Genomic DNA, 72,089 nt, shown 5'->3' on the forward strand with positions numbered 1-72,089 from the left:
AGTCTCTAAACTCCATTGTTGGGGGTGAGGAGCTCTGCTGTGTCTCGATGAATTAATGCAAGTATTTCTGTTTTCTATTCAAACACGCTTGTTCCTATCTAAGATGTTCATTCGCGCTTAACTGTGATGAAGGTGATGATCCGTGACACTCATCACCATTCTCAACCCAGGAACGTGTGCCTGACAACCACCTCCGTTCTATATCAGATTGAATGAGTGTCTCTTAGATCTCTTAATCAGAATCTTCGTGGTATAAGCTAGAATTGATGGCGGCATTCATGAGAATCCGGAAAGTCAAAACCTTGTCTGTGGTATTCCGAGTAGGATTCAAGGATTGAATGACTGTGACGAGCTTCAAACTCCTGAAGGCTGGGCGTTAGTGACAAATGCAAAGGAATCAAGGGATTCTATTCCAACCGGATCGAGAACCAACCGGTGATTAGCCGTGCTGTGACAGAGCGCGTGAGCGTAGTTTTCACTGGAAGGATGGAAGGTAGCCATTGACAATGGTGATCCACCAACACACAGCTTGCCATAGGAGGACGTGCGTGCGTGAACAAGAAGACAGAGGAAAGCAGAGATTCAGAAGACAAAGCATCTCCAAAACTCCAACATATTCTCCATTACTGCATAACAAGTAACCTTTAATCCATGCTCTCTTGTTTATTTGCAATTCAACTGATAAACATAATTGACTTCCTGACTAAGATTTACAAGATAACCATAGATTGCTTCAAACCAACAATCTCCGTGGGATTCGACCCTTACTCACGTGAGGTATTACTTGGACGACCCAGTGCACTTGCTGGTCAGTGGTACGAGTTGTGAAAAGTGTGATTCACAATTTGTGCACCACCTGGGTTTCTTGCAACACCCTTTGCAAACTCAGCAACTATTGTGTGAGGGAGTGTAGCTGCTGGGTTAATGTTTCATGTTATTTCGGAGGGTTAGATTCAGTTGACATTGTCTTAACCTCTCCTTTCATTGAAGTCTCACTAGATAAATATCGATGCTGGTTGCTGGCGACTGTCTCAAGAAGTTCGTGAGCTTCTTCAATTGTCTTTTTCATGTGTATAGAACCACCAGCAGAATGATCTAGGGACATCCTAGCCATGTCTGTGAGTCCGTAGTAGAAAATATCCAGCTTTACCTATTCTGAAAACATTTTAGTGGAGCATTTTCGCCGCATCACTCTATACCTTCTCCAAGCATCGTGAAGAGACTCATTATCTTCTTGTTTGAAGCCTTGAATGTCCAGTCTTAGCTGGGTTAACTTCCTTGGAGGAAAGTATTGATTCAAAAACTTTTTCACCAGTTGACTCCATGTTTTCAAGCTAGATTTAGGATGAGTATCTAACCACCTCTTTGCTTAGCCTTTCACAGCGAATGAAAAGAGCAGCAGCCTGTAGACATCCTGGTCTACACCCTCAGTTTGTACTGTGTCAGAAATCTGCATGAAATTTGCAAGAAATTATATGGGCTCTTCATGTGGAAGTCCATGGTACTGCCAGTTTTGCTACACTAGTGTGATTAGTTGTGGGTTGAGCTCAAAGTTGTTTGCTCGAATAGGAGATACACAAGTACTTCTTCCATAGAAGTCAGGAGTGGGGGTTGTACAAGACCCCAAGATTCTTCTGGGTTGTGCCCCTCAATTGGGTCCATAGTGCGTTCTTCCTGCTCTTGTGTACACAAACAAAAAGCAAAGGAAAGGAAATGTGGGGGCCTCTATATCAGAGTATAGAGACTCACAGTGAGATGTCCTAGAAAGAGAAAATGATAATAAAAATGAAATTTCAAAATAGCAATGCAAGTATTAGTCTAAAATTTTCGAAATTTAAGAATTAAAAGAGGATAGGTTTTCAAACTAATTTTTTTTTAAATTCAAATTTTAAAATAAAAACAAACAAATTACTAAACTTTTAAAATTAAAATAAGATAAAACAAATAACTAACTAGCTAACAAGATTTAAAAATAAAATAAAAGATTTGATTTTGAACATTTTTGAAATTTAAAAAGAGAAAGTCAAAGGAGGATTTTGAAATTTAAATTTGAAAAGAAAAAGTCAAACAAGGAAAGATAAGATTTAAAAATTTAAAAGATTTTGAAATTCAAATTTGAAATAACAACTAACAAAACACTAAAACTTTTAAAATTAAAACAAGATAGGATAACAAAAATTTTAAAATTCAAAGAAAGAAAAGATAAGATAAAGATTTGAAATAAAAGATAAGCAAGAAATTTAAACCAAAAAGACAACTAACAAGACACCAAACTTAAAATCTTTTTGAAATTAAAAACATAATTTTTTGAAATTTTAACAAGGAAAAATACTAAAAGACACCAAACTTAAAAATTTTGAAATCAAAACAAGAAAAATACAAAGAAAATTTTGAACACATAGAAAGAAAAACAAGAACAATTTTCGAAAACTCAAGAAAAGAAACAAAAACCATAGGGACACCAAACTTAATATTTGACACAAGACTCAAACAAAAGAAAAATATAACTAAAGATGAAAATATTTTTGAAAAAAAAAATTAAAGAAGAAAATAAGAAACACAAAAAGAAAAAAAGTAAAAAGTACCTGATCTAAGGAACAAGACAACCGGTAGTTTGTCAATGACGAACAATCCCCGGCAACAACACTAAAAATTTGGTGCGCAAATTTGTGACTCGCACAACTGAACTGGCAAGTGCACCGGGTCGTCCAAGTAATACTTCAGGTGAGTGAGGGTCGATCCCATGAGGATTGTTGAATTAAGTAAGTAATGGTTATCTTGTGGGACTTAGTCAGGCGAATAGAAAAGATGGTTGGTGTGGTAAATGCATAAAACACATAGTAAAGAAAAACTTATTGAATGGTGTAGAAACAATGATAGGAAATCAGTTAAGGCCTCGGAGATGCTTGTTCTTCCGGATTAATGCTTCTTACTGACTACTCTAATGATGGATGATTCATTCAATGGCAAGACTGTAAGTGATTAAAGTCGGGGATAGTGGTCATTAATCTCCTCTGATCCACATCAAAAGCTGGTGCTAATGGTCATTCAATCTGAACGAGGATGAAGCTCACGCAATGCAATCTCTGGTGATCCTACTCAAAGCGCGACAGACAAGGTCGGATCTTCCAGATCGGAGAATGATGCTCAGTGTTCTAGCCTTAATGCCACAGAGACCTTAATTACCCATGACTAATGAGATTTTTATGTCACTTATCCCAATTAGCCCAGATAACTTGTTGGAAGCTGTGATATATTCTCAAGATGCAGCTCATACTATCTGTCTAAGGCTTCGCAAAAGCTCATGTAGAATGAGAGGTCATACTCTCATTCCACCCCAAATTCATAAAGATGAAGAACGACAATACATCATAGAATGAAATCAAACATATATTAAAGTAGAAAAGTAATAACATTAATCCATAGGAATGAGCAGAGCTCTTATCCCTAACTTAGGAGGTTTAGTTGCTCATACTTTATAGAAAAATGTGTGATAAGTCTAGAGTTACTGAAGATCCCCTAAACATGAGTGATCTTCTTCTATTTATACTAATATAATAATTAGAAATTACAAAAATGAGATAAACTAGACTAAAGGTGAAAAAATCCACTTTCTGGACCCACTTGGTGAGTGTTTGGGCTGAGCTTGGCATCCAACTTGAGTGAATGGGCGTTGAACGCCCACTAGGGGGTGCTTTGGTGCATCCTTGCTCCTTCTTGGGCGTTGAACACCAGTTTTGGGCATTCAACGCTGGCCTTGGTCCTTCTTAGGTGTTGAATGCCAGAAAGAGGGTAAGCTGGGCATTCAATGCTTGTTTTGGGAAGTCATTTCCAAAGAAAAGTATAGACTATTATATATTGTTGGAAAGTCCTGGAAGTTAGCTTTCCAACACCATTGAGAGTGCGTCAATTGGACCTTTGTAGCTCAAGATATGCTCGTTGGAATACACGGAGGTCAGGATTTGGCAGCATCTGCAGTCCTTTCTTTGCCTCTGAAACAGACTTTACCAAACTTGCCAAATTCACCCAAAAATCATCTAAAATCATAAGAAAAACACAAAAGCTCAACGTAGCATCCAAAAAGTGATTTTTGCACTAAAACCTACTAAAACTTAATAAAATAGACTAAAAAATACTAAGAAAACAGTACCAAAAAAGGGTATAAGATATCCACTCATCAGTCTGTGCCTGGGCGTTAGTGAGAAAATTGACGAAAGGACTAACGTGACTAATTTAAAATCTTTTAGGGATGAATTTAATTAAAAAATCCTTCGAGAACTAATTTGGAGATCGCATGATCTTTCAAAAATTAATTTAACCATATATTCCGCAAATATCCTACGGGCTGGCAAGAGGAGGAATGATATGAGGAAAAGTATTATATGAGGATGAGAGAAATAAAAACCTAGAAATATTGATGCTTAAATAGATAAATGCTATTGAAAAACTTTTAAGTATACTGGTACACTGGTCTTTTAGTGATTTTTAATCGTTGATTTTAATTATAAAAAATATATATAATATATATAATTAAGATCAACGGTTAAAATTCATTGAAACACTAATATATCGGTATACTTAAAAGCCTTCCTATACTATTAAGTAAAGACACATTTCAAACGCAACATTTAACTGACATTTATCTGACATGCAAAATTATTTATATTTTAATATTAATAAAATATTAAAATATTATTATAATATATTAAAAAATATTTTACACACATATATATATATATATAATATGAAAGAATTTTAATTTTAATTAAAGAGTATTTTATATTAAGTATTGTTTACATAATTTATATTATATAATAGAATAATATATAAATAATCATTCATGTTATATAGAATTTAAAAGACAGCCACAAAAATTTGTATTGAAACATATGTTTAAAAATTTGAATGGTTTGTTATAATATATTTAATTATTTTAGAAATGTGGTTCTATGATGTTATTTGTTAAATAGATAATTTAGACACATCTAAAGTAAAATTATTTTAAAGATTCGCAAATTTAGCTATAGCAAAGTACTTTCTAATTTAAGTAAATCCTAGGATAGGATTTATGAAATTCTTATAAAGAATATTTATAATAATTTTTTGTACTCCTAATACTCTTTATTTATCTCTTTTGATGTATTCTTTTGAATAGAAAAAAAAAATATGTGTTAGCTAATTTGATAACTAGATTTCTATGTTATTATATAACAAGTGGGCACAACAAATTTTTAGTAAAAAATTAAATGGTATTATATAATTTTAACCAATTTTTAAACATGTAAAATATCCAAAGACAAATTTTTGGTATTTGAAAAAATTAAATAAATTTCAGTAATAATTTAAGTTCTATTAGAATTTAATTTTGGAAAAAAAAAATAAATTTTGAGTCCAGAATAGATCTCTATATGTTGCAGGTGCTATTGATCGTGAGTGAGATTCACACAATAGCAGCAGCATCTTCAATTTTTGGCCATGGTTTTCTATAGTTTTCTATGTTCTTGGTGACGTGAATTTGTCAATAAAAACTCTACAAAATTTATATACTATTCAAATATATCTTGACAAAAAATTTTAAAATTTTTCTGAGCAAGAATAACAAGGTATCGATTCTATCGTTGAAGCTTGATTCAAGCTTTCATTGTAATAAAGGTTAAACAAAAATTTTAGAATAAAATAATTTTTTCAACAAATTTATTTTGAACTACATTCAAATAAATAAATAAATAAAGTCTCTACCTAAACAAAACAGAAGAAGCAAAAATACAATCAAACAAAGATGAAGGGGGAGCAACGGCAGGGGAATCAACATCCGAAAGGGTTAGAGTTATTATATTTATTTCTCTTACTAGAATAAAATTCTTTTCGGTTTTGGCTAAAAATAATTAAAATAATAAAACATATAATTCCACATTTTAGTTGTTTTTTAATTTAATTTTTAATTATTGGCTAAAGTATTTTTTATTCTTTTTCGTAGATTGAAAAAAAGAACATAATTGTTGGTGCACCATAAACTAGCAAAGAGATACGATACCACCAATTTGTGAATGGCACCACAAAATTCGCCCTACCCCATTATCATAGATTTAAAATTGATTGGATTTAAGCTATAATTTTTAAGGCATTACATCAATGCATTCATGTGAAAGAAATGGACTTTGTTCTAATATTATATAAACTTGGAGCCGAAATTGATTGCCGATAATGTTGATTGAGTATCTGAAAATTGACTTGTAAGTTCATGGCCAAGCATATAGGAAGACATATGATGTGTGAATTGTATAATTGTGTGACGCTATGTGATGATTGACTATATAGATGTTAATTCTTGAACAATTGATATACGATGTATTTCACTAATCTCTATCGAAAATTCTGTTGCAATTCTCACTCCTATTACTTTTTTGTATTGTATATTTTCTATTTTGAGATTATACAGATAGTGACACTAGTGATATTTATTGAGTTTCTCAAAGTTGAAGAGTTTGCGATAGATTCCACCACCGAAAACATGTATATAGCAAGAATTCCTTACATCCGCTTCTAATATATGGCATTCCAATCCTTTCAAGAACCTCTGTTGAGTCCTCTTTTGATCCCAATTCACCATATGACTTTCCTCTTATCAAGCTACATACAAATCCACCTCCACACTCATCAACACATACACCACACTATTCTCCATTGACTTATGATTCATCGCTTGAATCAAACCCATACCTAAGATCACTTGGAGAGGCTCTTGCTCTCTTTGTTCAAGGAGCTTCTCCAATAAGTTTTGGAGAGGACCCTTCAGAAGTCTCATCTGCACTCCCTACTGCACTCTCTACTGGCACCAACCAAAAGTCATCCTAAGAGTTTTACAATTTCTGTAATACCCTATCACCCTAAACTTTACCTCTAGCCATAAAGTCAAGGGCGACAAAGTGTCACGACAGTTCTAAAGCTCATACAATAATATAATCAAGGAATATAATAAACTAGAAGCTCGATGAAGGAATAAAGCGCGAAGCGTTCACACACAATAACTAAACTGTAAAGGTAAGAAAAGAGATTAAAGATACAAGTTAAACAAGGTATATATATATATATATATATCCAAAAGAAACCTAGTCACAACCCGCGAAGTTTAGGCCGACTAGTTAAACAAATATAATAGAGTTTTTGAAAGTTAAAACAGTTAACATCGTATCTCTCAAAGTTTAAGCATCTAAGGCAACAAGTATAATATACAAAAGTGAGAGAATAACTACATCAAGGTGAAAAAAATACAAAAGAGATCCATCATCCGCTCTATCACCATCCGCAAACTCACCGAGGTGGGTTGCGACCTGCATCTGAAAAACAATAACATATGCTTTGAGAATCCGAGGTTCTCAGTATGGTAACAGTGTCCAATAGATAAGATATAAGGTTCCGAAAAGTCAAAGGCAATCCTAGAACTTCCCACATGCATAAGATTCAAACTTAGAAATGTTGAATAAAAATTCCATAAAAGATTTTCTAATCTTAAGGATTTTCTAAACTAATAGATCACCACTGTCCCACAGTCTTTGTCAACCTATCCTCCATGCGATCCCATCGCCATCACCTACCGAGCCTCCTCAATCCCAGCAGAAAACACAAATAGATGCAAGCAAGTAAAACACAAGTAATATACATTTACAACAAGTAATTCAAGAAGCAAGTAAGTATGTTATACACTTAGGCACTAGATGCACTTAGGCAAAGCAAGCAAACACATAGAAGATGCATATGATGAATTCCTATCTTATTGGACGTGATATCACTTGTCAGTTCAACTGCCAATTTGACACATCCCCTTGGGATGTCGCCTTTCGGTCACGAATAATTGGTACCATAGGGATATAATGCCCGGCAAACTCTTGTGACTCGAAATGATGCGAGTGGGATACTCTGCCTCAAACCTCACATCTCAACTTAAGCGGGATTAACCACCGTCCTTACGCCGGCGTCACAACCTCAACAAGCGGGATTAACCAGCGTTCTTGGCAGGCGCATAGCGACTTACCAATCAATTCACATCAATATATATATATATATCCAGTCTCAGTAATCACTGTCATTCTCATCATGTCCAACAATCTCAGTTATTCATTTGTCTCAATACATCATCATCTCAACACTCCGCTAATCCACTCAAGTTATTCCATCCATAGAACTTCCCAAGCCTAAGTCTCCATCTTTAGTTTCATAAAAGAATTATCTAACTAAGTCCACTCAATGTGTTTTCCTTTGTCCCAAAAGCCTAGATAATAGCTAAGGGGTACTAAACAGTAATTACAGAGGTTTAAAAAACTAGAAAAGTGCCTAAAAACACAAAAATCACATTTTCAGTAAAACAGGGGTCTCGCGTACACATGTCCCTTCTTGCATACGCATAAGTGTAAAATTGACAAAGTCACGTACGCGTACGCGAACACTTGAAATAGAAAGGGGTCTCGCGTACGTGTACAAATGGTCACGTACGTATGATATGGTCGGGTACGCATGAGTGTTTGGCAGAGGCCAATCCTCACGTACGCATGCCCTATTCCCCGTACGCCTACCACCCAGTTGTTAAAAAAAAAGTTGTTTTGCTGCAGAATCCAGTTTTTCACACCAAACTTCAAACGTGCATAACTCTTTCGTTTTTCACCCGTTTTTCGAATAGCATAAACTTCATAGACCCAATTGTCATTCAAAACAATTTTCACTAAAAATGAGGATCCGAAAACAAAACTATAGCTCGTTAAAGTTGGTTAAAAATAAAATTTTATCAAAATTTTACAATGTCCTCTATCTTTCCAAAACTCAAAACCAAACCAAAACCAAACATACACAATTCCAATCCTATACTTTTATGCACATTACCAATTACACTTCCATCATTGTTCAACCATACAACACCTAACCATTTAGTTCCAAATTTATCAACTACTTCCACAATTTTCACTCATAAATCACCATCTTTAACAATTACCAATCCAAACCATCATAATCAATGCTCATCAATTCATCATTTGTAAAAAAATCAAAATCCTCATCAATCATCAACAACATCAATATTCATCATTAGTCATCAACAACTCCAATATTCATCATCAATTATCAACAACAACAATTCAATCATATCCTACGGTCCACTAGCCTAAGTTGCCAACAACATTATATATTATTTAAAGAAAATCAAAACCATACCTTCGTTGATTCTCACACAAGTTCAAATCACCAAAAATGATTCCAAACAAGCTTCCAAAGCTCAACAACCGCTTTAGCTCAAATCCAAATGCTCCAAATCTACTACTTTAACTCCAATCAACAAGAATTCTAAGCTAATTCATATAATTTATCAAAAATTAATCCTAGGATTCACAAAATTTATAATCCACAATGGTTTATGATTTTCTTACCTTATCCACGGTGAATTGGAATAAAACCCGACAGTTTTCCGATGCTAGATGCCACTTAAACAACCAAAATAAAAAAGAGTCTCAAAACCCAAAAGTCATTTTTGAATTTGATATAAGATAGAGAAATGGAGTATGAAATTCGAGTTTCTTATCAACTTTGTTTGGATGAAATCGAAGAGCTCGGCGAGAGTTTTGCGTGGCCGCAAACGGCACACAAATCAAAGCTCCAGTGAGAGAGATATAGTCAAATGAAGAAGATGATAAATAGTGCCACCTTGGGTTTCCCTCTTCTTCAATCTCAGCAGCCTTCTTCCTCTTGTGTGTGTGTGTTACTAGGCTGAATGGCCTCATTAAAGTGTTTTTATATGTTGGACTTGGTCCTAATTTGAGCTCGGTCCAACTACTTAGCATTTTTGGTTCGTTTGGTTTAATATTGGGCCAAAACTTTTAGAATAAGCGCCCGATTTTCAATTCTAAATATTTTTCTAAATTTTTCTACGATTTTTATTACTCTTACACATTATCGGACAGACTTAAGCCGATACTGCTAGCTAAATTACCGGTAATCGTTTTTACGCAATTTTTCACAGAAAATTATATTTTTTTACTAAAAAAATTCAATGAGTTTAAATCTCACCTTTAAATTTACAAATTAATATTTTTAAATTTTTAAATCTATTCCAGTCAATTAAATTATTATTTTATTCTATTTTAAACGACTATTTATTTTCGGTTCTTACAATTTTACTCTAGCTATTTAAGTGTTTTAAGTATTTTCGTTCTTTATTGTAGTGTTTGTACTTAAAATGTTATTTTATGTATGTGTGTTTTTAGGAATTACAAGTTCACCTCTTCTCCATGTGTTTTTTTTTTTTTAATGATAGGCTTAATTATAAAGAGGTCAATATGACACTCATGCATTAACTGAACTTAATATCCTACTTGACTTAGCATTTTAAGTGTTTTTCAAGAAGGGGGTGTTACACAACAACAGAATTGCATAAGTCCCACAATGATATTTTGGAGTAATTAATTTCTTCTTTTTTTTTCTCGCTCCAACACTTCTAGCAGAGCTATCAGTAGCATTCTTACCTTCATCATTAGTTCCTTCTCTTTCACTCTCGAAAAAATGGACGTTGAATTACTTGTTTGTTGCTGTTTACGGCATGTTAAGACTCAACAAATTAGATATATTGGGAGGAATGACCAACAACAACATATGAAAACGTTTCTTCCTATGGAAACGATATTGTTTTTTTTTCTATGTGAAAGTCGACACATAACTTTCTATCTATTTTGAGAGTTTATATTGACATCTAATGTTTAATTCAGTATACTAACATAATTGTTCAATAACTTAATATGATAACTCAATATTTTTTTTTGTTATAACTTAATAAAAAAACACTTAAAAAAATCGCGTTATGTCAAAGAAATAGAAAAATCGAATGAACAGAGATTGAATAGGTAATTGATTCCTTATTTTTTAAAAAGGAACATCTATTTAAAAGTTGAAAGTGAAAGGGCACACAACAAAAGTCATCAATAGTAAATTAGTAATAACTAGCACCTTCAATACACAGCCTCCCCCCTCGCCAATCAAAAATAAAAACTAAACAACATAGCACCTTGGGAGAGTGGCAAGAAGAGAAGCTAAATTCCCAAATTACCCCGATGAAAGCGAGGGTATTGTGTTTTGCGTGATGTTGTAGAAGAAATGGAAGAATAAAACTAACATAGTTGTTCTCACTTGTATGGCTTAACGGCCAAACCGAAAAAAGCTGGCTCATTATTGTAACAACACAAAGCGGCATAAGAAATATCGCCCCCCATTTCATAATTTTCACACTTGGCCATTTTCTTCCTTTGGACACACCAAAAATAAAAACAATTCTAAACCCCAATCTAAGCTTAGCTACTCACTCCCAACTACATACAACAACTCTCTCCCACTTCGACGATCTCTACGATGTTCTTCCCATCTTTTCCCATTTTCTCTCTCTTCCCTTAAGAATCCCTTCATTTCTCTCTCCATCACATTCCAGATTGTTCCTTCTCTTTCTCTCTCGCCTTTTCTTCTCTCTGTTCCCCAGGTAATAATGGAGCTTCTCTTTTGGCCTTGTTTCATTTTCGTTTTCCTGGGAATGTTATGGGAGCCCTTTTGGTTTTGTTGTGATTTTTTGCTTCTTTTGTTGTGTTTGCCTTGATTTTGTGAAAATGGGGGTTAAATCGTTGATGGGGTTCATAAAAAAATTGGATCGAGATGAAGTTTTCTCCCTTTTTAGCTGTTTTTCTTGTGATTTTTCCATATTTCGTTTCTGGCTTTTTCTGATTAGTATTGGTAAAGTTGGGATCTTTTGTGATGGATGTGTTTACACTGATGTTAACATGATTTTTGGTTTTGAAGGTTTTTTAACATTTTGGTGGTGGAATTTTGAAGAATTGGAGATGGCTTCTTCCTCTGCTGCTGCATCTCTTGCCGGCGGTTCGGCCTCGGATCTGCTGAGGAGTTCAACAAGTGGATTCAGCGGTGTCCCTTTGAGGACTTTAGGGAGGGCAAGGTTGCCCTTGAAGCAAAGAGACTTCTCAGTGTCTTGTAAGATGAGGAAGGTGAAGAAGCATGAACACCCTTGGCCTGATAACCCTGATCCCAATGTGAAAGGCGGGGTGCTGAGCCACCTCTCACCTTTCAAACCACTCAAGGAGAAGCCGAAACCGGTCACTTTGGATTTCGAGAAGCCCCTTATTGCGCTGCAAAAGAAGATCATAGATGTAATTTCCAGTTTGCACTTTGTTTGGTTGTGTTGCACGCTATGCTTCGTTTATGTGATAGTTAGTTACTTTGTTAGTTGTGTTTCATCGTGGTTATGCTCATTCTATTTATGGTTGCACAAACAGGTGCGGAAGATGGCAAACGAAACTGGTTTGGATTTTAGTGATCAGATTCTCTCATTGGAAACCAAGTACCAGCAGGTTTGGTAGTTGTTATTAGTGTTATTCTTGAGAAAGTTGGATTACTTTTTTGGGATAAACTGATTATTAGTGGATTAAATTACATGCTGAATGTCATGCATGTTACGATAGATATTGTGAAATAATTATTGGTAGATTGGTTTACCTATCATGCTACTCTCTGATGATCTGATCATAACTTGCCAGAGTGAATCTATAATATTTTAACCTGGTCTTGTTAGTTAAGCATGGCTGTTTTCGTGTGCTCACTTCCCTTTTTAATATATCTAATATACCCTCTGCTTAGTTGTTGCTCATCCCATGTATTTGTCACAGAAATGAAAGTTTAACTTCTTTTAAGTGATTGCTATGTTTTCTGATTCCCTCATTGAATGAAAACTTTCTTTTATTCAATTAAATATTTTGGAATTTGCGCATTCTATGTTGAAGAGTATTATTGTGTTAAAGGTATGTTGTGTTTGCGTGTTGTTCACTGTTTTATTGACTTTGGCTTGTCTTGGTTGTACTGTGCTTCTCAGAGTCCCATCATTCAAATAACTCCTTTTCCCTTTCCACTGAACTCTAAGGTATTAAACAGTAAAAATTTGGGGGAATTGGTCTCATCATTTCACCATTCCTCTTGTTTCAGGCTTTGAAGGATCTATACACGCATCTGACTCCTATTCAGCGGGTCAACATTGCACGGCATCCTAACAGGCCGACTTTCCTTGATCATATCTATAACATTACTGACAAGGTCTACCAAATATTGACATTGTTTTTCGCTTCGATATATTAGTTATTGCATTTTCTAATTTGTAGCACATACTTCTATTGGTTTATTTTCATTCTCCCAGACGCCCACTTAGTGCAACAGAAGTCTCATTTTTTTCTCATATTGCAGTTTGTGGAACTCCATGGTGATCGAGCAGGTTACGATGACCCTGCTATTGTTACTGGTATAGGGACTATAGATGGTAGAAGGTACATGTTCATTGGTCAGCAAAAGGGTAGAAATACCAAAGAAAACATTCAGCGTAACTTTGGGATGCCAACTCCACATGGGTATGTCTTCTATGAACTCTAACTATGTTTAAGATATGATAAAAACAATTTAAATTTATGTGGTTAAGTTTACTGATGAATGATTGACACTGATAGTCGATTTTCAATTCAAACAGTTATAGGAAGGCTCTTCGCTTGATGGAATATGCAGATCACCATGGGTTTCCAATTGTTACTTTCATTGACACGCCTGGGGCATATGCTGACCTTAAATCAGAGGAACTGGGTCAAGTATGTCATAAACTTAGGTTTAACATTCTTTGACACTTGCCAGCTCTCTTTTTTTTCTAGGTTAATCCGTTTCATTACTGTTCATTCTGCAGGGTGAAGCGATTGCTCATAATCTGAGATCCATGTTTGGCCTGAAAGTTCCAGTTATATCCATAGTTATTGGAGAAGGTGGTTCTGGTGGTGCCCTTGCTATTGGATGTGGCAACAAATTACTTATGCTTGAAAATGCAGTTTTCTATGTTGCCAGGTGATCTAAATTTTCAACTCACTGAATCACTCTCGGAAACTCTGTAATATTGCAATTGTTATTTCTATCACGTACCTCTTATTTTCATTGTGCATATTACGTATTAACTGAATCTTATAGAGCTCCTTTGTATGATCTTAACCTTGCAAGCCTTTGCATGTGATTATCTGTTATGCCAGTTGAGAACTTTTACATAATGTGGTTATAAGTTAAGTTATAATGGGATGATGATGAAAGTGGTAGATTTATGTTATTAGTTTGATTGTCCTTGGACCTAATACTGTTTCCCTCCAGTTATTTTCCATTTCGTGCCCCTCCTATGTACTATTCTTTCAGGGTGTTTCAATTTGATTACACCGTGACACGGTGACAGATAATAACGTTATTCTCAAACAAGGAAGATTGTCATTATAAGTTGTTTTGAACACAATAATCTGAAATACACTTATGTTGAAAAGGGTAAATTTCTTATATTTGAATTGACTATGAATATTAGTCCCCCATTATAGTTTTACCTTATATGAAAAATGAAAGAATGAAAGATTTGTATAAATACTAGGTTTTATTAAGACCACCCTTAGCTTGACCATTGACCAACCCTATTAACCACAAATGTTAAGCAAAATTGCTTTCATGTTAGCTACATTTCAATTTAGCACTTTGAAAAAGTGGTTAAACTGTTAACTGGTTTCAACTTTTCTTTCTTATTTGTACTTGAAACTGATTCAAGTTTAGTAGTGATAGGAACCTGGTGTAAACTAGAAGAAATGGGACTAAAACTGTTGTATATTACTACAAAAAGATTGAATTCTGGTGAGGGATCAGCTTCAGAAGCATGTATACAAGAAACAAAATACAAAAGATAAATAGCCATCGGGGATTCAAGAAGCCCTTTGCCCATCCAAAGTCAACTTAAAATATGCCGCCATCTCATTTCCCAGACACACCCCCCATACACACCTCCTAACCAAAAGAAAATATCCAATCAGATCCTCACTTGCACTCGGTGCGGGTTCGGCATAATTGTACATCAGTAGTCACGATTGGCCTGGTATCCAAATTAGGATGGCTTCAAATAACTCAACATAAAGTTTCGTCTTTGAATAAGCTATCCACACATGCACACATATGTAATAAGCCTTTGTAGTATTTTTGACAACCAATTTATGAATAGAAATGTGTTTTCTGTTCTGTTCTTCTGATCTGCTCTCTATGTTTTCATGATTAGTCCTGAGGCATGTGCAGCAATCTTGTGGAAGAGTGCTAAAGCAGCACCAAAGGTATACACAGCACCAACCCTTGGCTCTTCTTTCATTTTGTAATATATATTGTATATATCTCTAATATAATATATATATATATATATATATATATATATATATATTATATTATATATATATATATATATATATATATATATATATATTTCTTATTGTTTGCAGGCTGCTGAGAAACTGAGGATCACAGCCAGTGAATTGTGCCGATTGGAAATTGCAGATGGGGTTATCCCTGTAAGAATCCGATTAATTATGCCTTTCAGTGTTCTTTTTTTCTTTAATCCAAAAGAATTATGCCTTTTGCTCTTAATCCTATTCATATATGATATATGTAAAATATCATTCTACTGGTTTTGAAATTTAATGATATGATTTTGTCTTTTTATACATACAATATAGGCAGTTCCACACTTATGGATAATAATATAATCTATTGAATAAAACATTTCACTGTCTTTTCAATAGGAGCCACTTGGTGGTGCACATGCAGATCCATCTTGGACCTCGCAACAGATAAAAAAAGCAGTCAATGAAGCCATGGATGTAAGTTTTATAGTTAGCAAGTGTTTTACTGAAATTTATGTGACAGCATGTGCATATTTAGACCTTTGATTTTTTAACTGTATAGGAGCTCACCAAGTTGAATACCGAAGAGCTACTACGACATCGCATGCTTAAGTTCCGCAAGATTGGTGGGTTCCAGGAAGGAATTCCTGTAGAACCCAAGAAGAAAATCAACATGAAGAAGAAAGATATACCAATTGCCAATAAGATTTCGGATGCTGAATTAGAGGTTGAGGTTGAGAAGCTGAAGCAGCAAATCTTGGATTCTAAGGAATCCTCTATTGAGCCGAGATTAGATCTGGATGATATGATAAAACAACTGCAAATAGAGGTTGACCAAGAGTACTCTGAGGCAGTTAACGCCATTGGCTTGTCTGACAGGATGTCAAAACTAAAGGAGGAGGTTGTGAAAGCAAACACAGATAACCAATTTGTTGATCCGTTGCTGAAGAGTAAGATAGAAAAGCTAAAGGAGGAGTTTGATCAGAAATTGTCCACGGCACCCAACTTTGGCAGGCTGGAGAATAAGGTTAACATGTTGAAAGAATTGTCTAAGGTAAAGCGTTTGCAAGATCAGAACAAGCGAACTTCCGCATTGGAACAAGAATTGAAGACAAAATTCGATGGCATCATGAAGAATCCAAGAATAAAGGAAAAGTACGAGGCATTGAAGTCTGAAATTCAAGCTGCCGGGGCATCCTCCTCTAGGGATTTGGATGATGATCTGAAGCAGAAAATCGTCGAGTTTAATAAAGAATTTGACTCGCTGCTGGCTGAGTCTTTGAAGTCGGCCGGCATGGAAGTTAAGATTGCACCAGCAAGGCCACGAGACAGCTCAGAGGAGTCTGCAGTGTTAGGATATGAATCGAAGATAGAAGAATTAAGAGAGGGTATAAGTAAGGAAATCGAGAAGTTGGCAAACTCATCCAACATTAAGAGCAAGATTGAACTATTGAAATTGGAGGTTGCTAAGGCTGGAGAGACACCTGATACAGAATCAAAGAATAGAATTGCTGCTTTGGTGCAACAAATTAAGCAGAGCCTTGAAGAGGCTGTTGACTCGTCTAGCTTGAAAGAGGAGTATGAAAATCTGGTTTCTAAGATTTCCAGCAGAGATTTGGAAACGGAAGATGGTCTCACCAATGATCAGTTGCGAGAGAAAGTTGGTGCAAACCGCAGCTTTTCTTAATGTGAGTTCATCTGATCACACAACTGAAAAATCTCTGCAACTTTGGACTTTTTAAGGCATTCTAGGGGATAATTTATCTGTAGCTTTAAAACATTGCTAGTCGTATTTTCCACTGAACTGAATTGCATAGCTTATGTCATAAACCATTTCTCTCAAAAGCTTAACCTATAAACGAATAGTTTTATATCTTAACATTGCAATAGTGCTAACGTTAGAGTGCAGTGTTTTGTACAGTATTTACGTCTTTATTTTATTGTTTACTTTGTAATAAGCTCCACTTTATTGTGTTGAGCTCTTTCTTAAAATATATATAATATGCGATCTTAGATTTATAATCAGTTTTTTCATATGTAAGTTTACTTCATTCTTCATTTAAATTTTTGTTCTCACTTACATAACATTTTGTTGAATCACTTCTATCAGCCTGCTGCTTCTAGAAGGTGCCAGAGTAGATGATGATCCTAACATGCAAGATCAGTATAACTGAGTGTGGAAACTGCACCATTGTTCTTATTGATAAGTAGCTTATATCATCAGCTGGCGGTGCATCAAGTAGCATTATGGCTATATTTCTTTGATCCAAGTTTTGGGATTTAGAAGACTTGCATTTGAATTGTGGCTGATATTTTTCTGTCATCGTCCATCTCAGTATCAGAAAAAAAAAAAGGAGAATAAGAAGGGAAAGCCATTTTGTATTTGTTTGAGTCACAATGTTGGAGTTAATTTTAGAACTTTCCCCCCCTCTATTTCTTTTTAGCTTTTTGTTTTTTTTTTTTCCAAAAAGTATTTGAAACGATGAAATTTTCCCTGAAAAATTAGTCTTAGATGCTTAAATGAACATTGTATAGATTGCTTGTGTTTCAGTAACCCAATAAATAGTAGTGCTGTTTTGTCTTATTTGGAAAAATGATTTGCTTACCTTATTATTATCTTACGCATTGGGTTTATGTAGGAGATAAAACTCAGGTGGAATAAGGCAATGAAGTGCTTCCTTTTGTTTTTCAGAAAATAATCCATCAATGCTTAATCCATTCTCACCCTTAGGAGTTGAAGTCTTGCTGATTTTCACATTCTCTTCAGCAACTGAATTATTTATGGTCACAGCACCACCATCAATACTTTTTCATTATCGCAATTTTACAAGAGCATTTATCATCACACTTGCATACTGGCACTGGTCTGTATTCGTTCAAATCCTCCCATATGACTGAGTTTTGTGAAGTATGCTGTGATTGTTAATTCTCCCTGTCGTAAGCTGAATAGTTATTCTTTCAGCTCTCTAACTCTGAACAAGTCACCTTCGAAGAATCGATGTTTAAGATCTCTCCATAATTCGCTTGCGTCATTGCACCATATCACGGGCTGTTTAGGATCTATGGATTTAGTGAAGAGTATAGCTAGGAAAGGACAAAAGTGTTTCTGTCCCAGGCCTCAAAGGTGGGATTTCATTAGGTGGTAGAAGGGAGCTATCAACGAACTTATATTTGTTCTTCGACTTGAGTGAAATCCAAACAGAACTCGCCCATGCATGATAATTGTGAGTGGTAAGCCGAGACGAAGAGAGCGAGATACTTGGATTTTCGCTCACATGCAAGAAATAGTAACTAGACGGATCTTGAGTGAGATTGATGCTAGATCTACTCATGTTAGCTTGCAAAGTTGAAAATTGTCGCATCATTTGCGTGAAGCTGTGAAAGTCACTAGCAAAAAATTCGGTGTATAGTTGTGAAAGTCACTAGCAAAAAAATTCGGTGTATAGTTCAACTAATTTGGATCCATCACATGTTCACAATATGCCCTGATTGCCATTAATGAACACTCTAGAAGGGTGATTGATGAATTTTATTAGAAAAGAAGAATTAAACCACTACAGCAGTAGTGTGATGCAACATCATGAGCGCAATGAAGTGGTAAACTAATGAAACAATGAGAATGTATAGAAAGAAAAAATGATCTATTCAAGTAACATCAGCAACTCCGCCTATGTTACACTTGCGGTACATAGTCGGTCCCAAACCTGGATAAAGGAGGAGGGTTGTGTTAGGTTTTCGACAATCAACATAAAAATATAGTCGAACCCCCATGACATGAATCAAAGACATTATTGCGCTAAAGCTAGGTCGTTGTCCGGAAGTAACGCGTTGTATGGCTCGAGTACGGTGTCAAATGAGCAAAAGCTGCTGCATCGGTGCCCGGATGTTGTATTAAATGAGCAAGGGTTCTCGCATTTTCGTGAACGGATGAGGGTAAATATGCTAGTTCACAAAGTAAAAAGTAAAGGTTGAAGTGACAGAAGGTTGATATTTGAGACATGGAACATAGGCACTCTAACAAGAAAGTCCATGGAGGTGGTGAACACCATGACAAGGAAGAAAATTAACATTATGTGCCTACAAGAAATAAAATGGGTTGGTGCGAAGGATAGGGAGTTGGATACTTCTGGTTTTAAACTTTGGTATACAGGAAAGATGAAGAATAGGAATGGGGTTGGAATAATTGTGGATAAGCTGTGGAAGAAGGACGTCGTGGATGTCAAGAGGGTGGGAGATTAGATCATCTCTATCAAACTTGTGGTGGAGGGAGGTGCTTTCCATGTGATTAGCGCCTATGCACCGCAAGTGGGTTCAGACGAACAATACAAGATAAGGTTTTGGGAGGATCTAGAGAGTTTGGTTCAAGGCATACCTTTGGGAGATAAGATTTTCTTAGGAGGAGATTTAAATGGCCATGTTGGGAGAGAAGTGACTGGATATGGGAGTATTCACAGAGGCCATGGTTTCGGGGTGATCAATGTCGAGGGTAAAACTATTTTGGACTTTTCCTCAACCTTTGATCTTCTCATCGCAAATACGTGTTTTAAAAAGAGAGACAAACATCTTATAACCTATAAGAGTGGCATGACAAGCTCTCAAATCGACTTCTTCTTGTTGAGGAGAGTCGACCGGAAATTTTTCATTAACTGTAAAATTATCTCGGGAGAGAGTTTGACAACACAACATAGGGTGCTCGTCATGGATTTTCGCGTTGAACAAAAGTTGAGGAAAAGACATCATACGAAGAACCCAAGGATGAGGTGGTGGCGGATGAAAGGTGAGGAACAAAGAAGCTTCCTAAGACGGGTAGGAGAAGAGGCAAAGTGGGATGGGAATGGAAGCACGGAAGAGATGTGGAGGGAGATGGCAGAAGTTATTAGAAGAACAGCAAAAGAAAGCTTTGGTGAATCTAAAGGAATAAGATCAAGAGACAAGGAGTCCTGGTGGTGGAATGCGAGTGTATAAAAAAAGATAAAGATAAAAAGGGAGTGTTTTAAAGAGTGGTCTTTATGCTGCAACACAGATAACTGGGAAAAATATAAGGCGGCTAAGAAAGAGACAAAAGTGGCTGTAAGTGAAGCAAGAACAAGAGCATATGAGGGTCTCTACCAGTCTTTGGGTACGAAAGAAGGAGAAAAAAGTATATATAGAATCGCAAAGAGTTGTGAAAGAAGAACGAGAGATTTGGATCAGGTTAAGTGCATAAAGGATAAGAATGGAGAGGTGTTGGCTCAAGAGGAGAAGATTAATGAAAGGTGGAAGAGCTACTTCTACGAGTTACTTAATGAGGGACAGAAGACTCTTCCGAGCCTTGGTCAGTTATGCACAAGGAAAGAAGATCAAAACTTTGACTACTATCGAAGGATTCGAGACTTCGAGGTAAAAGAGGCTCTAAAGCAGATGAAAAATGGCAGGGCAGTAGGAACTGATAATATCCTGATTGAGGTTTGGAAGGGTCTTGGAGAAAAAGGCATCAACTGGTTAACCAAGCTTTTTAATGAGATTTTAAGGTCAAAGAAAATGCCTGATGAGTGGAGAAAGAGCACCTTGGTACCTATCTATAAGAATAAGGGGGATATACAAAGTTGCAAAAACTATAGAGGGATCAAGCTTATGAGTCATACCATGAAGTTATGGGAAAGGGTGATAGAACAGAGGTTGAGAAAAGAGACACAAGTAACAGAGAACCAATTTGGATTTATGCCGGGCAGATCTACCACTGAAGCGATATACCTATTAAGAAGAATGATGGAGAGGTATCGTAGTAATAAAAGGGATCTACATATGGTATTTATTGATTTGGAAAAAGCATATGATAGGGTACCAAGGGAGGTTTTATGGAAGGTTTTAGAAAAGAGGAGAGTAAGGATCGCCTATATTCATGTAATTAAAGACATGTATGATGGGGCCACAACTAGTGTGAAGACTCAAGGTTGTATGACACAGAAATTTTCTATTGGTATAGGATTACACCAGGTATCATCCTTAAGTCCATATCTTTTCACATTAGTCTTGGAAGTACTCACAGAACACATCCAAGAGCCTGTGCCATGGTGCATGCTTTTTGCCGATGATATCGTCCTTATGGGAGAGTCAAGGGAAGACCTAAATAAGAAGTTGGAGTTATAGAGAGAAGCTCTAGAAGTGTATGGTCTGCGCATAAGCCATAGAAAGACGGAATATATGGAATATAAGTTCAGTCTGAGAAGGGAAAACCCTAATATAGAGGTGAAGATTGGAGAAAACATCCTACGAAAAGTTAAAAGTTTTAAGTATCTTAGGTGCATCATACAGGATAATGGAGAGATTGAACAGGATGAAATCATAGGATCCAAGCAGGTTGGTCAAAATGGCGGAGTGCATCTGGTTTTATATGCGACAAAAAAGTGCCTTTAAAACTTAAAAGTAAATTCTATCGCACCGCTATAAGACCGGCTATGCTTTATGGTACGGAGTGTTGGGCGGCTAAAGGGGAGCACAAACATAAGCTGAGTGTGGCGGAGATGAAAATGTTGAGATGGATGAGTGGTCATACGCGATTGGATAAAATAAGGAACGAAGATATAAGGGAGAGAGTTGGAGTAGCACCCATTGTGGAAAAGATAGTTGAATCGTGTCTCAGGTGGTTTGGACATGTGAGAAAAAGACCGATAGAACATCCAGTCAGGAGGGTGGATGAGATGAAAGATGAACAAGGGGCGAAAGGCAGAGGAAGACCTAAGAGGACCATCCATGAGGTGGTCAACGAGATCTACATGTAAACGGTCTCTCTGTAGATATGATACATGATAGAGCACAATGGCGTCGTTTGATTCATGTAGCCGACCCCACTTAGTGGGACAAGGCTTTGTTGTTGTTGTTGTATTCAAGTAACATTAGCACCAGAGGGATATGACCATGCATTCTTCTAATTAATTGAACCTGTCAAGAATGTGAGAATAGAAATTAGTAGGGGAATTTAGTGTAAGAGAGCAGAGGGAAGAGAAAGGGGGAATAGAAGGATATTGAATCCACAATTACGAGAGAGAACAAGTAATACCACAATACGCTAACGAACATAATTCTCCAGTCTCTTATTAGTAGCTTTCACTCTTGTGCTCATGTGTGGTCCCTGATTTATTAGATTGCTTGCCATCTGTCCTTGATTTGTAACTAACTCTCCTTCCAACAATTGTGGCTTTGCGGATTGAGTATTAGTATTGCTCTCTGAATGGGTAGCATAGCCTTCTTTTACATGCCCAGGCCCACTAATATTCGTTACATTACCCCCCGGATCAACATCAACCTTGCCCTCAAGGTTGAAATCTGGAAAAGCACGGCAGAAGTTATCAGCAACTTCCCATGTCAATTCTGTCATTGGACCTTCACCCCATTGGACCTGGAGCTGAGGAATCTCTTTGCCATCTTTGATCACCGTTCGCTTGGCTCGAACTACATGAGGTTCTAAAACCGGACCCATTTCAGTGGTACGTAGAAGAAGAGGAAGGTAGTGAGTCTCTTGGTCACCACGGAATTTCTTCAGAGCAGAGATATGAAAGACATTGTGAATCTTTGCCTCCAGAGATAGTGCCAACTTATAAGCCACAACACTAAGCTTTTGCTGGATCTTAAACGGTCCAAAATAATGCATGCCCAATTTCTGATGCTTACATAAAGCCACCGAATGCTGTCGATAGGGTTGGAGCTTTACTAAAGCTAAGTCACCCTCCTCCAATTCAACCTGACGACGCTGCTTATCGGCATGGTACTTCATGAACTGTTGAGAACAAGTAAGATTGTGCTTCAGCTGTTCTAGAGTCTGGTCTCGCAGAGTCAACATTTATTGTAAGGAAGGATCATCCGCATGGCAAAATTCATACCGAACCAGAGATGGCGGATCCCGACCATATATAGCCTTAAAGGGAGACATCTTAATGCTATTATGCCAAGAAGTGTTGTACCAAAGCTCTACCCAAGAGAGCATATCCAGCCATCGTCTCGGGGTATCAAAACAAAAGCACCGAAGGTACATTTTCAGCGTTTTGTTCAACACTTCACTCTGACCATCAGTTTGTGGGTGATAAGCAGAGCTCATGGCCAAGGTGGTCCCATGTAGCTTAAAAAGGTGCTGCCAGAATTTGCTAACAAAGACTTTGTTACGGTTTGAGACTATTGATTTGGGATAACTATGCAGCTTCACAACATGTTGAATCAAAGCCTCAGCAACACTCTAACTATTAAAGTCATTCTCAAGTGCAATGAAATGCGCTGATTTAGTAAGACGATCAATCACAACCAAGATAATAGAAAAACCATGAATTGGAGCCAAAGCTATAATAAAATCCATGCAAATATCCGCCCAAACTCTAGAAGGAATAGGCAGCGGTTGCAACAATCCTGCTGGCAATCTTTCTCTATTTTTGCTCGCTGACAAGTACCATAAGGGAGGACATATTCTTGTATTTGTTGCTGCATCTTAGGCCAGTAAAATGTGGAGCAAATGTGTTTCACTGTTTTAGCAATGCCCGCATGCCCTCCCATAGCACTATCATGGAATTCTTTCATGATGAGACCAATGAGCTTGCTGCTCTGTGGAACTACCACTCTGTCCCGCCATAATAAGATGCCCTGTAGATAAGTATAGTTCTTGTCCGATACCGTACCAGTGGTACACTGGTGTACAAGATCCTTAAGGAAGGTGTCCGTCGCAATCTCTTCCTTAAGACTCTGCAACCATTCAGATTTAGGCATTGACCATGCTGTGAGATAGGAGAGTGATAAGGCATTTGCTGCGACGTTCTCGGAGCCAGGCTTATAGTGGATTTCAAAGTCATACCCGAGGAGCTTATGCAACCACTTATGCTGCTCGAGAGTGTGCAAATTTTGTTCAAGCAGCGCTTTTAAACTCTGCTGGTCTGTGCGGATCACGAATTTCTTCCGCAACAAATAGTGTCGAAACTTGGCGATCGCCTCAGTAATCGCATAGAACTCTCGAGTGTATGCAGATTGTTGCTGCATACTAGGAGACAACTTCTTAGAAAAGTAAGCTATGGGGTACTTACCTTAAGCCAGAACGGCTCCAATTCCTGAACCAAAAGCGTCAGTCTCAATCTCAAAAGGTAGAGCAAAGTTCGGTAATGCTAACATCGGTTCAGAAGAAATAACATGTTTTAGTTGGTTGAAAGCCAAATCATCCCTATAGCTCCACTCAAACGCTTCCTTTTTTAGAAGGTCTGTGAGCGGTGTAGCGATGGTCGCGTATCCTTTGATAAAGCGGCGATAGTAGCCAGTTAAGCCCAAAAACCCACGCAACTGTTTGAGGTTTTGTGGCGGCTTCCATTCAGTAACCGCCTCCACTTTGGCACGCTCCATGTGAACCCCATTGCCAAATATAGTGTGTCCAAGATAATCAACCTCGAATGTACCAAACAGGCACTTAGAAAGCTTGGAAAACAATTGCTCCTGCTGCAACAGCTTCAAGACCAATTCAAGGTGCTGCAAGTGCTAATTCCAAGAAGGGCATTATACCAAAATGTCATAAAAGAAAACCAATACGAATTTTCACAAAAATGGCCTAAACACATCATTCATGAGGCTTTGAAATGTAGCCAGCACATTGGTTAAGCTGAAGGACATGACCAACCATTCATAAGGACTTTGAGGAGTTCGGAAAGCTGTCTTGAAGCGATCCTCAGGCTTGACCAGAATTTGGTGATAACCCGACCGTAAATCCAGCTTCAAAAAAACTGTGGCACCAAACAGTTCGTCCAAAAGCTCATCCACCGTAGGTATCGGAAAGCTATCTTTAATAGTGATATTATTCAGGGCTCTATAATCGGTACAAAAGCGCCATGTGCCATCCTTTTTCCTTACCAAAAGGATTGGGGAGGAAAAGGGGCTCTTGCTAGGTTAGATGATGCCTTCTTCCAACATGTCCTTGATCATCAACTTAATTTGTGTTTTCTGGTAATGCGGATATCGATAGGGGTGAGCCTTGACCGGTGCTGCACCCTGGACCAAGGGAATGCCGTGATCATGAAAATGTTGGGGGGTAAACCTGATGGCTGGGCAAAAACTCCTGCATAGGTGTTGAGAAGCAAAATTAATTCAGGAGCCAAAGTTTCATGGAGTTGCAGCTGTGGTATCAAGGACTTTTCGGCTTGTTGCACCTCGAGTAAAACCTTCAGCTATAGAATCGGTACAAATCAAGTGTCTGATGTGATGAAATTGAGCCTGTGCCGGAGTATGCGACTTTTCGCCTTGCACCATAACAAATTGGCCATTATGCAAGAACCTGAGAAACGAGGAATCGTAATTAACAATATGAGCCATCAAAGTCTTCAGCCACGTCTTCCCAATCACTAAATCACCTCCTGCAACATGAAGAACCAACACATCGGGAATAGTCAATGTGCACCCATGCAAATTTACCTCAAAGGCTGGGATATAACCTTCCACCTCCAACACATCAAAATCACCTACCATTACTTTGATACTAGGAGCTGGCTCGATTGGAAGATTTAAGAATTTTGCAATCCGCAACTGGATGAAGCTATCGAAGCTGCCGCCATCAATAAGGGCTTGAACTTCCAACCCATTGACATGAGCTTTAATATGAATCATAGCTGGACTAAAGGTGCCGTGCATGGCATTATAAGATAAATGGTGCCCCAAGACCTGTTGCTCCAATTGTGGCACAACTTCTCCATCACACAAAACCTCATCCATATTCACCTGCGGCTCTGTATCATCCTCCATTTCAAGCTAGAGAGACATGAATTGGCGGTTAGTGCACTTGTGTGTGGCCGAGAACCTCTCATCACACTAATAGCATAATCCCTTGTCTATTATACTCTGGATTTCAGCTGGAGTAAGACGCCGAGTGGCATTTCGATTTGAGGTCACAGGTGGGCGTTGCGGTGGTGTAGGAAGGAGGGGAGGGAGGGATGAACATGTGTTCGGTCGCAGAGCAGTGCCTAAAGCATGGGTAGCAAATTGGGGACGATAGGAAGCCGTCGACTACGAACATGGGCAATGAAAGCACTAATTGGAAGGGTGATTGATGAATTTTATTGAAAAGAAGAATTAAACCAGTACAGCAGTAGTGTGATGCAGCATCATGAGCGCAATGAAGTGGTAAACTAATGAAACAATGAGAATGTATAGAAAGAAAAAATGATCTATTCAAGTAACATCAGCACCAGAGGGATATGACCATGCATTCTTCCAGTTAATTGAACCTGTCAAGAATGTGAGAATAGAAATTAGCCGGGGAATTTAGTGTAAGAGAGCGGAGGGAAGAGAAAGGGGGAATAGAACGATATTGAATCCACAATTACGAGAGAGAACAAGTAACACCACAATACGCTAAAGAACATAATTCTCCAGTCTCCTATTAGTAGCTTTCACTCTTGTGCTTTTGCGTGGTCCCTGATTTATCAGATTGCTTGCCATTTGTCCTTGATTTGTAACTAACTCTCCCTCCAACAATTGTGGCTTTGCAGAGTGAGTATTAGGATTGTTCTCTGAATGGGCAGCATGGCCTTCTTTTACGTGCCCAGGCCCTCTAATATTTGTTACACATTCACACCAAAGAGTCAATTCACGACCTTCACCAAGAAGAAACGGCTCTCTGAAGCTCTCAATCTCGATGCGTTGCAGTGTCGTGAAGAGAATGACGCAAACAAGAACAGAAACCTCTTTTCTAAACCTCATGATCGGAACTCATCAACCTATGCATGGATTGGTATGGATGGTGACGTGAGGTGAAGAGAAGAAAAGAAAGAAGAGGAAGAGATGATAAAGACTCGAGAAGAGGTGTAATTGTACTATAAATGTGATAGCTCACTGTACCATGTAGAAACCTATGTGTGAGTGCAAAAAATGTACAGTGAGAGAGAGAAACAGGGACAAAGCTTGGAGCCATAAATGAAGATCAAGATGATTTTTGAAGTATGATAATGGATCTCAATTAGTTAAGATATAAGTCGTGTTTATATATACACAGCCTATGAACTATCTAACTTCTAACAATATGTTGGTCATGTGTAAGGTTCTCTGGTATCACTGAAGGTAGAAGAGGATTTAGATAGAGAGAGTGTAAAAAAGCAGTAGTATGAATAGTCACGAATAACAAGAATAGAAGTGGTGTGAGGAATTATTGGAGAGGAAGTATCAATGTGATAATCCCAAACCAGTGAATGAATATATTGAATAAGAGTATATGACTATAACAGAAATAATGTTTGGCATTTGAAGGCCAATTATCTCCACAATTCTCACTTTAGTCTTTTCCTACCTAAAACCAATGCTCCTTACTTTCTATTTATATATCTCTCTCTCCTATAACTAACTCCCTAAATTCACGGAGCCTTTCTTATTCCTGTCCTCCTATATGCATATTTAAAAGGAGTAATTTCTTCATATTTTTCCTGAACTTTTTGGCTATCAGGGTTTGTCACAATTTCCCACCCCCCTCGAAGATCTACCTTGTCCTCAAGGTGAAAAGAGGGAAACGCCAGCTTCAACTTCTCCGCCAACCCCCAAGTTCTTTCAAAATCTGGTAGGTTCAATCATTTCACTAGAACTTCAAGTTCTCCTAACTTGTTAAGGCGTTCATCCAGGTTCTGCTCAAGCTCAACCACAAGCTCCCCTTCTTCAGTCAGTGCAGCCGGTAGTGGATGAGGTGCCAAGGAAGGGCCAATACTATTCTTAAGAAAGGAAACATGAAAAACATGAAATTTTTATTTCTGTTTCTATGTCCTTGAGGTATATTTTTCCATCAGGCTTATCGTATTTCTATTTCCTTCACTATATATTATTATATGAGCTTTAGATCTGTTGTGTCACTTTGTTATCCTTAGCTTTACGGCATGAAGTAAGGGCTAGGGTAACGGGGTGTTACACATTTTGGCTATGCTCAGTCTGAAGCTGACCTTTGCCTCTTCAATATGGTTTCATCTCACGATTTCACTTGTATTCTCATATACTATGATGATTTATTTATGGCTAGTAATAGCTCATATGACATTCAAGCTGTCAAAATATTGCTTGATAATAGGTTCAAAATTAAGGACTTGGGTAACTGATTTTTTTTGGTATGGAGATTGCTCGCAGCAGCTTTGGTTTTGCATCAGCGTAAATACACTTTGAAACTTCTGAAAGAATTTGGCATGGAGGATGCCAAGCTAGCTTCCATACCTATGAAACTGTCCAAGGGCAGTGGTACAAGATTGGAGAACTTTGCTCCCTATCGACGTCTCATAGGTCACTTAATTTACCTCATAAATACTTGGTTGGACATCACTTTTGCTGACAGTAAGCTCAATCAATACCTCGACTATGCCACGGACTCACACTTTAAAGCGGGGCTATATGTTTTAAGATACCTCAAGCAAGCCCTGCTAATACCATCCTTTTTCCCCCCTGTTGATCTCTCTTTGACTGCATACTCAGACTCTGATTGGGGAGCTTGTCCCGATTCTCATAGGTCCGTGTCTGACTATTGTTATTTCCTTGGACAATCACTCATCTCGTGGAAGAGCAAAAAGCAGACGACCATGGCTAGATCCTCTGTTGAGGCAGAGTATTGTGCCTTAGCTCTGGCCACTTATGAAGGCTTGTGGCTGTCTTACATCCTTCGTGACTCCAAGCTTCCTTTAAGGTCACCAATTAGACTATACCGTGACAATAACTTTGCCTTGCACATAGCAGCCAATCCCGTTTTCCATGAACAAATTACAACACGTTGAGATTGAGTGTAATGTGGTTTGAGATCAAGCTCAATGTGAAAAGATAAATCTCCTACTAGTTTCATCCATCAACCAACTACATGATGTTTTCATGAAAGTCCTTGCCTTTTGACCATTCAGCACATTTCAATCCAAGTTAGGAATGATTAATTTTCATGATTCTAGCTTGCTGGAGGATGTAAGAGATAAAACTCAATAAGTAAAAAAGAATGATACTAAGTTAGTTACATATATTTATAGTGTAACTACTGCCAACTAGACAAAGTAGTTTAAAAGTTAGTTATTTGTATGAGTTAGTCCTAACAGCTAGAGTTAGAACTTAACTAGTGTTAGTTAGCATGTGTTAGAAGTTAGTTGTGAGTTAGTTCATAGACTGTGTATATATACAAATTAACCTGTAGCTTAACTAGATAAGATTCATCATTGTATTTCAGAATTCATCTTGATCTTTGATGAAAAGGAATTTGCTTTGATGGTCTAGAATTTTCTCAAATGATTGAAATCTCGTTGCAAGTATAGTTCTATACCAACAAACAATCCTCCCAACAAAAAATATGGTTTTGTCACATGTACAAACCCCAATGAAAATTTAACCGAAGTATCTAAACCTCGGATCATCTCACAAGGAATTACAATGAAGTGAATGATTATTGGCTATGAAGGAACAAGGGGTTTGGTTTCATAAAGGGCAAGAAAATAAAAGGGCAAGAAAAGTAAATCAATCAAGCAATTAAAGAAAGCAATTAACAAAGAGAGACATTCATGGCAAAGATTGAGAATATAGGCCTTCTATCCTAGTCATACAATGATTAATCCATCCTATTTAGTCAACTCCGGCAAATAGAAGAAGGTATCATGTTATCTTCACATAGGGAGAACGTCAAACAAGACTAATCAATCATATCACAATGATAAACAAGAATTTATCTTATTACGTCATCCCCGACGATGGAGGAAGGTATCATATTATCCTCACACTCGGAGAAAGTCTAATAAGACTAGCTAATCTCAATCCAAAAGTCCTAATCAACTTACTAATTAAATTAGTAAAAGATTAGCGTCATTGGAAACAATATTAGCTAACAACTCTAAATCACCAACATAGGTTGGGTTTTCATGACTCAAGATTGCCTAATCACTTTTTCCAAGCCAAGAATGTTTAAAGAGCTACTCTAACATCCAACCAAGCATTTTGTCAAACACTTGGACGGTATAAAAGGAAAGCATGGTAAATGTGCAAGAAATAGTAAAATCTACCAACTACCAATTGCAAGGAAAGTAAAATTCACAATTCAAATCAACAATAAGGAACATCAAACATGTGCATTAATTGTAAATCAAATCCAACATGAGCATTCATAAATATAAAAAAGAGGCATGAAAGTAAAATTGACAAGAGAACTAAGAATAATGAGGGAATCGAAGCAAAAAATTATAAAGGAAACAAGATGAAATCAAGAAATTATGCCTAGATCTAAGATGCAATTGGCCTAGGAATCCTAATTCTAGAGAGAAGAGGAGCTTCTCTCTCTAGAAACTAAACTACATGATGCCAATTCTACAACTAAGTGCCCCCTCCCCTTTGCCCCAACTTGAATTCTGCATGAAATAGCCTCAGGAATGAATTGGATTTGGGCTTGGGAAGCTCAGAAATCGCCCTCAGCATTTTTACTTTAATGAGGTCATGTGCGAGTATCGACGCGTACGCATGGGTCACGCGTACACGTCGCTTGACATTTTTCCATCCACGCGTACATGTCATGTACGCGTGCGCGTCGCCATGCGACTTCATCTTCACGCGTGCGCATCTGCTGTGCGTGCGCGTCCATGAATGCACTCTAAATCCTTGTTTTTCCATGAGTTCTCCACTTTGCATGCTTTTCTCTTCACTCCTTTGATCCATTCCTAACCTTTTCAACCTGAATTCACTAACAAACACATCAAGGCATCTAGTAGAATCAAAGGTGAATAAAAATTACCAATTTAAGGGCTTAAAAAGCATGTTTTTACACTTAAGCACAAATCAAGGGAGAATTACAAAACCATGCCATTTCATTGAATAAATGTGAGAAAAGGTGATAAAATCCCCTAAAATAAGTACAAGATAAACCACAAAATTGGGGTTTATCAAACCTCCCTACACTTAAACCGAGCATGTCCTCATGCTAAACTCAAGAAAGAAAGAAAGGGCATCAACATTTATCCAATGTAAACTACCTAGATGCAACTTATCGAAATGCAACTATCTATATAAATGCAATCACTTGGTCAAAACAAATCACTTCCAAGGAAACATATGTAAGCATAAGGGCTAAAGCACTAGGAATCAATTCAAACCAAACCAAACCCACAATTGTATTGAATTATCAAAAAGATTTTACAAACTTGCATGAAGAAGAATGATCATGGTGAAAACATGTAATTGAGTAATCGAACCTCACCGGATGTGTATCTGCTCTAGTCACTCAAGTGTTTGGGGTTAATTCACTCAATTCTCCCCTAATCATACTTTTCAAGATTTGTTTTTCATCTAACAATCAACAATTATTCAATGCATGCATACAAATATCATGAGGGCTTTTCCATAGGTTGTAATGGGGCTAGGGTCAAGGTAGGGTCATATATGGTTAAGTGGACTAGAATTTGAATCTTTGATTAACCTAAACTTCCCACCTAACCTATATAACAACCTATACAATTTAGAAGCTAACCTAACTACCCATTTTTCACTTTTCCACACACTCATGCATTCTCTTTTGGATTACAACTCATATGCATTGCTTCTTATTGAGCTTTACTTGGGGGCATTTTGTCCCCTTTTCATTGCTTTTCTTTTTCTTTCTTTTCCATATTTATTTCTTTTTCTTTTGTTTTTCTCAAAATTTTTAATTTTTTTTTACATCAATGCATAAGGTATAAACATTTGATTAATACATGAGTATGCACCCAATTTCCAATTATAGAAATACAAAACACCCTTTTTATCCCAACCAATATTCCCAAATCTCTCCAAACTTGAATAGTAAACACTCTCACTAGCCTAAGCTAATCAAAGATCCAAACAAGGGACATTTATTATTTTTCACTTTAGGCTTGTAATGTGTTAAAATAAGGAACAATTGGGTTAAGCATAGGCTCAAAATTGGTTAACACTGGAAGATAAAAGGTAGGCTATTTGGGTAAGTGAGCTAATGAAACAATGACCTCAATCATATAAGTGCATGTATACACAAAATAATGGACATATAGAATTAAACAAATCAAAGATTACAATCATAGAAAGAGAACAATTACACACAAGAAGGAAAATAAGTGGTTATAAGATGTAACCACACCATTAGGCTCAAATCTCACATGCTTGTGTTCTTAGCTCAAAAATATGCTTCACAAAATATATGATTCAAGCAAGTTCAATCACACAAAAAATTTTTTCAATCAATTGGTGTGGTGCCCTATGGATAAATTCTTTGAAAAATTTCATTGTTTTGACCGAGCTTATTATATGTATCCTAAATGCAATGTCGTGATTGAGAAAGTTAAAAATCCTTAGTTTATCCCTTCTTTTTCAATTAAACCAAATTCTCTTATGTGAAGAGGGTAAACCAAGCTTCAATAATCCAATTTTCAAACCACAACCACTAAACTAAAACAACTACATATATATATATACTATCAACTACAAATGCAAATTCAACTAAAAATATGAAATGTATACTAACCAAGGTGTAAAATGCAACAAACTAAAATAAAAGTATCCAAGGTGCTAATATATACAATAATCCCAAAAGTACAAAATAAAGCAAAGTGCAAAATACTAGAAATAGCACAAAATAAGAGATAGATGTGCGAACTTATCACCCAAAATAGCAACTCCACCGACGATGACGACGGTGATCTCCCCACACTTAGAATGAAGCATCGTCCTCAATGCTATGGCTCGGACTCGGGGTGAGGGTCAACGGTCGCATCTGGCTGGGGCTGAGGCTGTGGCTCCACAGAGGTCTGCTGCGCCTCCGGGGTAGCCTGGGTCTGAGTGGGTGCCTCTGGCTACTGAGCCTGCTCCTCCTCATGCTCCTCTTCCTCTGCGAAAGAAGGGTTAGAATCGGGGGCATCTCGGTGCCCAGTGCTACTAGCATCTGATCCACACGATCAAGGCGGCGCATGATGTGATGCTCGCTACGCTCCATTAATCGAAAAAGACAATGTACCAGTAGATATGTCGGCTGGGGTGCTGGTGGTGGTGGTGCAATAGGTGCTGCTGGTGCTGTAGATGGTCCTACTGCAGCTGAAGAAGATGAAGGGCCAGGTGTCACTGCTGCAGAAGCTCTAGCTGTAGATCGACGCCGGGCTGGAGGCTTCTCATTCACCCATGTCCCCCATGGAATAAAGCTCTCCTTTCTGTGGACTGGGGGTAGTGACTCATCATCCGCGCTCCATGGAATACCGGCTCGCCGAGCCATCTCAGTGACCAAAGTCGGGAATGGGAGTGAGCCTCGGACATGTGCTCGCCACATAAATCTCCTGATCAATCGGAGAAAGTACACCTCCTTCCCCTCCAGAATACATCGGATCAAAACGAGCATGTCCACCGGAATCTCAGTAAAATGCGTGGTTGGCATGACATAGTGGGCAAGGATCTGCTGCCATGTCCTAGCCTCCCTTGTCAGATGGACAAATAGCATCCCCTTGGGCTTTGTCTGGTCAGCATCCATCTCTAAAGGGGCGTCCGGGGTGGCAACTATACTCCTCAAGGCATCATAGTCATATGTCATACATTGCATCTCTACCTCAGCCTGTATAAAGGCATCTGTATCACTGGTCTTGGGCAGGTAGCGGAGTGCATCCTCAATGTCAGCTTCTGTAATCAGTACCCGTCTGCCTCTCAGGTGAATCGAGTCAAGGGTCGGTTTAAAGAAATTACAGTAAAACTCCTGAATCTTTGACGTGTTCACCCTAGTCAGCTCCCTAGCAACAAAAGAGAGGCCCATCCCCTCAATACGGGTCTCAATGGATTGCCTCAGATTGGCGGGAATGGCCAGCTTCTCTATGTTGAGATTCTTTTGCCGATAGGTCGGGAGGCGGAGCTCACAGTACAGGTTAGGAAACCTGTCTCCGTCAGTAGGCGGTAGTAGCTGATCTGCTTTCTCCTTCTCTGAAAGAGGGTTCTTGGCATAATCAGAGAAGGGAGAAGCAGCGAAAGATTGAGATTTCTTCCTTTTCCTAGAGGTAACCTTTGCTTTTCCCTTGCCTCTGTCAGACATCCTGAAAAACAGATATGACAGGATATAAACAATTAAGCCAAGTAGAGGAGTATAAAGCAAAGATTGACATATTCATGGAGTGAGCTAAAAGAGAGAATTCTTGGAATGCAAGAAAATAGAGATCAAACACCAAATAGGATACAAACCAAGAAATTCATGCAATGCTAGCAAAGTGCTTGCTTGTTAAGCTACCACAATTATCACGCCTCAAATGAATGTGTAAGGGCTAAAGTGAAAACTAAAAAGTGGAGTTAGAGAATTAATTGAGTCAAAAGTTAGAAAAGCGGTTAGAAATTAGTGGCATGACAATTATAGAGCTTAACGAAGAGAAGTACACAAATCACAAGAAACAAGCACACTCACGTTCATGAGAATGATGCAAGTCATTGATGATGAGATATAAATTGCATAAAGCAAACAATGGAAAGCAAGTCATCAACAATGCACAAGGTCACTAAGTTTGTAATAATTGGTATTGGAAGAAGTGAAGCATGCACTTGGTGTAACTAAGAAGGTTTTGAAAACATTGTCAAATTGAAAGGGCTACACCAGTGGGAATCACCAATTATTACAAATGTAAGAACCTCTATCAAGAAAAGACAAGTGAAAATCAAATGGTGACATAATGTGAAAAGCTTCATTGGTTAAGTAGAATTAACAATTGAACTTGAACCAAGAAGTTAGAAAGCATTTAAATTAAACTTGAATAAATGTTGAAAAACACAAAGAAGGTTCTTCTTGACATAGTTGACCAAGGTGCTATTTGACACAGAAATTCGTCAATTAGTCCTTTGATTAACCAATTGTAATGCACATAAGCGGGAATCAAAATGAAGAGGGAATGCTGGCCAAATCAGCTTAAGAATTGAACTTGGTGTAAATTGAAACCATTATCAAATCAAGCAAGTGCCAAGTTCAATCCTAAGTTGCAAGTTGATAACAAATGGCTTCCAAAAATTTTGGTAGTATTCCGGCAGTAAATTGGACGTTCCTGGATAACAAAAAGCAGCCAACTAACACATATGAATCCATCAAACATGTAACAAGCAACAAGTTCATATGGTTTAGGCGACATTAAGTAGAATTACTCAGCAAGGCAGCAATCAACAATTCACATGAATCCAAATTCACACAGCAGTAAGCAGATATACACAGAACAATATCATCACCATTCAACAAGTAAGCAAATAACATTCAGCCATTTAAGATAACAAGAACGGAGCACTTATCAGGCCTAAAATCCTCTAACCACATCCTAGCTACCTAACCATATGCAATTCTATCTATCTTAATCAAACAAAAATTAATCATAGCTAAAATTAATAGAATAGAACTAACAAAGGAAAAATAAAAACAGAGCACGATTGAAAGCATGGGTAACCTGGAAGTAGAACAGAGATGGAGGTGGAAAGGGAAGGGAGAGGGCAGGGCCGCCCAGAAATGGCAGCGACTGGATTGTTCACCGGTGGCACAAAGCAGGGGGATGGTTGGTGGAGCAGAGAAGTGGAGCTTCTCTTCTGTCAAGGCGAGGTGAGAGAGGGAGAAAAGGGAAGAGATGATGTGGGTGATGGTTGTGGTTAGTACGCCGATGGCAATGGAGGTCCGCGGCGGTTCTGGTGGCGGCAGAGAAGGAACGGTTGATAGAGAGAGAAAGAGAAAGGAAGGAGGAACGAGGGAAAGAGAAGGGAAGAAAAAAGAGAAGAGGAGGGGGGAAAGTGGTGGACGGCGGCAGTGGGTCGCTGGAGTTGGCGGTGGTTGCAGAGCTCAAGGGGGGTAGCGATGGTGGTTTGTGTTGGAGGGAGGAGGAGATGAAAACGGAATGTTGGAGGGTGAATGGTAAAGGGATGCGTCTGGCTAGGGCTCCTCGCGTCCTTGGGGGTTAAGGATTTTGAATCCACGCGTACGCGTACGTGTGGATGGACAGAAAGGTGATGGACGCGGAAGCGCTAAGCACGCGTATGCATGGATGGAGGGGGTGCGCATCGACGTGTACGCGCAGAACGAGAATTATGCCAGAGGCACAATTTTGGCACCAAGTTGGCATAACTCTCGGGTATGATGTATGGGAACTGCGTTGACACATCAGCGCGTACGCGTAAGGTATGCATACGCGTGCCTCCCCCCCTTTTTTTCAAAAGCACCAAAAACAGCTAAAAATCCTCCTAACACTACCTTCAACTCAAAACCAACTAAAATACAAAATTATCAAAAATCTTTTTGGTTTTTGAAACTTTTGAAATGGAAAAACAAGGAAACTTTCACCTTAAGCAAAGTGCAATCCAACACTAGGGTGCAACCTAGAGCAACTAACAACCAAAGCATGAAAAGAAGAACATCTGAAGAGGGAAAACTACCTACAATGGTAACTCAAAGCACTTATTCACTATATCTACAAGAGAGTGGAAAGAGTTTACCATGGTGGGGTGTCTCCCACCTAGCACTTTTAGTTTAAGTCCTTAAGTTAGACATTTGAGATCTCCTCATCATGGTAGCTTATGCTTGTACTCATCCTTGAATCTCCAAGGATGCTTGCTCCTCAATTGGTTGTCAGAAATTCCAACTGTCTTCACCAAACTTGGGTGAAGTTCTACCCAAGATATGAGCTTCCAAAGTTGATCTTCATGTTGTGATCCAGGATCCCATATCTTATTTTCACACCCATCTTCTAATTGATCATCATGATTCTTCCGTCTGGGTGGTTGACACATAGAATCCTCCTTAGAGCACCAAGTTCTCCTCCTAGATCCATACAATTTAGCAAGATACCAACCCTTGCATGTCAACCTTGACCTCTTAACCATAATGAACCTAGAATTGAAACGCCAACTACTATCCAACTCTCCCTTACTCTTCAATCCACAAAGGGCTCTAAGTTGACCATCCGTTTTAAGCAACCCATATTCAAGTGGAATTAGAAAGCTTAGAGATAAGGAATTTACCCACTTGAATAGTGTAGATGATGGTGGTGACTTAGGAAGGGTGACCTCTCCAAATTTAGATAATGCGAGGTCCACTCTCGTGTGTTCTTCCTTGAATGCTTCCACCTCTTGACAACTTTTCCCAACTTCAACCTCTTCCTCTTGGTAGCTTTCTTCCAATTCAATCTCTTTATCATTGCTCACCAAGGATATGGGATGTGAGATATCTTCTTTTTCAATCTCCATGCCAAGTCCAATAGGAGAGGATTCAATTGTGGATGGGAATTCATCAATGATTGAATCTATCTCTTGGCCAACCTCTTCAAGGTCTTCAACCATGATATGCTTTGGAGGTTGTGTGTCCTCCTTAACGTCGCGTTCTATCCCAATAGAAGAAGGTTCAACAAGATCATCAAGGAGATTGATCAGTGTGGACAAAAAATCACTAATGATGGAATCTACTTGATCAATTTCCCTCAACTCTCTATCCACTTCCTTAACACCAATGATCTCAACTTCCTCCTCTTGATGCAAGTCATGCCTTGGTTTCTCTTTTTCACCTTGAAGCTTCAAATTCACTCCCTCACTATGCTCCTTGATTGCTTCTCCACATTCAACAATGGGAGTGCCTTGATTGTTTGAGCTTAGGCGGGAGGAGGCCATGTTGCTAACGACTTCCGCTACGGCGGTCATCACGGCTTCTAGCTTCTTGAACTTCTCTTCTTGCCCTTGGAGGTAAGAGCCAATGACTCTTTGTTGTTGTTGTTGTAGCTTGAGGCTTTGGAGAGATTCATCCATTAGAGGTGGTGTAAGAGAGGGTTCATTGTTTGGGGGAAAGGATTCATAATTGGAAGGTGGTTTGTCTTGGTAAGGGCATGGAGATAGTGTGTATTGAGGTGGTTCTTGGAAGTAATTGTGTTGGAATTGTGGTGGTTCTATGTACGGTTCATATGGTGGTTGGTATGGTGGATATGGGTTGGGATAATATGGAGGTGAATGGCGGTATGAGGCTTGTGAGTATGGTGGAGGACTATATTGAGGAGGGGGATCATATGCATATGATGACTGTGGTTGACAACCACAATTAGGGTCATTGCACACCTTAGGTTGATATGCATCTTGGAATGGCACTTGTTCATAGTACATTGGTAGAAGTTGTCGCCATGAAGGTTGATCATAAGCTTGGGGCTTCTCCCACCTTTGATTGTTCCCTCCTTGATGCATATTGCCATTGTAATCTCCATCTCCTACAACATAGTTAGAACCACACTCATAGCCAAAGTTGTGAGAATTCATAGTGAAAGTGAAAAAAAAAATACTAATGAGAAACAAAGAGAGCAAAATCTTACGACTAGCAAAAACTAACAAACAAACCAAAAATCAAACTATTCACAATATGTACAATAGCCAACAACATAGCACCATTGAAATTCTCCGGCAACGGCACCATTTTGATGAAAAGGAATTTGCTTTGATGGTCTAAAATTTCCTTAAATGATTGAAATCTCGTTGCAAGTATAGTTCTACACCAACAAACAATCCTCCCAATCAAAAATATAGTTTTGTCACATGTACAAACCCCAATAAAAATTTAACCGAAGTATTTAAACCTCGGGTCATCTCATAAGGAATTGCAATGAAGTGAATGATTATTGGCTATGAAGGAACAAGGGGTTTGGTTTCATAAAGGGCAAGAAAATAAAGGGGCAAGAAAAGTAAATCAATCAAGCAATTAAAGAAAGCAATTAACAAAGAGAGATATTCATGGAAAAGATTGAGAATATAGGTCTTCTATCCTAGTCATACAATGATTAATCCATCCTATTTAGTCAACTCTGGCAAATGAAAGAAGGTATCATCTTATCTTCACATAGGGAGAACGTCAAACAAGACTAATCAATCATATCACAATGATAAACAAGAATTTATCTTATTACGTCATTCCCGACGATGGAGGAAGGTATCATAGTATCCTCACACTCGGAGAAAGTCTAATAAGACTAGCTAATCTCAATTCAAAAGTCCTAATCAACTTACTAATTAAATTAGCAAAAGATTAGCGTCATTGGAAATAATATTAGCTAACAACTCTAGATCACCAACATAGGTTGGGTTTTCATGACTCAAGATTGCCTAATCAATTTTTTCAAGCCAAGAATGCTCAAAGAGCTACTCTAACATCCAATCAAGCATTTTGTCAAACACTTGGACGGTATAAAAGGAAAGCATGGTAAATGTGCAAGAAATAGTAAAATCTACGAACTACCAATTGCAAGGAAAGTAAAATTCACAATTCAAATCAACAATAAGGAACATCAAACATCAAATTGCATTAATTGTAAACCAAATCCAACATGAGCATTCATAAACATAAAAGAGGCATGAAAGTAAAATTGACAAGAGAACTAGGAACAATGAAGGAATAGAAGCAAAAAATTGTAAAGGAAACAAGATGAAATCAAGAAATTATGCCTAGATCTAAGATGCAATTGGCCTAGGAACCCTAATTCTAGAGAGAAGAGGGAGCTTCTCTCTCTAGAAACTAAACTACATGATGCCAATTCTACAACTAAGTGTCCCCCCTTTGCCCCAGCTTGAATTCTGCATGAAATAGCCTCAGGAATGAATTGAATTTGGGCCTGGGCAGCTCAGAAATCGCCCCCAGCGTTTTCACTTTAATGAGGTCACGTGCGAGTATCGACGCGTACGCATGGGTCACGCGTACGCGTCGCTTGGCATTTTTCCATCCACGCATACGCGTCATGTACGCGTGCGCGTCGCCATGCGACTTCATCTTCACGCGTGCGCATCTGCTGCGCGTGCGCGTCCATGAATGCACTCTAAATCCTTGTTTTTCCATGAGTTCTTCACTTTGCATGCTTTTCTCTTCACTCCTTTGATTCATTCCTAGCCTTTTCAACCTGAATTCACTAACAAACACATCAAGGCATCTAGTAGAATCAAAGGTGAATAAAAATTACCAATTTAAGGTATTAAAAAGCATATTTTTACACTTTAGCACAAATCAAGGGAGAATTACAAAGCCATGCCATTTCATTGAATAAATATGAGAAAAGGTGATAAAATCTCCTAAAATAAGCACAAGATAAACCACAAAATTAGAGTTTATAAATCTTCAATTCTGGCTACAAGCTCTCCTTATTTCTCTTTCTCGCTGCACATTTTTTGTACTCATACACTAAGATTTCTACAGTTTATAACAATTTCTAAATAAAATAGAGTATTGATCAATATTTGCTGCTTTCTCCCTAAATCCTAGTAATATTTTCTCATACATTAAGTAATTTGAATTGAATTTATTTATTATGGTGAATAAATTTAAGGCGCTGAATTCATAATTTGGAATTTTCATATATGTGCTGGATTAGTTATCACCTGTGTCTTATATTAGTTCAAATTCTTCAGTAGTGAAACTCAGTCCATCCCTTTGATAAGCATGCAATTCTCATAAGAGTGTTTCACAAAAGAAACAAAATGAAAGGAACAAAAATAAAATAAAAACAAAACAAAACCGTTGGACTTAAGAGATGTCTTGTGGGAGTTTTTTAATTTTGATATGGAGGGACTGATGGTGTATAATAGGGTTATGGAGGTTTATGGTGTATCACCGAGCTGTGATGGCTGCTGTCCTGTTGAGAACAAATCGGACGAACCGATTGGAGGAACCGCTGACACGTGGCGAGCATGCAGCTGCTTTTCTCGTTGGCTGCGTTCCATGTATACCCCCATTTCGAGTGTCTCCCCCCTCCCAACAGCTATCACTTTCACTCTCATATCTCTCTCTACTTGCTCCCCAACCTTACAACCTTGTTCATTTTTTACCATTGTTGGACCACCAAAAGCTTAAAAAAAATTGGAAGACAATGCAAAGAAGACCAAAAATCAAAGTAAATCAGCCACAGTTTCATATTGTTAATTATCTTGGGCATTCTAATTATGTAAGTTTTTAATTTTTAATATTTTGATTTAGTAAAAATAATAGTGATAAAATAAGATTTTAATAGCAATAAATATTATAATAGTACTAAGTAGAGATTAGTCATGTATGTATGTATGATATGGTTACTGTTAGGTGTTAGAAATATAGATTAAAGTAGAGTTAGTTAGTTAGTTTTTACTCTTTATAAAGCCTCTGTAGCGTTGATTAGTTAATAATATGTATGTTAGGCTTTGATTTGATTTGGGTTTAGATTTATGATTATTGGTTAATATGTTTTAAAATGAAATGAATGAATGAGATCTGTAAATATATTATTATTATTATTATTATTATTATTATTATTATTATTATTATTATTATTATTATTATTATCATCATCATCATCGATAGATAATCTTAATTATTATTATTATTATTATTTGTTAGAATAAAATTTTAATTAACATATTTTTGTTTTAATTGTATTGTACTAGAAATAAAAATAGAAGTATAAGTTTAGAATAGTTTAACTTAAATAAAAAAATATAAATTCAATAAATTATTTATGATTATTAATAATTGAATTTAACATAATTTAGTATAATTTAGACAATAAATTAGGCAGATTTACTATGTAGGTTTACTATGTATGTTTGATAGGCAATTATGCTGGTAGTTAGTTATAATGGACATGTAAGGATAATTATGTTATTGTTAATATAATTATATTATACTGGCACTTATAACGGAAATGTGATATTGTAGGGTTCACGGATGTTGATATGTGATCACTTAAAGTCGCCCGATTCGTACAACCAAATTGTTGAGGGACACTTACGGGAGACTAGTTTTTATTATGTTTCCCATATTGGAGTCATTCAATGTCAGTCAGCAATGATTAATGCTCTGATTGAGAGATGGCGGCCTGAGACTCACACATTTCATTTTCTGGTTGGTGAGTGTGCGGTGACGTTGGAGGATGTGGCGATGATTCTCGGTCTGCTGACAAATGGTCTTCCGGTTATAGGATCGACCATGAGTAGTTTTGAGGCATTGGAGGCCGAGTGCTTGCACCAGTTTGGGGTTGCACCGAGGAAGACAGACTGTAGAGGAAGCTTTATAAAATTAACGTGGTTTAGGAGTTTGAAAGACCGCATAGTGTTGACTGATGATATTCACATTCAGATGTATGTAAAGTGTCACATTATGTTGTTATTTGGGACTATTCTGTTTGGAGATAAGTCGGGTGCAGTGGTGCACTGGAAATTTCTGCCTTTGCTCCGTAACTTCGCTGGAATCATACAGTTTATTTGGGGTTTGGCATGCCTCGCACACTTGTGTAGATCATTGTGTAGGGCAACTCGTGTCGACTGCAAGGAGATGGACGGTCCGTGATAAACCACTATTTTATGATTTATATTGTGTTTAATTGTGTGGTATTATCATGATCATTACCCACTTATTCATTAAATTAGCATGAAATTATAATCCCTTTCTGAATTTATAACATGTTTGAAAACTGCTTCCTAGAAACTTTAATTATGTATTTTTAATTCTCCTTTATTCCATTCGATGCCGTGATCTGTGTGTTGAGTGTTTCAGACTTTATAGGGCATGAATGAGTTGGAGATTGGAAAGGAAGCTAGCAAAAATGGAAGGAACACAAGAATTTGAGGAGATAACCAGCGAGAAGTGACACGGTCGCATGGCTCACACGACCGCGCGAAGGAGAGCGAATCGCAGTGACGCGGCCGCATGGCTCACGCGGCCGCGCGGATTGGAAAAGCTCAGGCGACGCAGTGGCGTGGACGACGCGAACGCGTGGCAAGGAAAAGCGCGAATGACGCGTCCGCATGGATGACGCGATCGCTGACATGTGCAATCTGCATAATCTGCAGACTTTGCTGGGGGCAATTTTGGACCTCATTTCGATCCAGTTTTCGGCCCGGAACAGCAGACTAGAGCCAGAGAATATGCAGAAAAAAACAACAACATTCATTCTACACAGTAGACAGTTTTAGATCTAGTTTTTTTTCCTCCTCTAGGTTTTTCTCTCTAGGTTTTAGAATTTTAATTTTGGGAATTGATCTTAGCATTGGAACATTGAGAAGAGTTATTTTTTCTCATCAAGACCTCGTCATTCTAGTTCATTCTCTTAACTTGGTTTTATTCTTCCATGTTCTTTGCTTTGTTCAATTTTGTCATTTGAATATTTTCATGATTATTTGATACAAGGATTATTTCTTCTATTTTAATTTATTTCTCCATTCTAATAATCATGTCTTCTTTTAATTCCCTTTCATGTGTTATGGATTTATTATTTGCAATGAGTGAGTAGTTCCCTCACTTGATGGGGAGTTGATTGAAAGGAACTCTTGAGTTGGAAGGATTGAAAGAAAAATTGTAATTGGGTTAACTGTTGAATTGTTATCTAATCACTAACACCAATCCATTTGAACTAAGTGGGTTGCAACTCGTGAATAGATCTAGCATTCCAACTTGTTTGACTTTCCCTTACCTAGTAAAGGATAACTAAACAGAACGACCATTAATTATAAATTAATCTTGAGGTCATTCCATCAATAATAGAGATTCCAACTAATCAACTCCCAGTCAAGGCTTTTATTCATATTATTTAAATATCCCCTTTTTAATTTTCCCTCTACTTAACTCAACTTCTTGGAACATCTAATTAATAAAATAGCACACTTTTCTGCAACTCGTTGGGAGACGACCTGGGACTTAAACTCCCAGTAATTTTTAATTTAAACTCTCTGTGACATATTTCTAAATTGATAGGCAGATTTTCGGTGAGTTAAGAACTATACTTGCAACGTAACTATTTTAATAATTTTTAATTCACCAACTTCTGCCCCTCATCAATTTTTGGCGCCGTTGCCGGGGAGTTGCAATAGAGTGCTAAAGTTATTAATTAGAATTTATTTATTTGTATTTTATTTTATTTTGCTACTATGAGCTGCATGTTTCTTCCGTCAAATGACGCGTTCACTTCCTGATCCGCGCTTGCTAATATTCTATCCTGAAATTGAAAGGACTATTTCACGAATAAGGCGAGAACAACGTCGGTTAGTCCACTCTGAGGGCGGATCTGAAAGTGAACTTGAGGAAGAAACTAGCCCCCGTTCTACTGATTCGGTTGTTTTACGTGCAGAAGACATGGCAGCTAGGAGAGTTACCATCCAGGAGGAAGGAGCCCCTGATTTTACAATGCAACCATTTCAAGCGCATCATCCAGCGGTGGCTACAGATTTTGAAATAAAGACCGCACTGCTAAACTTGATGCCCAAGTTTCATGGCCTACCTGCTCAAGAGCCTATCAAGCACTTGAGAGATTTCCAAGCAGCCTGTTCTACTGTCAGGCGTGATGGTACTGATGAAACTTCAATTTTGCTGAAAGCTTTCCCGTTTTCTCTCGAGGGAAAAGCAAGAGAGTGGTACTACACTCAACCTCTGGCAAATGTATCCAACTGGGATACACTCAGAAAGGAGTTTTTGGAGAAATTCTTTCCATCTGAAGTTACTGATAAACTAAGGAAGGATATTTCCACAATTGTTCAGGATGACAATGAAACTCTCTTTGAATACTGGGAGCGCTTCAATAATCTTTTGGAAGCATGCCCCCACCACAGGATTGACAAGATAGTGTTGCTTAGCTATGTCACACAGGGCATGAGGCCCCAAGATAAGATCACATTGGAAAGTGCTAGCAATGGGTCTATGTAGAAGTACAAGACCACTGATGAGGCTTGGCAATTGATCAGTGATTTAGCTGAATCTACTAGGAATCACAGGCAAAAGTAAGGCCGTTCAAAAGCCGTTGCAGAAATATCCTCTAACAGAGAGACTGCTGCTCTAGCTCAGAGTATATGTGAGATGACCAACTTGCTGCAGCAGATGCAATTGAATCAACAACAAGCTCAGCAAGCTCAACCTCCTCCGCCACAGCAAAACCAACAACTAGTCCTACAAAGAATTTGCGAAATCTGTGCTGATTATAGCCATTACACTGATGAATGTCCGCATCTCCAACAAGAAGAAAACATGGTGGCATCCACTCATAACTTCTATGACCGCCCCTACCAAGGGTACAATCAAAGTGAAAATAATAACCATGGATGGCAGGACAATTCTAACCAGAATTGGAGGGTCAACAATAACAGAGGAGGCAGAGATAATCAGGAAAATTAGAGGTGGAATAATAACAACAACAGGCAGCAGAATCAACCTTACAGAGCACCTCACCTGAGGCAAAACCAAGGACCACAGAACAATCAACAGCAGACATCTCAATTTACTCATTCTTCTTTATCTCCTAATGAAGAGCTACTACAATCTTTTGAGCGAAGACAACAGACCATGGAAAATAACATGAATAGTATTAATGCAAGTCTGAATGGTCTCACCTCTACTTTGCAAGCTCTTATGTCACAGATTGGATCAACGCGAAATTCCAGTAACCAACCTTCAAGCTCCACTGGAATCCCCTCTCAACCATTACCCAATCCAAAGGGAGGCATTAATGCCATCACCCTAAGGTCTGGAACCACACTGCAGGAGAGGAATCAGGAGGAACCAAGCCCATCAGAACACACCTCAGCTGAAGAGGTAGTAGAAATAGAAGATGTTGAAGAGGAAGAGGACATACAGGACATAGTTGAAGAAGAAATAGCTCAACCACAGGAGGAAGCACCAAAAGGCGCAGACACCACAGAGAACACTACTCCAATTCCATTTCCACAACTTGCAAGGAAGCCCAGGAAGCAGCTGGAACCCGACCCCAAAATGGTAGAAATATTCAAAAAGGTTGAGGTAACTGTTCCTCTTTTTGATGTTATTCAGCAGGTACCTAAATATGCAAAGTTTCTAAAAGACTTATGTATCCATAAAGACAAAATTAATAAATTAGAAACTATTCCTTTAGGTAGTTCTATATTTGCTTTAATGGGAGGATTACCTGAAAAATGTAGTGATCCAGGTCCTTGTATAGTTAGCTGTACTATTGGTGGTGTAGTAATTTATGATTGCATGTGTGATTTAGGAGCATGTGTCAGTATAATGCCTTTGTCTATATATGATATTTTGAGGCTCCCTCCCTTAAAAAGGTCGGCAGCTCGTTTTGTGTTAGCAGATAAAAGCATTATTACAGTGGCTGGAGTTGCTGAAGATGTTTTGGTGAACATTAAAGGACTTACATTTTCCACTGATTTTTATATCTTGGAAATGCCCCATAATGATTCAGATAAGCCATCATCAATCCTACTTGGGAGACCATTCCTGAAGACATCAAAATTCAAATTGGATGCCTTTTTAGGAACATACTCCTTTGAAATAGATGGCCGCATAGTAATCTTCAATCTGAATGGAGTCATTGACAACCCCTAGAAGATCATTCTATCTTTCAGTGTGATGTCATAGATGAAAGTGTAGCTGAAGTTCACAAGGAAGAGTTTGAAGAGAGGCACACTGGACAAGGTCCAAGTGTGGGGACCCTCTTAACTGACAATGAGGGCACTTCGTCATTTTCACAAGCTCCAGATAATCCAGAGCCTGCCCATGATCAAAAGTTAGAATTGAAACCCCTCCCTCCACATCTCAAATATGCTTATCTTGAAGATGAGCAGAGGTTTCCAGTTATCATTGCAAGAGAACTTACTTCTCAACAAGAAGAGCAGTTACTTGATGTGCTGAGAAAGCATAAGAAGGCAATTGGGTGGAGCTTGGCAGACATAGTAGGCATCAACCCTCAAGTATGTGAGCACAGAATATTTTTAGAAGAGGAAGCAAGACCTGTCCGTCAACCCCAAAGAAGATTAAATCCCACCATCTTGGAAGTTGTCAAAAAGGAAGTGACCAGACTATTGGAAGCCGGTATCATATATCCCATTTCAGACAGTGAATGGGTAAACCCAGTACAAGGGTGCCCAAAAAGTCTGGAGTCACTACAGTGAAGAATGAGCATGGAGAGCTCATAGCAACTAGAGTTCAGAATGCTTGGAGAGTCTGCATTGATTACAGGCGTCTCAACCAAGCTACCCGTAAGGATCACTATCCACTTCCATTCATTGATCAAATGCTGGATCGCCTGTCAGGTAAATCACATTATTGCTTTTTAGATGGTTACACAGGTTATTTCCAGATTCATATAGCTCCTGAGGATCAGGAAAAGACTACTTTTACATGTCCTTTTGGGACTTATGCTTATAAGAGAATGCCCTTTGGCTTGTGCAATGCACCAGCTACTTTCCAATGGTGCATGATGAGTCTTTTCTCTGATCTTATTGAGGACTGTATGGAAGTTTTTATGGATGATTTTAGCGTTTATGGCGATTCTTTTAGCCTTTGCTTAGATGGAATATCTAGAGTATTAGATAGATGTGTTAATACAAACCTTGTTTTAAATTTCAAAAAATGTCACTTTATGGTAAAACAAGAAATTGTATTAGGACATGTGGTATCCAATAATGGCATTTCTGTAGACCCAGCAAAGGTGAATGTTATTTCTAGTTTACCTTACCCCTCTTCTGTGAGGGAAGTCCGTTCGTTCCTTGACCATGCAGGTTTTTACAGGAGATTTATTAAGGACTTTAGTAAGGTCGCACTTCCCTTATCCAGATTACTGCAGAAGGATATTGAGTTCGAGTTCAGTGCGGATTGCAAACAAGCGTTTGATAAGCTGAAGACTGCTCTGACTGAAGCTCCAATTGTGAGAGGACCGGACTGGAGCCAGCCATTTGAAATCATGTGCGATGCTTCCAACCATGCAGTAGGAGCAGCGCTGGCTCAGCGTGAAGGTAAAGATCCTTTCGTTATTGCTTATGCGTCTAAGACTTTAGACACTGCCCAGTCCAATTATACTACTACTGAGAAAGAGCTTCTTGCTATTGTTTTTGCTCTGGATAAATTCCGAGCTTATTTACTTGGTACTAGAGTAGTAGTGTATTCGGACAATGTAGCTTTAAAGTATTTATTAGCTAAAAAAGAATCCAAACCAAGACTCATACGTTGGATACTGCTGTTACAAGAATTTGATTTAGAAATAAAGGATAGGAGTGGTAATCAGAATTTAGTGGCAGAACACTTGAGTCGCCTTGAGCATATTAAGGATGATTCTACTCCTATAGATGATAATTTTCCTTTTGATAACCTGCAAGCAGTATCTGAGGTAGTCCCTTGGTATGCACCTGTTGCTAATTATTTAGTCAGCCGCACATTTCCTCCAAATTTCTCTAAGCATCAAAGAGACAAGCTGAAAAGCGAGTCTAAATATTATATATGGGATGACCCATATTTATGGAGATGTGGCGCTGATCAAGTAATTAGACGTTGTGTGCCTCAATCAGAATTCTAGTCCATTTTAGAGGCCTGTCACTCATCTGAGAGTGGAGGACATTTTGGTCCTCAAAGGACAACTAGAAAGATCTTAGACTGTGGATTCTGGTGACCTACCCTTTTTAGAGACGCTGCTGAGTTCTGTAAATCTTGTCTCCCATGCCAGAAATTTGGTAATATATCCAGGAGGGATGAGATGCCTCAACAAATTATGCTTTTCTGTGAAATTTTTTATGTTTGGGGCATTGACTTCATGGGTCCATTTCCAAATTCTAATGGATATTTTTATATATTGTTAGCTGTGGATTATGTTTCCAAATGAGTGGAAGCAATTCCTACCCGCACTGATGATGCTAACACTGTTGTTTTCTTTGTGAGAAACCATATTATATGTCGCTTTGGATCACCACGAGCAATCGTGAGCGATCAAGGCACCCATTTTTGTAACAGGAGACTGACAGGACTAATGAAGAAGCATGGGATAATTCATAAAGTTGCAACAGCTTACCATCCCCAAACTAATGGGCAAGCCGAGGTGTCAAACAGAGAAATTAAGCGTATCTTGCAAAAGATAGTAAAGCCTCATAGAAAAGACTGGAGCACCAGGCTACAAGATGCACTCTGGGCATACAGAATAGCATACAAGACACCCATTGGGATGAGTCCTTTCCGCTTGGTTTATGGAAAAGCTTTTCATCTCCCAGTTGAAGTAGAACACAGAGCCTTTTGGGCAGTTAAGGAGTGTAACATGGGAATTGAGAAAGCCGGAGCTGAAAGGAAGTTGCAACTGCAGGAACTGGAGAGTCTTCGCCTAGAAGCTTATGAAAATTCCAGAATATACAAGGAAAAGATGAAGGCTGTACATGATCAAAACATCAAGAAGAAAGAGTTCCAACCTGAGGATTTAGTCCTCCTTTACAAATCTCGACTAAGGCTCATGCCAGGCAAGTTGAGATCATGATGGGAAGGTCCATACAGAGTAGAGAAGGCCGAACCGTACGGAGTTTATCACCTAAGCCATCCTTCAAGCTCTGAACTTATTAAGGTTAATGGACAACGCCTGAAGCTATACCATGGCAAGAAGATGCAGAGAAACAAGGAGCTTGAGATCTTCCTCTTGGAAGGTCCCCACATAGCAGAAGATTGAGCTAGTGGAGCGTCCAACTTACGGACGTTAAAGCGAAGTGCTAGGTGGGAGACAACCCACCATGGTATGATCGTTCTTTTCTTTAATTTTAGTTTTTCCTATTCAATAACTCTTCTCTTTCATAGTACTTTCGTGCATCTGCATTTACATGTTTAAAAAAAAATAAAAACAAAAAAACAAAAAAAAATTTTGCTACGCGACGCGATCGCATCAGCGACGCGTCCGCGTCACAGGGAGAGTAAAGAAAAATAAAAATGAACAGAAAGTCACGCTGGAGTGTGGCTGGAGGCGTGCCAATGGCACAAATCAACCCACGCGACCGCGTCGCTGACGCGTTCGTGTCGCATGGGAATCATGGCCTCCCACGCGACTGCGTGCCCCATGTGGCTGCGTGCCCTGAGTTTTCGACGTAAAAGGGTGCACAATGAAATATTGTGCGAGAGTGATGCTGGATTGGTGCTGGAGGCACAATCCTTATCACGCGACCGCGTCGCCGACGTGACCGCGTCATCCATTTTCGGATGCACACTCACGCGATCGCGTCACCCCAATTTTGGCAACTAAATTAATTTGAACAGAGAGTTGTGCTGGTGCGAGGCTGCACTCGTGCCAGATGCACAACATGGGTCACGCGACCGCGTGACCGACGCGATCGAGTCACCATACTTGAAGCGCATCCACGCGAACGCGTGCCCCACGCGGCCGCGTCGCATGCGCCGCACAGCTCAACCTAAATTGCCAAATTATCTTATCTTTCTCTCTTCCAAATCCTAGTTTTTCTTTTCCCTTCTTATTTCTTCCTTCCCCCCTTCTCCCTTCTTCTTCCAATCTCACCTATCCCTCTCTCTTTCTCTCACCTCCGTTACCAAGGTTCTATTTTCTTCTTACTTCTTCTCTTTTCTATCATTTTATATATTATTTTATATATTATTCTTCTCCTCATTATTCATATTTTCCTTCTTTTTCTTTTCCTTTTTACATGGTGTTAGAAATTTTTTTTGAGTCATTATCCCTCATATATGCTTGTGGACTGTTGCAAATTGTTTGACTATTATTTTTATTCTAATTAAGGGATTGCTTGCATGTTCACCTTCATATTTTCTATACCTTATTCATCATGCATGCTATGTGTTTGTGAAAAAGCTCAAATGGCATTATGCACTTCTCTATGTTGTTATACTATTCAATGCTTGCTTTTCACAACTTTCCTTTACTATTGTATTAATTGAATTTAATTGTCAATACAAACGTGATGGTTTGTTACAAAGTCTTGCTTGGTCTATGCTACTCATGCCCTTTGCCGGCATGCCAATAAACACCTTGTAGTCACTTGTCTTTATATGCACTAGCTATTTTCCATTGTTGGCTTTTCACATGTACTCGCGAGCATGTGATAATGTCAGCATATCTTAATGTGCATCCATCACCCTCTTTCCCGTTTCCTTCCTGGCTGTATATCTTTTTGAATTTAATTTACTTTCTCTTCCCTTCTTTCAGGATGGCCACCAAGAAAGGAAAAGAGAAAGCTACTTCTAAACCACCAGCAAGAAGAGAAACTAAAAGAGCATTAGTGGCAGAGCCTTCTTCAACCGCAGTCAAGCCCTCAACAAAAAGAGTTAAGAGGATAATAAAGGTTGATGAAAAGGAGAAAGCCTTTCCAGCAAAGGACACTGCGCGATTTCCCAATTGCTACTGTGAGCAGATGTTCCCTATCCTGGCAGAAAGAAACTATAACAATGAATACCTTCTTATCCTCCCGTCCAATATTGCTACCTTTGTTGAGCCTCAAATTGAACGAAGACAATGGGGTTTCCTACGGAGACAGCCAAGGCAGGTCAATCTTTCTTGGGTAGTTGAGTTCTACTCTAACTTCTACATGCCAACCCTGCAGTCTGTTTATGTCCGGCAGAAGCAAGTCCCCATCACAGAAGAGGCCATTCAGCAAGCTCTGAGTCTTCCCCCCTATTCCAGAAGGAATGGACGCCTTCCAAGAAGCCGCACTTAAGCGCCAGAGATACCAATTTGATTGGGACTCCGTTCTCAGAGTTATCGCATTACCTGGCAGCCGTTGGATCTACGGATACCACCGTACCCGCCCTAAGGGAATCTTGGCTTCAGCACTTACCTTGGAGGCTCGCGTCTGGGCACAGATCATGTCTCATTACGTCTTTTCGAGCACTCATGAGTCCTCCTTCACTGCGGACATGGCCGTTCTACTATGGTGCATCCTTACAGACCAACATCTGAATCTCTCAAGACATATCCGGAATGCTATGGGACACGTACAAATTGCGGGCAACTTACCTTTCCCCGCCTTGGTCTCAGATCTTGTCTCAGCAGCCGGAGTCTCCTACAGAGCTGGGGACACCAAAGCTGTGCTTCCACGGGATGATCAGTATGTCCCTAACGGGAAATACCTCAGACTTCTAGCAGCCACTACAAGTCTTCCTACTGCTCCAGTTGAAGATAATCCTTCTTCAACACCACAAGCACCCACAACTGATGAATTGCTCCAGCAGATAATCGAAAGGTTGGATCGGCAAGAACACAAAGCTAAGTTGAGAGAGCGCCGTAACGAGCGCCGATTCAAACACCTCAAGGAGCTACTCAATGGATACTTCAGGGACTCGGATACCCCGGACTCCACCTCTTTTACCAACACAGGGAGCCATGCCGGTCTCGATTGTGGAGATACTGCTACCAGCCCACCCCTGTTCTTGACAGACGGCACCGAGGACGGTGCAAAGCCTTAAGTGTGGGGAGGTCGGTCAGTACCTGACTTTCGAAGGTAATCTCTCTTCTCTAGCACCAATAATTAGGATATTTTAGTTAGATTTTCTTTCTTTTATAGAATAGAATAAATTGAATAGGTTAGGATAGTTGCATGCATGTTCTACTTGATTGAAAAGACAATAAGTTTCTTTTAAGACTCTATCTTTGGAACAAAATTTCACTAATTTTTCAAAATTTTATGATAAAGTTTCTTGAGTTGTATTTGGAACATGACATTTGAGCTAAAGAACACACAACCTGTGAGAGATTTGAGCCTTTATGTATGGTTACATTATTTAACCATAATTATTTCTTTCTTGTGTGTTAACTTTTCTATGATTGTAATCTATATTTTGTTTTATCTTATATGTCCAATATTTATTATATTTGCATGCTTGCATATGATTGAGGCCATTATTTGTTTAAACTCACTTATCCAAATTAAGCCTACCCTTTTCAATTACCTTTGTTAACCACTTTGAGCCTTTAAATCCTATTTGTTCTATATTTTACCACATTACTAACCTTAAGCTGAAAAATAATTGTATATCCCAAATTGAATATTTGGTTAGCTTAAAATAGAATTGTGTGTGCTAGTTAAGTATGGGAAATTGTGGGAACAAAAGTTGTTAAGGGAATGTGTCATGAGAATTTAATGGAAATTTGGATACCTACTCATGTGAAACCATAAGAATTAAAAATCTATGTGCATTGATAAACTATAATTATTTTAATGTAAAAAAAATTTATTTATATAAATAAATAAGGGGACAAAATTACCCCAATGTTAAATTCAGAATTCAAAGATCAATGCACATATGATAAAATCAAATATAAAGTTGATACATGAGTATGAATAGAAAAAAGGGAATTCTAGGTAGCTAGGTATGAACTTTAAGATTACATAAAAAAAATATATAGGTTGGGTTGAAGCTTGGGTTAATTAAAGATTCAATTTATTAGCTCACTTGACCAAATGTATACCCCTACCTGTACCTTAGCCCCATTACAACCTTGAAAAGACCTCATGATGTTTGCACTGGTATATTAACTGTTGTTGATTGGTTAGGAGAAAAACAAAAGTTAGAAAGCATGATTAGAGAAGGATAGAGTGATTACCCTATACACTAGAGATTAGAGCGTACATACATTATCAGTGAGGGTTCAATGCTTGAATTTTCATGTTCCCTGCTTTCATGAGCTATCTTCTTGCACCTTTATCTGTTTTATTGTATAATGATAGAATTAGTGGAATTTGATTTGTAATTGTTTTGAAGAGCTTATTTACTTTTGATTAAGTGGGCAAGAATCATATAGTTGCATTTATTTATATATAGGCTTGCATTGCATTTCATGAGTTTCTACATGTTCATACTTATTTCCTTATCTCCTTCAATTAAGCATGAGGACATGCTAATGTTTAAGTGTGGGGAGGTTGATAAACCACTATTTTATGGTTTATATTGTGTTTAATTGTGTGGTTTTATCATGATCATTACCCACTTATTCATTAAATTAGCATGAAATTATAATCCCTTTCTGAATTTATAACATGTTTGAAAACTGCTTCCTAGAAACTTTAATTATGTATTTTTAATTCTCCTTTATTCCATTCGATACCGTGATCTGTGTGTTGAGTGTTTCAGACTTTATAGGGCATGAATGAGTTGGAGATTGGAAAGGAAGCTAGAAAAAATGGAAGGAACACAAGAATTTGAGGAGATAACCAGCGAGAAGTGACGCGGTCGCATGGCTCACGCGACCGCGCGAAGGAGAGTGAATCGCAGTGACGCGGCCGTATGGCTCATGCAGCCGCGCGGATTGGAAAAGCTCAGGCGACGCGATAGCGTGGACGACGCGAACGCGTGGCAAGGAAAAGCGCGAAAGACGCGTCTGCATGAATGACACAATCGCGTGACATGTGCGATCTGCATAATCTGCAGACTTCGCTGGGGGCGATTTCAGACCTCATTTCGACCCAGTTTTCAGCCCGGAACAGCAGACTAGAGCCAGAGAATATGCAGAAACAAACAACAACATTCATTCTACACAGTAGACAGTTTTAGATCTAGTTTTTTTTCCTCCTCTAGGTTTTTCGCTCTAGGTTTTAGAATTTTAATTTTGGGAATTGATCTTAGCATTGGAACATTGAGAAGAGTTATTTTTCCTCATCAAGACCTCGTCATTCTAGTTCGTTCTCTTAACTTGGTTTTATTCTTCCATGTTCTTTGCTTTGTTCAATTTTGTCATTTGAATATTTTCATGATTATTTGATACAAGGATTATTTCTTCTATTTTAATTTATTTCTCCATTCCAATAATCATGTCTTCTTTTAATTCCCTTTCATGTGTTATGGATTTATTATTTGCAATGAGTAAGTAGTTCCCTCACTTGATGGAGAGTTGATTGAAAGGAACTCTTGAGTTGGAAGGATTGAAAGAAAAATTATAATTAGGTTAACTGTTGAATTGTTATCTAATCACTAACACTAATCCCTTTGAACTAAGTGGGTTGCAACTCATGAATAGATCTAGCATTCCAACTTGTTTGACTTTCCCTTACCTAGTAAAGGATAACTAAACAGAATGACCATTAATTATAAATTAATCTTGAGGTCATTCCATCAATAATAGAGATTCCAACTAATCAACTCCCAGTCAAGGCTTTTATTCATATTATTTAAATTTCCCCTTTTTAATTTTCCCTCTACTTAACTCAACTTCTTGGAACATCTGATTAATAAAATAGCACACTTTTCTGCAACTCGTTGGGAGACGACCTGGGACTTAAACTCCCAGTAATTTTTAATTTAAACTCTCTGTGACATATTTCTAAATTGATAGGCAGATTTTCGGTGAGTTAAGAACTATACTTGCAACGTAACTATTTTAATAATTTTTAATTCACCAACTTCTTTCCCTCATCAGTCCGCTGACACTTTTGCTTACTTGGGCTTGGATCCGGCTACCATTTCTTGCGCTGATTCCCGGCAATCCTCGATTGTTTCCAATTGCAAACAGGTAAAATGAATTAATGCATGCATTGAAAGAAGCACTAGAAATTGTATTTTATTTTTCACAAAATAAGTTAATTAAGAGATTGTCTGATGGCAGGTGGCGTAACTGGGATCGTGAAAACTATGCTTACCGGTATCATTCGCTTGCGCACTACAGGAGGTTGTTGGATGATCTGCAAGAAGGACATGTATGTTATAAAATACTAGTACCTGCTTTTGTTTGGTCAATGAATTAATTGTTGTGTAATCATCTGACAATTTTGACGTGTCCAGTTTGTTTGGCAAGCTTATGGCTTTGAACACATTGAGCCAGACGTGATTCCTTTAGACATCCGTCATCATTCTGTTATTTGGAGTGCCACGGTGCCGCTTATATCTTTCAAATGCGTTGAGTGGCATGCATCCGATATATTCAGGAGGCAATTTGGCTTGATCCAGGGTGTCCCTAATCAAGAGCGGGATCTAGGTGCATCACACGGCAAAGTACTAACTGGGCCTAAGAATCAAGATTGGGCCGACACACACTCTTTTTGGGTGATGCAGTAGACTAATCGGCATAATCACATTCTTGCTAATGAATTAGTGCCTTTACATTATCCGTTGGAAATTTAAATGCATTGGTACCGAGGAGCATTCGGTGCCCACTTGCAATTGTTGGACCTTGTAGTTCAAGAGAATCCAGAAGGTCCCCCAGTTCATAATCAGGAGAATCAACAGCAACAACCAGCGGCATCGGCACCGCCACCTCCACCGCCACTGCCACCAGGACAACAAGAGGTTGAGTATTTTGCACCATATGTTCCTTACACGCATCCATCTGATTATTTTTTACTGTCAGTCCCGGTCCATCAACAGTATTGGGGTGGTCCACAGTTTGAGGCAGGAGAGCAAGCTTCATTCAGCCAACTCCTTGGTTTCATGGCTCTAGGACTAGGTCACTCACATTCAGGTAATTATGCTGACATTCCCACCGACCAGCTGGCACATTCGGGTGGTATTACTCAAGTTAGGAGGTCATTGGATTTGAGACCTCAGGATCGCACTTCCTCTGATACAAGGGTAATAACTCCAGAAGACTCTATGTAGTACACAAATATCAGGAACCAGATCATCCCTCTGGTACGCAGGCATTGTTTCAAAGTGAACCACTGCTGATGGCTCCTTGTGACACATGGCCTCAAACCATATAGGAAAAGTTTCATACGATGCTTCCCAACCTCCAAAAATTAACTCAACTGCCTTCTGCTTTGCTAACCAAGCTTTATGATAGTTGATGATATTATTAAACTTTGGCTGGACTTCCGCAATGACTGATTTCACCTTTAAAGATGGGTCAACCTCTACCAACGGCTTAATTGCTTCTGCAACTGTCTTAGAATCCAGTTTCGAATGGTCTTGAGAAATTGTAAACCTGGTACAAGTGTGACTACCATTGTACCTCCTTATCTCCCAACAGTACTTCTTCTGCATTTTGGTAACCCTAATAAGCCAATCACAACCTGCGCCATATTGTGTACATTGAGCATAGAATGTCGTCGGTTCCGACACATAAACGCGATAGTCTACACCTCTACGGATGGTATAATCTTTCATTGCCTTGATTACTACCTCCCTTGAACTGAATTCCATCCCCACCGTGAATTCACCATCCGCCACAGTAGGAAGCTCTGCCACAATCACACCGCAAGATATATATTTTCATAAATAATCATTAAATATATATCTTAATAATTAAAATCTCTCTATACATTATAAGTAATAAATCAGTTTTTATGTATACAATAATAAATTATTTATTATATAAACAATTGATAAATACACTTTACCATGTATGATTATAACAGTCTATATTTTCGCTATTCTATCTACATAAAGAACTAGTAAATATAATTCATAATAAAGAACTATTAATTAATAAAGTAATCAAATGCTATGCTTCCAAATCCAACGACCGCATGAAAGAAGGCTCCTGAAATGGATGCGGATTTGCTAGTGCATTTGCAACCTCTGCCACATCTGCGTTCATAGTGCCGTCAGCTCCATCTTCGTCTTCACCTGGACCAACGATCTCATAGTTACTTTCAAATTCCTCCTCGCTATCACTATTATAATCTTCCAATTCAATATTTTGGTCCGCTTCAGATTGTTCGAACTCAATATACAACTTGATGCACGACATTCAGTGGCGATTTTTAATACACATTGAAAACATTTCATACATACTCACTTCATCCGTCACGTATTTGGTATGAAATTGAACAAGCCCACCAAACAAAGGTAAAGGATACCTATACAAAATACACGATACTCTCCTAGATATTTGAGAATCTATCTTCTCACAAATCACACCTTTTAATTCCTCCAATGACAACGTGAACGGGATAACATCTAATGGATTTTCACATACAAATCGAACTCCATCATATGTTTGTAATAAAATATGTCCGTAACAATAAATTTTCAACACAACTCTATCATCCATAATACTATACGTGTTTAAATACTCTCAATCTCAGTATAATTTATTCTACAGAAATGGAGAAGAATGAGAGAAGAAGAAGAACATCATCTAAATGCAGAAACTCACGCTGAATAAGAAGAAGTGGGGGTTCTGTGATTTTTTTGGGACGGTCCGACCGCGTGCTACCAATTCAAATTTTTCACGCAACACAAATCGCTGGGTTCGATTAGTGTTCCATCTGATTTAAAAAAATTTAGCCAGCAAAAAATCGGTGGTCCGATTTCATGCAACGTACACTCTTGCTCACACAAATCGGACCGTCCGATTTGTGTTCCTTTCTCTCTGCAAGAAATTGGATGGTCCAATTTCATCCCCCCTAAATTCCAAAAGGTTACGCCATCACAACAGTGTAAATCACTCTCAATCTCCATAGACCAGCGTAACTCACATTTGTGAATCATATAAAAAAAATTAGCCGTCTTGTAGTGGACTAATGGTTAGGGTTTGTTAGAGAGAATGAGTTGAAGGACATTTTAATAAGTTTTTGGTGTGGGTGATCGTTGCTCTACAACTTGAGTGGAGCATCCTTTTAATTATCAAATCGCATCAAAACCCTACACGTTCACTTTCTTGTGTAATCTTTATTTTATGAATATTTTTTATCATTAATATATTTTTTATCATTAATATTTTTTATCATTAATATATTGATAATATATTTTTTGTATAATTATTCAATAAAAATTATATGAAATAGGAATTTACAATATATATATATCAATCATGCTAGATGTACACAAAAATCAGCCACTATATTTTTATAGTATACAAATATAACTTTAAAAATTGGAAAAATAATTTCACTCTCACTCATACACACGCACTCCTCCTCTCCTATACCCCTAGGCTCCATTTAGCTTGTGTATAGATTAAGATATAGACATTAAAATATAGATATTTAAGACATAGATATAAAATACATGTACTTGTGTATAATGTTTGGAAATAATAGACATAACATTAGTGCAGTGTGTAAATTTGTGTTTTGTTACATAGAACATGAACAATACACAATCTTAAATGATAATTTTACCCTTAATTTTAATTTAGAACTAAACAATTTTTTTAAAACAAAAATAAATAAGAACTCTCGTTCTAATTCCCTTTTCTCTAACTTGTCAAGGACAGAGCACTTCTTATTTTCCTTTTCTCGTTTTCTTTTTTCTTGTTTTGATGAGTTGATATGTAATAAGTCATCTATATATAAAATCATTGTGCTTTGCTTTTCTTTTCTGTTCTGAATGTCAATGCTCTCATTCCCATTGTTTCCAATTTCAAGTTTTCTTCCCAAACTATGCATTACTCTATGGAAGGAATCCATGTTCAGGTGTTGAGATAAGAAGATTGTTTTCATTGTATAGAAACCCCAAAGTGAGAGAGACACCATTATTGCCTCCTCTTCATTGTCGATCTTTCTCATCACCGAGCACTATCTTGGTGCTCTTACCATCATCTTCTCCAGTTTCATTTCCATTGATTTCATCTTTCATAGTTATTTTCATTTCTCAATCTTTCTCGCATCTTCTTCTCCTGTTTGTGGCTGCTGCTTCTTCATTTTTTTTCATGTCTTTTTATCAATTTCTTAATGATTAATTAATTAAGCATACTTGAAATTGATAATTGAGTTGATAAATTTTGCTTAATTTTTCAATGAGTTAAAATTGATGAGTTCTAGTAAGAAGAAGAAAGGGTTTGTAAGAGAAGGATAGAATTTTGAATTTAAAAATATTAATAAAGATAATATGGTTGAGAAAATATAAGAAAGATCTGTGTCCATCATCTCCTTTCCGTGTTTCATCATTTCGGATGAACACAAAAGACATGTAATTTATCTCACTTTGTGTGTTCTTGTTAATTTTATGTCTCAAGAAACAAACAGTAGACACATGCTATCATGTCCCTGTCTCTGGTAGACATGGACAGAAAACAAATGGAGCCTTAAGTCACGTGCGCTAAGCCACCTCCTTTTCCACTCTCAGTTACGATTCTCTCTGTCACACCCGCTACCATCTTCCTCTTCGCGCTTTGTCTTCACCAGTTAAGCTCTCTCAAACAAAACTTCTCTGTCTTCCATGTTTCTGCATTTCGGCAAAGTTCATCTTGGTGAGCTTCTTCTTGTTGTTGTTGTTTGATTTCTGCATGTTATCCTTTTTCTTGTTTGATTTTTGCTACTTCTTTTCTCTCAAATATTCAATTTTAAGTTTGATTCAAAGTTTCAAAAAAGATCATAAAAAACACACCGCAACCCTCAAGTAACTTCATACATCACTGCATTGGTCATTGGTGGTTGCTGATAAACCCATATTTTATGATATATTTTATGCTTAGTTTGAGTGATTTATTCAATCCTTCACCCACTTATTCATATTAATTGCATGGTTTTACTTTCCCTTCCTTATTATGTGATGTATGTGAAAAACATGTTTCTTATGCTTTAAAATTAATTATTTTAATTACCTTTATTTCCATTCGATGCCGTGATTAGTGTGTTGAGTAGTTTCAGATCTTCTAAGGCAGGAATGACTTAAAGGATGGAAAGGAAACATACAAAATGGAAGGAAAGTACAAAACAGAGTTTTTGAAGAAACAGGCAGCCACGCAATCGCATGGGCGACGTGGCCGCATGCCAGTGCGAAAAGGCATTGACGCGGCCGCGTAACTGACGCGACCGCGCGCCTCGAGCGAAACACATATGACGCGATCGCATGACTGACGCGACCGCGTGACAAGGAAAACTTCGAATGACGCGACCGCGTGACCCACGCGGACGCGTGACAGAGGCCACGCACCAGAAATTGCAGAAAACGCTCATAGCGAATTCTGAAGCCCTTTTTGGCCCAAATCCAAGTCCAGAAGGCATAGACCAGAGGTTATGAAGTGGGGGAATCCATCCATTCAAGGAGAGTCTCCACTTTAGTTAGTTTTCATGATTTAGATTTAGTTTAGAGAGAGGTTCTCTCCTCTCTCTCCTCTCTTTAGGATTAGGATTTAGAATTAGGATTTTATGCGCTTTCAGGATTATCTCTTTTTATCAGGTTCAATATTCCCTTTTATTTATTTTCCCAATTTTATTTATGAATTCTTCTATGTTACAGATTACTCTTTGAATTAATGTTATTTGAGGTATTTCAGTTTATTATTGCTTTCTTTTATTTACATTATTGTTATTCCCATCTGAAGACATTTTTATTCCAGTAGATTTACTTTTCTCCTTTTGGTCTTGGTTAAGAAATCAGTAACTCAGAAGTTATCAAACTCAAACATGATTGATAATTGTTATCTTTGTTAATTAAATTGAACTTCAATAATCCCAATCTTTTCCTAGGAAATAAATAGGATCCGAAGATCAAACCAATTAATCCCTTGACCTTCCTTTATCTTAGTAAGGGTTAACAAAGTGGAATTAAGATTCAATTCTCATCATCATTGATAAGGATAACTAGGATAGGACCTCCAATTTCTCATACCTTACCAAAAGTTTATTTACAGTCATCTATTTATATTACTTGCCATTTAAATTACTTGTTCTTCATTTACTTTAATTGCTAATTAAACCATTCGCTCCTCATTCTCAAAACCCCAATTTACAATCTTCATAACCAATAATAAGAACATACTTCCCTGCAGTTCCTTGAGAAGACGACTCGAGGTTTAAATACTTCAGTTATCAATTTATTTAGGGGTTTGTTACCTGTGACAACCAAAATGTTTGTACGAAGGGATTTCTGTTGGTTTAGAATCTATATCTACAACGCGACTATTTTTATAAAATTCTTTACTAGCAAAAATCCCAACGTCAAAATGGCGCCGTTGCCGGGGAACTGCAATCGTGTGCCTTATTATTGGTTATTGTAAATATTTTTCTTTTACGTGTTTATTTGTTTTTATTTTCTTCTTTTATCTTCATTAGCTACTATGAATTCTCACCCCTCTCGCTTTGAGTTTGGTTCTAATATTGTTGAAAGGAATAAAAGTTATAACAGGAACATGCATCAAGGTCAGAGCAATCAAAGATGGATGGAGCCAAGAGGATCTGATCAACCCTTTTGGCAGCAACACCCTCCAAGATATCATGGACAAAGACCATTCTATAATGCATACCAAGGCAATGGACATGGTGGACAACCTCGTAGTTACCAACAAGCCCCACCCTATGCTTATAGGCCATCCTCTCAACACAACCTCGAACCACCACACTCACAAGCTCCTTTTCACCATTCACCACCGTATGATCCTCATCTACCCCGATTCTAATCCAATTACTCCCAAACATCACCACTTTCCAATGTACCATATCTAAATCTATCACCCCGAGAATCAGAGGTTCGCCTCAAGGAAACAGTAGATCAACTTCAAACAACCCTTCATCAACTGGAGCAAGCAGTAAGTCTATTATCTTCTAGACGTTCGAACATTCAAGGACCTCCCACAGCCCCATGTGGACAATCTAACGAAGAGCGTAGCATGAAGGAGATGCTAGAAACTCCAGTGGACAAGACAGAGCATGGCTTCATCTTGGAACAAGTAGAGGAAGCTGTCATTATTAAAGAAGAAGAGTTGGTTGAAGACTTAGGAGATACTGAACTTCCATGGGAATCCAGAGTTGTGGAAAATTCTGTCAAGGACGTTACAATTGATGCTAAGGAGGACAGTGCCCAACCCCCACGTAATAAACTTGCATCCACAAGTGAATTCTCTGAGATCGAAGAATCTTCCCCAAGTAAATATGAAGGTGATACGGAGGTAGATTTCTCTCAACCTCCAGTCTATGACTTAAGTGATGAGGAATACATAGATGACTTTGATCAGGACATGGATACATTTGAAGAATCTTGCAAAGAAGTGGAGAAATTCACAGAAGAGCACAAGGGAGTAGAACTCACAGAACCACTGGAACCACCTATCCCAAGGCCATTACCACCCAATACAAGTTTCAAGTAGGTACAATCCTTAACCTTTAACTGTGTTTTTCCACTTGAATATGGTTTGCTTGAAACAGATGGCCAGCTTAGAGCTCTCTGCGGCTTTAAGAGTAAGCGGCAAATGGCTCGTACTCAGAGCTGGTGCACAAGGTTCAATAAGGTTCCACGCTTCGACTCGAAGTGTGCGGATTGGCATCATGATCAATTGGATGGATCTCGGAAAATGTTTGGTTATCCTGGTGAGAATCTAATTTCTAAACCGCCCGGATGGAAAAATATAGATCAAGACGAAGGCGGATTTAAAAGCCAAGTTTGGGATCCTGGAATCTATTCTGACACTCATTACCCCGGGAACCTGAGAATCTATTTGAAGCTGCTCAGAAGCTTTACATGCTTAGTTTGGGACCCCGAAGGCTATTGGCATTCTAAGCGTTGGTGGAGATTTCTGAATGAATTTAAGCGCAAGTCACCATAACAGGAAGCTCATCCAATGTCCAACTTAAGGACTTTAACTAAAAGTGCTAGGTGGGAGACAACCCACCATGGTATGATCGTTCTTTTTTTTCAATTTTAATTTTATTCCGTTTTGTTTATTTTTGAGTTTTATTTTATTTTACTTCATTGAACCTGGAATCATGCATAACATTCATATTAGCATTGCATTCTACATTTTGCACAAAAAAAAGGGTGTGCGACGCGACCGCATCATTCATGCGATCGCGTCAAGTTGTGAAAAACACTTCCCACGCGACCGTGTCATTCACGCGACCGCGTGATCTGGAGATCGGCGTAAAGATCCAACATCCAGAAAGTTGGGCTGGAATCGTGCGGCCATTGTGCGTTTCGCACAAACGACCCACGCGGTCGCGTCCCTGACGCGACCGCGTCACTTGCACAACATCAATCCCACGCGATCGCGTGAGCGATGCGATCACGTCGCATAGATTACACAACACCCCTAAAGGAGACAGAGAGTTGCGCTGAAATGACGCTGGATTCGTGCGTTTAGCACAATTTCCAGCGACGCGATCGCATGCCCCAGGCGATCGCGTCATTCACTCTTTTAGCTATCCCATGCGATCGCGTGTCCCATGCGATCGCGTCAACCACCATTTCAGCCCAACCACGCGACCGCGTGCCCCACGCGATCGCGTGGATTCAAATTTATAACCCCCCAGTCACGCGAACCCTACCATTCGCGCCCCCCCAAACCCTTCTCATTCCTCTCTTCTTCTCCAACCACCCAACCACCACCCAGCCACCATCACGGACCGCCGCCACCCCGTCGACCACCCAAACCCCGTCGCCACGCCACCCCCTTCCTCCTTCCTCTTCTTTCTTCTTCTTCCTTCTCCTTCCTCCCTCCACCGCCACTGCCCCCCTCCGCGATCACCACCCCACCGCGCCGCCGTCACCGCCGCACCCCCATCCGCCACCCAAGCCCCCCTTCCCTTCCTTCCCTCTCTCCCCCTACCCCCATTGCCCTTCTCGAAGCCCCTACCTCCAAACAGCAACCGCCGCCGCCTCCGCCGCGCCAGACACCACCGCCACCATCCCCAGCCACCTCTCTGCTCCACTCTCCTTAATTCGCCTACCAGGTTCTAACGAACGCCACCCTTCTATCCATTCGTAGTTAATTCATATTTTTCTGTTTATGCTCATATTTAGGCTAGTTAGATATGCATGTTGTAGTGGATTCTAGGTTGTTAGGTAGCCTAGAATGTGGTTAGTGGATTTAGGCCTGTTTAATTGCACTGTTCGTGTTTCTTGTTTTATCAATTTGCAATTCTGCTGTTGCTGTGAAGTTAGTAATGTTCATATGCTGCTCTTCAAGTTCATGCTGCTATGCTCTTTTTTTATTCATACTATTTAATTGCAGCTTTACTTTTGATTCATATGAACTATTCTGTTGCTGTTTATTTTCCGGGACAATCCAATTTTAGCCGGAATGCTGCCTAAATTTCTGTAAAATGTTTTCATTCATGTCTTGGTTTTAGCATTTTCAACTGTGCTTCCCTTAGATTTAACTAAACCAATTCATGAATGCCAGGGCAAGCTTTCTCATTCTCTTTGATTTCCCTGGTTCATAATCTGCATTTTTGATGATTAGATTCCAATTTTTTTTGCTATTTCTATATCTATCTGAATCATCATCAACCTAATTTCTTTGTTTGGTTATGAGTTACCTGTAGCCTTTAATCGTGAATGCTTGTTACTTAGAAACTTATCATTATGCCACTTACATTAACCCACTTTTTACTAACTCACTAATTTTAACTTCTTCAACTCTTTTTCAATTCTAACCAACCTAACCTTTCATACTCTCTCTTCTTGGTTTTTCACTTTCTCTTTAACCTTCTAACCATGGCATACTGATAATTTTTCCTAATTAACATGCCCTCTATTACATTTTGGATTGTGAATTCTTCTTTTCAGACTTTTAACTCCTATACAATCCTTAATGCACATTTACTTAACTCATTTTCCTTATCCTATTGCTCCTTTGCCACTTTGTGTTTCTTTTGACTATTTGCCTATTTATTTTCTTGTTTTTATTATATCCTGGTTTTCTGTTTTTCAGGATGTCTGCCACCCAGAGAAAGGGAAAAGCAAAGGCAACTACTGGCAAACGTAAAAGAGGAGAATCTGCCATGTCCATCCTGGATATCATGCACGATTACTCCTGGCAGGAGAAAAACTTTACCCCGCAGGAGAAGGCCGACCAGCTGCTCCCTGCTACTAATCCAGTAAAGTTTGCAAACCGATACTGTGAGCTGAAGTATCCGGTGTTTGTAACCTCCAGGAACCTGTACCTGGAGAGGACTCTGAAGATCCCAGAAGAACTCCAGCAATACACCTCTGATCAGATCAAACAAAGAGGCTAGTTCTTCCTGGAAAGAAACCTGACTGAGGTCAATGCATCTTGGGTAAGGGAATTCTACTGCAATTACTTCAAGACTTCCCTAGATGCAGTGAACCTAAGAGGGAAGCAGATTCTGGTCACTGAAGAGGCCATAGAGGATGTTCTGAAACTTCTGCCTATATCTGATCAGCTGGATGGTTATCAAAAAGCTGAGGAGGACATGCGCTTCATGAAGTTTGATTGGAATGCAGTCAAGGCCAGGATAGCCCTTGACCCGACCGTTCCTTGGATTATGGGTCAGAACACTACCATGCCAAAGGGAATCAAGCGGATTTACTTGAATGATGAGGCTCGGCTATGGCATCAGATACTTAGCAACTTCATTATGCCGAGTCCTCACGAGACTGAGATACCAGCCGCTATGATCACCCTCCTATGGTGTGTGATGGAGGGTAAGGACCTGTACCTGCCACGCTTTATCCGGTACTATATGGCCAGGGTCCACGTCCGAGGCACTCTTCCCTTTCCTTATCTGATTACACAGCTAGGCCGTCGAGCTGACGTGCCTTGGGAGGATGCTGATGAAAAGCCACCTGCTGTAGAATGCAAGAAGATTATCCCTCACAGCAGGAACTTTCTGGTTTTGGGCTACAGACCTCCTTTCCTCACTGCTACTGCTGAGACAGTCACACCATCTGTCGGCCCCTCTTCCTCTACAGCTACCCCTGCCACCACCACTGCACCTCCACCTGCCCCAGAGCCCGTCTATCATCTAGTGCACCGCCTGTTTCGACGGCTTGACCAGATGGAGTGTCGCAACAAGCGACGCTATGAGCACCTGAAGCTGATGATACGATCTGGCGACATCCCCTCCGAGCCTGACACACCATCCGAGGCATCTGAGGAGGAGGCGGATGATCACGAGGCAGAGACCCATCTACAGAGCGAGGCTGTGCAGGCAGGCACAGAGCAGGCCGTATCACATCAGGAGGCTCCACCTCAGATTCAAGCTGTAGACCCCGAGATCCCTATCCAGTCAGCACCTCCTCTGCAGCAGGCAGATCCTCAGACCACCACCACAGAGACTCCAGCTACCCGTCCTTCCAGTGATGACACCCCTTCACACCCTGCTTGAGTGAGCATCAGGGACGATGCTTCATTTTAAGTGTGGGGAGGTCACCATCTCTGGCGTACATTTTTTTGGTGAACCACTATAGACTCTTTTTATTTTATTTTGCTACTTTTCTGTATTTTTCTTTTTATTTTTATTTTTCTTTTCTCAGTACTTATATATTGATATTTTTATGTATCTTTATTCTATTTCTGCATTTTGCACTTTAGTTCATATTTTAGCCATTTAGTTTAGTTGTAATTCTAACTTATTAGTTATAGAAATTGTGGATTAATTAGTATAGTTTACCCTTTTTAGCATAAGATAGGAACTTGAACATAATAAGAAACAATCCACACGACTTGTATATATAGCATTACATGTTAGTTAGTTAACAACATTTCATCAAGGAGAAACACTAGAACTTTAAAGCCACCTAAAGTTTTACATTGAGAATAATGGGAACTTTTGATTTTACTTGCGTGACATACATAACTGATAAATGATTTTTGAGCTAGAGAACACACAGCCTGTGAGTTTTGAGCTTAACTGTATGGTTACATTCAAACCATAATTTTTATTACTGTGTGTTCCGCCCTTCTTTTTTTTTCTGATGTTCTTTACTTTGTTTTAATCTATATGTCCGATTATAGAATAGAAATACATACCAAGAGAGTGATTGAGGCCATTGTTTAATTTTAGCTCACTTATCCCAAATTAGCCTACCCTTTACATCATCCTTGTTAGCCCCCTTGAGCCTTTAAATCCCCTCTTATTCTATAAGCCACAATACTAGCCTTAAGCAGAAAAACAAAATAAAAATTCCAAGTTGGATCCTTGGTTAGCTTAAGATAGAAAGTGTGTAATTGTTTAAGTGTGGAAAACCTATTGGGAACATGGATGATAAAAACAAAAGGTAGAAAAGTTGAAAAGAATAAAATAATTCAAAATAAAAGTTTTGGGAAGCATGCTCATGTGAAATCAAAATAATTGAATTACCATGTGCATTAAAAAAAAGTGTTATTTTTCAGTGGTTGAATAAAGGGGACACAAAAGAATTCCCCAAATGTGAAATAAAGCAATGCACATAGGGTAAAAATATGGGAAAAGTGAGAAAATATGGGAAAATAGGTAAAGAAGCTTTGCTTTACAAAGTATGTATGTTAGGTGAGATCTTAGACTAATTAAGGATTCACTTATTAGCTCACTTAGCCTTATACATATACCCTTACCTTTACCTTGGCCCCATTACAACCTTAACTAAAGACCTCATGATTTTTGGTATGTCTATATTCTATAATTGTTGATTGGTTAGATGAAGAACAAAGTTATAGAAAGTAAGAATAAAAAGAAGAATAGAGTGATTAACCCAATAAACACTGAGTGACTAGAGAGTAAACACAAAATCCAGTGAGGGTTCAATATCTCATTAACATATATCTCTGCTGAAATTATTAATTGTCTTGCAAGTTTATAAAATGTTTTTCTCTCCCATTTCAATTGTAAAGGAACTTTATCAACTATCTAAGCACTACTAGAAAATTAGTTATTACAGATGGATATTTCCGACGGATTTTATCCCACTGAAATACAGACGGAATTTCAGAGGGATTTTTTTGTCGGAAAACAAAAAAATAGATTAACATAAATTACAGACGGAAAAGAAAATCCATCTATAATTCCGTCGGAAAAATTAATTTTTTTTCCGTGGAATGGTTACAGACGGATTTTCCGTCTGTAATTATGCAGACGAAACGTGCGTTTTATTAAATTATTATAGACGGAAAATCCGTCTGTAATTTAAATTAAATCCGTCGGAAATATTGAAAACCCTAATTTTATAGGTCTTTGTCGGAAAACCCCATTCACACTCTATTCGAACTCTTTGCCCACATCCTTCGAGCTCTTTGCCCTGTAGCCCGCCGCCCACAGCCACTGCAGTCTCTGCCGCCACTGCAGCCACACAGCCCCCGCATCAGCCCTCGCAGCTCCCCGCAACCCCTACAGCCTCGCAGCCCCGCAGCGGCACAGCCACCGCAGCCCCTACACAGACACAGCCTCCACCGCCACCGTAGAAGATCTGTCGCCGTTGTAGGAAGCTGTGTTGCCGTGATTGGAAGCTCCCTCGCCGTCGTTTGGAAGCTCGTTGGCCGTCTCCTCTGTTCGAGCGCTCTCCTTCTCTCTCTGTGTCGCCGTTGTGTTTCTGCCACTGCCCTTCTTCCTCGCAGCCGGTGAGTAAATGCTCTTTTTCTCCAGTGTTGTGAACAGCTCCTTTTTCTCCAGTGTTAGATTTGGAGTATATGTATGCTTATTACTGAGTGAATCACATTGAAAGTGTAATGCACAGTTAGTGCTTGACAAAATGCCTAGCTGAGTTTTGCTGTTCATTTTGATCATGCTTAGGTGTGTTTATGTGTGCTTATATGGTTTCAATCTCATATGCTCTGTACTGAAACAAAGCAAATCTTCATTCTCACTGATACAAACTGCTTTATCAGTTTCTCCCAAAAATGATTTTGAGTCAGCCTCTGCAAGTTGCGATTTAAAGATCAAGAGTTCCATATGTTTCTCTTCAATTGCACAAAAATATTTTTCAAGTTCTGTTTGAAGCTCCCTTATTTCTTGTTCTTTGGTGTTCAGTGTAGACTTGAAAGTACTGATATCTGCTTCCATCTTTTTCACTTGACAACTCCATTCTGATTCCTTAGATTTGAGCACCAAGGAACAGTTTTTGATCAACAATCCACTTTAGCTCCTTTTTTTATTTTCACATTGATGAAAGCTTTCCTATTTTATCTTATATAGTTTAATTTCTTCATTTTTTCTCTAAAAATTAAATAAAAGGTAGCACCACTTACATGGTTTGGCCATTTTGATGAAAAAGAAAGGGACAGTGATATTTGTCTTTATACATATACAACACAACAGCTTTATATATATATCTCTTGCAGGACCGTGTGTATTGTATTGTTTTATAGTAACCTTTCTCAACATGCATTTGTATGTTAATAACATTGAAAATGAGAGAATGAATGAGATGTTTGTCGTATTAAGATTTTGTGACACATCACTCACCTCACTCTTTTTTGTTTTCATTATTGGATTATTGTATATGCTCCACTGTGTTCTTTAGAAAAATAAAATTACATTACAAAAACCTTTACACTACTGCATACTACTTTTGTTTAAGGGCCAAGTACTTATATGTCAATTATTTAATTTGTCATATATTTATTTGAATTTAAAATGTGATAGCATCTTAGAATATAATTCCTAGAATATATATATCTGAATATGACTGTATGGATTTGAATAATTATAATATTATAATCAATTTTATTTATATGTTTATATTATGATATTGCCTCTTAAGAGATGTCAAAGCTTAATTTATTAATTTATATTTCCACTTTAGCACCAAGGTTCTTTCCAGTTTCTACACATGATGAAAGCTTCAACTTTTCAAGTTTCAACTCTTCCTCCCAATTACAAAAAATTCAAGTCTTTGATTACTTGCTTGATTCTCTCCATTCATATCTCTGTTTCAAATAATTTTAATGAGATGGATTCTGGTGGTGATTTATTTTCATCAATGATATGAGATGGATCCAGCAGATTATCTCTTTTTCTTCCACAGAACTTGTATCGTACAAATTTTTTTTCCCTGTGATTTAAAAGAGGTAACTCCTCTAAGTAATGCAAATATCTATGGAAAAAAAATTCGATACCTGGTTTTTTTATGTTTCTATATTCCTTTATTCTCGTCCTTTATCATTTATATCTGTACCATTTGAACATATTATCTGAAAAATATTCTTTGGATTTTAGAGACTCTTTTTTCTTCAATTGATTTATATTTCTTTCCTTTACTGATTCTTTTTGTTTCTCAATTGGATTGAGGAGTTATGTAACAGAAAAATAATCTAAGGTGGTTGTTGATGATGTTGAAATTTAGTAGTCTTATATATATTTTTCAGCTTTTGATTTTTGTAATTTGCAATGCAGGGGACCAATGTGGTTCTGATTTGATGTAAATGTGAGTCTATGTTTTTGTTCTTTACTGAGACAAAGCAAATCTTCATTCTCACTGATACAAACTGCTTTATCAGTTTCTGCCAAAAATGATTTGGAGTCAGCCTCTGCAAGTTGCGATTTAAAGATCAAGAGTTCCATATGTTTCTCTTCAATAGCACAAAAACATTTTTCAAGTTCTGTTTGAAGCTCCCTTATTTCTTGTTCTTTGGTGTTCAGTGTAGACTTGAAAGTACTGATATCTGCTTCCATCTTTTCCACTTGACAACTCCATTCTGATTCCTTAGACTTGAGCACCAAGGACTGCAAGGTGCTCTCTCTCTCTCTCTCTCTCTCTCTCTCTCTCTCTCTCTCATATAATGGAAATGGGACTTACTACTTTAATTGTTTGTTCTTGTTTAGATGCTGAGGTCAACAATTTGGGAGTCAAAGACGCTCTCTCCATGTTGAGGTTCTACAAAAGTAAGCAATTTTTTTCAGCTTAACTTCCCTTCAAATATGAAATTAGATTTCCTCTGAGCTAATTATCCACTTGGAATTCCATTTGTTTTTTTCTTTTTTTTTTCATTTTATGTTTCATCCACATGACTATTACCATAATAAAGATAATCATTAGCATATTAACTTTTGCTCCCTAATTTTTCCACCGGATGGTACCTTCAAAATCTGATGGTGATGAATGATGATATTTGGTGTTTCACCTGAAGCATCTGCAATGCCATGATTATTGATATTGTCCCTTGTCATGTGTTGTGGTATACACTATTTTGGTGATTTGATTTGATCCCATGCCATCAACATATTTAGTTATTGCCCACCTTGGAAGGCTTTTGCATCACATGACAAGCCCATCACTATTTTCATGCAGGGTGGCATAATTTATGTTGGAATATCTAATCATGTTTCTTTCTTTTATAGTTTGTGATTACATTAATTTTGCCTTAACTTAGGTCTGTCTCCCTTAATATTTTGATATCATTATTCCCTTTTTTTCATTGGTTCAATTTCTTCTATAGTCAAGGGTAAAAAAAAAAAAGAAAACAAGAGGATTCAAATATGCTTTTAAACTGGAAATATATTATTGAATTTGGTAACAAATTATAATTTAGCTAGAATCTTGCTATAAGATACAATAGGAACTGAAAGAAGAGAAGCCTCATTTACTGTTCAAATGAAGAAAAGTAATGAAATATGACCAAAAAGAAAAAAGGTGGGGACTCAGAAGAAATGGTTCCAAGTAAAACTAGGACTTTA

General features: G+C 38.3%; 4 protein-coding genes and 1 non-coding gene across 22 annotated transcripts in view; 4 read left to right on the forward strand and 1 right to left on the reverse strand.

Annotated features, from left to right (window-relative positions):
* The first annotated feature begins 11,004 nt into the window (after positions 1–11,004).
* On the forward strand, positions 11,005–17,845 carry LOC112743586 (acetyl-coenzyme A carboxylase carboxyl transferase subunit alpha, chloroplastic). Of its 2 annotated transcripts, none has more exons than XM_025792862.3 (12): positions 11,005–11,506; positions 11,854–12,185; positions 12,312–12,386; positions 13,015–13,122; positions 13,270–13,430; positions 13,547–13,661; positions 13,754–13,908; positions 15,137–15,188; positions 15,351–15,419; positions 15,651–15,728; positions 15,814–16,939; positions 17,362–17,845. In XM_025792862.3, exons 2-11 carry the CDS (start codon positions 11,862–11,864, stop codon positions 16,936–16,938), a joined length of 2,262 nt encoding a protein of 753 aa, XP_025648647.1. In that variant the 5' UTR covers positions 11,005–11,506; positions 11,854–11,861; the 3' UTR covers position 16,939; positions 17,362–17,845. The 2 variants fall into 2 exon arrangements, with proteins under 2 accessions (XP_025648647.1, XP_025648646.1); XM_025792861.3 differs by having other exon boundaries at positions 11,053–11,506; positions 11,821–12,185.
* Positions 17,846–28,402: 10,557 nt separating this feature from the next.
* On the forward strand, positions 28,403–28,981 carry LOC140178642 (secreted RxLR effector protein 161-like). Its single transcript, XM_072215849.1, has one exon. It carries the CDS (start codon positions 28,403–28,405, stop codon positions 28,979–28,981), a length of 579 nt encoding a protein of 192 aa, XP_072071950.1.
* Positions 28,982–41,766: 12,785 nt separating this feature from the next.
* Positions 41,767–55,932, forward strand: LOC140178643 (serine/threonine-protein phosphatase 7 long form homolog). The gene is made up of 5 exons (XM_072215850.1): positions 41,767–41,772; positions 41,866–42,287; positions 55,298–55,390; positions 55,484–55,574; positions 55,660–55,932. The coding sequence occupies exons 1-5, from the start codon at positions 41,767–41,769 to the stop codon at positions 55,930–55,932; spliced, it is 885 nt and encodes a 294-aa protein (XP_072071951.1).
* On the reverse strand, positions 44,647–44,753 carry LOC112746576 (small nucleolar RNA R71). Its single transcript, XR_003174454.1, has one exon. It is a non-coding gene; the product is annotated as a small nucleolar RNA R71 (small nucleolar RNA).
* Positions 55,933–68,637: 12,705 nt separating the features above from the next.
* The window catches only part of LOC112743587 (uncharacterized), an 11,881-nt gene continuing 8,429 nt past the window's right edge, over positions 68,638–72,089 (forward strand). For 3 of the 17 annotated variants that reach the window (XR_003172069.3, XM_072214362.1, XM_072214365.1), the window contains exons 1-3: positions 68,657–69,034; positions 71,055–71,145; positions 71,238–71,297. The gene's annotated coding sequence lies outside the window, so the exon portion shown is untranslated. Of the gene's footprint in view, positions 69,035–70,344; positions 70,484–70,808; positions 70,840–70,912; positions 71,146–71,237; positions 71,298–72,089 lie in introns of those variants that run through there. The other 14 variants (XM_072214364.1, XM_072214359.1, XM_072214352.1 and 11 more) reach the window with 10 other exon arrangements.

Source organism: Arachis hypogaea, chromosome 14, assembly GCF_003086295.3.
Source record: "Arachis hypogaea cultivar Tifrunner chromosome 14, arahy.Tifrunner.gnm2.J5K5, whole genome shotgun sequence".
NCBI classification, from domain to species: Eukaryota; Viridiplantae; Streptophyta; class Magnoliopsida; order Fabales; family Fabaceae; genus Arachis; species Arachis hypogaea.

What these genes read in the sequence shown, in the direction of transcription:
- LOC140178643 (XM_072215850.1), top strand. An exon ending in GATGATATTCACATTCAGAT is followed by an intron (nt 42,288 to 55,297) that starts GTATGTAAAGTG and finishes TTCCCTCATCAG; the next exon opens with TCCGCTGACACTTTTGCTTA. An exon ending in ATGATCTGCAAGAAGGACAT is followed by an intron (nt 55,575 to 55,659) that starts GTATGTTATAAA and finishes TGACGTGTCCAG; the next exon opens with TTTGTTTGGCAAGCTTATGG.
- LOC112743586 (XM_025792862.3), top strand. Translation starts at nt 11,862, where the DNA reads ATGGCTTCTTCCTCTGCTGCTGCATCTCTTGCCGGCGGTTCGGCCTCG. An exon ending in GGGATGCCAACTCCACATGG is followed by an intron (nt 13,431 to 13,546) that starts GTATGTCTTCTA and finishes CAATTCAAACAG; the next exon opens with TTATAGGAAGGCTCTTCGCT. An exon ending in GCAGTTTTCTATGTTGCCAG is followed by an intron (nt 13,909 to 15,136) that starts GTGATCTAAATT and finishes TTTCATGATTAG; the next exon opens with TCCTGAGGCATGTGCAGCAA.
- LOC140178642 (XM_072215849.1), top strand. Translation starts at nt 28,403, where the DNA reads ATGGAGGATGCCAAGCTAGCTTCCATACCTATGAAACTGTCCAAGGGC.